Source organism: Nicotiana sylvestris, chromosome 10, assembly GCF_000393655.2.
Source record: "Nicotiana sylvestris chromosome 10, ASM39365v2, whole genome shotgun sequence".
NCBI classification, from domain to species: domain Eukaryota; kingdom Viridiplantae; phylum Streptophyta; class Magnoliopsida; order Solanales; family Solanaceae; genus Nicotiana; species Nicotiana sylvestris.
This window is the reverse complement of record NC_091066.1, coordinates 130,382,738-130,454,826: the sequence shown is the minus strand read 5'-3', so window position 1 is coordinate 130,454,826 and position 72,089 is coordinate 130,382,738. Positions and strand designations below refer to the sequence as shown.

The 72,089-nt window shown below is 40.4% G+C and overlaps 2 protein-coding genes across 2 annotated transcripts; both read left to right on the top strand.

Moving 5' to 3' along the window:
- The first annotated feature begins 41,140 nt into the window (after positions 1–41,140).
- Positions 41,141–42,895, top strand: LOC138879953 (uncharacterized). Its single transcript, XM_070159603.1, has 4 exons — positions 41,141–41,579; positions 41,693–41,838; positions 42,000–42,640; positions 42,751–42,895. Exons 1-4 carry the CDS (start codon positions 41,141–41,143, stop codon positions 42,893–42,895), a joined length of 1,371 nt encoding a protein of 456 aa, XP_070015704.1.
- Positions 42,896–65,725: 22,830 nt separating this feature from the next.
- LOC138879952 (uncharacterized) lies at positions 65,726–68,403 on the top strand. The gene is made up of 3 exons (XM_070159602.1): positions 65,726–65,986; positions 66,716–67,735; positions 67,891–68,403. Exons 1-3 carry the CDS (start codon positions 65,726–65,728, stop codon positions 68,401–68,403), a joined length of 1,794 nt encoding a protein of 597 aa, XP_070015703.1.
- Positions 68,404–72,089: the final 3,686 nt, after the last annotated feature.

Below are 72,089 nucleotides of genomic sequence, written 5' to 3'. Positions count from 1 at the left end.
ACCGGGATGACGCATGTGGATTGAAGCAAAGCATGTAGAAACGGTTAACTGCTTAGGTGCATTGCATCCTCTATGTGTTATGATCAAATCTGTTAAGCTCTAACACTAACAAAGTTTGTTGTTGTCTGACATCAGACAGTTAGTTGTTAAAGAATTCTGGCAACACATTCATACCAAACCAGATCCAAAGGACCGGTAGCAACAAGCATGACTACTTCAGAGAATAGTAATGAGGAAGAAAGGCCGATGAGCCAGTTGCTAAAAGAGGCAATGGAAAAGATTGAAAGGATGGGACTAGAGATGCATGCAATGCAGCTAGCCCTGGCCAAAACGCAAAAGAGCCCTGAGACAGTGGGACACGTGCCGGAGTACCCTCACTCTGGCCCTTCCACAAGCCGCCCAAATCCCCTCTATCATCAAGAAAGAAGCCCTCATGATTCCCAAGCTCCACCACCCCATCAACCTCTCCCAACACCCAATATTCCCATTTTTGTGGGACCTGCATCAGCCCCTTTGCAGCGAACGACCAGTGAGCCATTGTTTCAGGCTCACGATACACAATACTATCCCCCTGAGCCTACATTCCACGCACCGGAACCACAGGCTTACAATCCCCATTTGGAAATACCGGCAGAGGTTGAGAAGCCGGTTAAGGCCCCTGAACAGGATGAAGTGTTAAGAAAGTTCAAAAGCCTGGAGCAGTCCTTCAGGAACTTGCACGGGTTGGGCAATCAAGTCAGCGTGGCATACAAAGATCTGTGCCCTTTCCCAGATGTCCAACTCCCGGCTGGGTTCAAGATGCCCAAGTTTGATTTATATGAAGGGCACGGTGATCCCATGGCACATTTGCGGGGATTCTGTAGCAAAATGAGAGGGGCAGGAGGCAAGGATGAGCTTTTGATAGCTTATTTCGGCCAAAGTCTGAGCGGATCTGCACTGGAATGGTATACCAGGCAGGATTTCAGCAGGTGGTACACGTGGGATGACCTGGCGCAGGCTTTTGCAGGTCATTTCCAGTACAATCTGGAGATAGTTCCTGACCGTCTCACGTTACTGAGAACTGGGAAGAAACCCGGGGAAAGTTTTCGCGAGTTCGGGTTCCGCTGGAGAGAACAAGCAGCTAGGGTCGATCCTCCCATGAGAGAGGGAGAGATGGTAGACTACTTTTTGCAGACATTGGATCCAACCTACTTTGGTCACTTGGTGACAACGGTTGGAAAATCTTTCAACGAGGTGGTCAAAATAGGGGTCATGATAGAAGAAGGTTTGAGGTCGGACAAGATCTTAAACTATTCGGCACTTAAGGCCACAACCCAGGCTATTCAAAGCGGCACGGGAGGTGCGTTAAGAAGAAAGAAAGAAGAGGTTGCCACGATCGAGGCAGGCAGTTGGTCCAGGGCTGGCAGGCCGCACTACAACCAACCCAGGCCTCACAGGTCAAACTACCCATACAACCCACCACAAAATTTCTATCCACCTCGAGAACCACATTGTTCCGTACACCAAGCCCAGGTATACACTCAGCCTCCGGTTCGCCCACAATGGCGCGCACCGGCTCCCCAGAACATATATGCACCACCACAAAACACTTGCCCTCCACCAAGGGCATATAGAAATCCTTCAGGGGCAGGTTTCCGGGGAAATCCAGATGCCAGAAATGACAGGTTGCGGAAGCAAAGAACCTTCACCGAACTGGGAGAAACCTACACCGCTGTGTTCCACAAGCTGCGGCAATTGGGTTTGGTTAGTCCTGTCCATACTCGGGAACCAAATCCCCCGCCTCAGAATTTGGATCGTTCAATCAGTTGTGAATACTGTTCAGGGATGCTCGGGCACGACACCGAGAAGTGCTGGAAGTTAAGGCATGCCATACAGGATCTTATTGACACCAATAAGATCGAGGTCCAGACACCGGAGGCTCCTAACATCAACCAAAACCCACTGCCAGCGCACCACGAAACTCACATGATTGAGTTGGTGTGTGAGGGAGGAGAATTAAGAAAACCCTCACAAACAGTGATGATGATCCAGGCTGCCCCAAAAGAAGTCTTAACCAGTGGAGGAACAAATGTACAGTCGCAGGAAGAAGGCGTCAAGCCGGTAGTAATATGGGGGAAGAGCCCGTCCGTCATAGCAAGCAAACCCGAGCCAAGCAAGTTGGTAATACCAGGGATCCTGCCCACACCGGCAGTCATGTTGAAAGGGGTATGTGGAGAACGGGTGACCATAAAGCCGGTGGTCCAACTGCCAATGCTTGACAGCAGGGCTGTGCCCTGGAAATATGAAAAAGCAGTGGTGACGTACCAAGGAAAACAGGTGGAAGAAGTCAGTTGTGAAGCGCAAGGGCTGACTCGATCAGGTCGATGTTTTGCTCCGGTGGAGTTAAGGAAAACCAACCCAGTGGCAACCAAGAAGCCAGTGTCAGAAGAAGAGGCTGAAGACTTCCTGAGGAAGATGAAAGTGCAAGACTATTCTGTGGTTGAGCAGCTGAGAAAAACACCTGCCCAGATCTCACTATTGTCATTACTCCTCCATTCCGAGGAACATCGCCGGGCCCTGTTAAAGATATTGAACGAGGCCCATGTACCCAGTGAGATTTCTGTAAACCACCTGGAAACCATTGCCAGCAAGATTTTCGAGGTGAACAGGGTAACATTCTCAGATGATGACCTGCCGGTGGAAGGTACGGAGCATAACAAAGCTCTATACCTAGCTGTCAAATGTGAAGACTCGGTGGTAACCCGAGTATTGGTGGATAACGGCTCAAGCGCCAATATTTGTCCATTATCCACCCTGGACCAGTTAAAGATTGACCGTGGAAGAATCCGGGAGAATAGCATCTGTGTCCGAGGGTTTGACGGAAACGGAACAGCCACTGTGGGGGATGTTGTACTTGAACTAACCATTGGCCCGGTCCTGTTTACCATGGAATTCCAGGTATTGGACGCCACGGTATCTTACAACTTGCTGTTAGGACGACCCTGGATTCACGCAGCTAAAGCGGTGCCTTCCACCCTACATCAGACAGTGAAGTTCGAGTGGGAAAGACAAGAGGTCGTGTTGCACGGCGAGGATACAACATGCACCATGGGCGGAACCATTGTGCCTTTCATAGAGACCACTGATGACAAGGGTCCCTGGGTCTACCAGATTCTCGATACAGGGTCGGCCAACAAAATTTCTGAAGGAGAAATCATCCCGCACCCTAGGGTAGCTGCCGCAACAGTCATGATGATATCAGAAATGCTGGGTAATGGGTTTGTGCCGGGAAAAGGCCTGGGAGTTGAACTTCAAGGGATAGTCCAACCTGTCTCCCTTCCTAAGAATCTGGAAACTTTCGGGTTGGGGTTCAAACCAACCGCAGCAGACAGGAAGCAAGCGCGAAAAATGAAGAAGAGAGTCTGGTCTCTGCCTAAACCAGTACCACGCCTCTCAAGGTCTTTTGTTAAAGCTAGTGCCAAGGGGTCAGCGATCCCAAAGATTCGAGGACCTTTGATCGGCATAAGTGAAGACCTGAATCAGAGTTTTGAGAGGCTATTCGCGGATGTCAGTATGGTGGAAGCTGGAGAAGGTTCCAGCAGAGCAGAGATACAATTTGTGGGGCCTGAGGCCAAGACCAACAATTGGACGGTTACTCCTCTTCCTGTCCGAGGGGAGTCTTGGTAGTAGGCTTTGATTAATGTTTTGTTTGTTTGTTTGTTTGATCGGATTATTCAAGGGTGTAATCCCAATTTTACTTTCGTTTTGTAAAAGTGTGAACCCTTTTTATCCTGCAAATTTAATAAAGTTCTTTTCTTTTGTCCCATTTTAATTTCTTGTTTTGTTCTTTTTCTTTCTGAACAGTTCTCTTTTTACTGGTCCTAATGACATGGCATGCACAGCGGATCTTCGACCTAGTCTAATAAATCAATCTGAATCTGACTCAATGATGCAAGAGGTCGTTTGTGATAATGAATCCGAATGTGACGAAGGGGAAGCCTTCGAAGAAATAAATCGAGAACTGTGCCAATTTGAAGAGAAACCCAAGCCTAACCTAAATGACACTGAGGCTGTGAACCTAGGAGACGCTGATAACATCCAAGAGACCAAAATTAGCATCCACATTGAGCCGAATGTCAAAAGCAGAATTGATCGAAACTCTCAGGGAATTCAAAGATGTTTTTGCATGGTCCTATGATGATATGCCTGGATTGAGCACCAATTTAGTGGTTCACAAACTACCCACTGACCCGGCATACCCTCCGGTCAAGCAAAAACTAAGGAAATTTAAAACAGAAATGAGTGTAAAAATCAAAGAAGAAGTGATCAAGCAGTTGCAATCGAAGGTCATTCGGGTCACTCGATATCCCGAGTGGCTGGCCAATGTGGTACCAGTCCCAAAGAAGGATGGAAAAATCAGGGTGTGCGTCGACTACCGCAACCTCAACAAAGCAAGTCCCAAGGACAATTTCCCGTTACCCAACATTCATATCCTGATCGATAATTGCGCTGGGCGCGAGATCGGATCCTTTGTGGATTGCTATGCGGGTTATCATCAGATCCTAATGGACGAAGAGGATGCTGAGAAGACAGCGTTTATTACGCCATGGGGAACCTACTGCTATCGGGTAATGCCGTTCGGGTTAAAGAACGCCGGGGCAACGTACATGCGAGCAATGACTGCTGTGTTTCATGACATGATACACAAAGAAATAGAGGTGTACGTCGATGATGTGATCATCAAATCTTGGCGTCAGGAGGACCATGTGGCAGACCTAAGGAGATTTTTCCAAAGACTCCGGAGGTATGATATCAAGCTTAACCCGGCCAAATGCGCATTCGGGGTTCCATCAGGAAAGTTGCTAGGCTTCATCGTCAGTCGACGGGGGATTGAGTTAGACCCATCCAAAATTGAATCCATCCGAGACTTGCCACCGCCAAGGAACAAAACAGAGGTAATGAGTTTGCTGGGTAGACTCAATTACATCAGCAGGTTCATCGCTCAACTCACAGCAACTTGTGAGCCCATATTTCGGCTACTGAGAAAGGATGCTGCAGTAGGTTGGACGGCAGAGTGTCAGGAGGCTTTCGACCAAATCAAAGGGTATCTGTCTAATCCACCCGTATTGGTCCCGCCTAAGCCCGGGAAACCTCTAATCCTTTACCTGACGGTTTTAGAAAATTCATTTGGTTGTGTACTGGGGCAACATGATGACACAGGAAGGAAGGAGCAGGCCATCTACTATCTTAGCAAGAAATTCACAGTGCATGAGGTCAAGTACACTCAACTCGAGAAAACGTGTTGCGCCCTAACTTGGGTAGCTCAGAAATTGAAGCACTACCTGTCTTCGTATACTACTTATCTCATATCCCGTTTGGACCCGTTGAAGTATATCTTTCAGAAACCTATGCCCACGGGAAGGTTGGCAAAATGGCAAATTCTGCTCACAGAATTTGATATCATCTACGTAACGAGGACGGCCATGAAAGCCCAGGCACTGGCAGACCATTTGGCAGAGAATCCCGTTGATGAAAAATACGAGCCCTTAAGAACGTATTTTCCTGACGAAGAGGTGATGCATACGAATGAGTTGGAATTACCTGAGGAACCGGGTTGGAAGCTTTTCTTCGATGGAGCTGCGAACGCAAAAGGGGTTGGAATAGGAGCAGTACTCATTTCTGAAACAGGACGGCATTATCCTGTTACGGCTCAACTGCGCTTCTATTGCACCAACAATATGGCCGAATATGAGGCTTGCATTCTGGGTCTGCGCCTGGCTGCCGACATGGATGTCCAAGACGTCTTGGTCTTGGGAGACTCGGACCTCTTGGTACATCAAATTCAGGGTGAATGGGAAACACGAGATCTAAAGCTCATACCATACCGACAATGCTTGCATGATCTGAGCAAGCAATTTCGATCGGTGAAGTTCAAACACATCCCGAGAGTTCACAATGAGGTTGCGGATGCCTTGGCCACCTTGGCATCAATGCTGCACCACCCTGACAAAATGTATGTTGATCCTCTACACATCCAGGTCCGTGATCAGCACGCCTACTGCAACGCCATAGAAGAAGAAGCAGATGGCGAACCCTGGTTTTATGATATCAAGGAATACCTCAGGATGGGGATATATCCAGAACATACCTCTGGAGACCAAAAAAGAGCCCTCCGGCGTTTGTCGAATGGTTTCTTCCTCAGTGGGGGAATATTGTACAAAAGAACCCCGGATCTGGGATTGTTGAGATGCATAGACGCCAGGCAGGCAACAACGGTTATGGCAGAAGTACATGCTGGAGTTTGTGGGCCACACATGAGTGGATATGTATTGGCAAGAAAAATCCTTCGAACAGGGTGTTATTGGCTCACCATGGAACACGACTGTATCACTTTCGTGAGGAAATGCCATCAGTGCCAGATACATGGAGATTTGATTCATTCTCCGCCAACAGAGTTACATACGATGTCAGCACCTTGGCCGTTTGTGGCCTGGGGCATGGATGTCATTGGGCCCATCGAGCCAGCAGCGTCCAACGGTCACAGGTTCATTCTAGTGACCATTGATTACTTCACCAAATGGGTTGAGGCTAAAACCTTCAAGTCGGTAACCAAGAAGGCAGTGGTGGACTTTGTTCACTCCCATATCATCTGCAGATTTGGGATCCCAAAAGTGATCATCACGGATAACGGTGCGAATCTCAATAGCAGCCTGATGAAAGAGGTATGCCAACAATTCAAGATTACACACCGCAATTCCACCCCATATCGTCCTAAGGCAAATGGAGCAGTCGAAGCAGCCAATAAGAATATCAAGAAGATACTGCGAAAAATGGTGGAAGGGTCCAGACAGTGGCACGAGAAATTGCCCTTTGCTTTGTTGGGTTACCGCACTACCGTCCGGACTTCCATAGGCACAACTCCTTATTTGTTGGTGTATGGAACTGAGGCCGTGATACCAGCGGAGGTCGAAATTCCGTCCCTCCGAATTGTCGCTGAAGCCGGGATTGATGATGATGAATGGATCAAAGCTCGCTTGGAACAGTTGAGCCTGATAGATGAGAAAAGATTGGCAGCAGTGTGCCATGGTCAGCTGTACCAGAAGAGAATGGCAAGAGCGTATAATAAAAAGGTGCGCCCCAGGAAGTTTGAAGTAGGGCAGCAGGTATTGAAGAAGATCCTCCCACATCAGGTCGAGGCGAAAGGCAAATTCGCCCCAAATTGGCAAGGGCCTTATATCGTGACCAGAGTCTTGGCCAATGGTGCTTTGTGTTTGACAGATGTCGAAGGTAGATGTGTCGACATGGCTATCAATTCAGATGCAGTCAAGAGATATTATGCGTAATTTCTTTAAATTATGGCAATTTTGGTTTATTTGTTTGTATTTGGCATTTGTTGAATAATGAGATGACGGAGGCAATTCTTTCTTCTATCCAAACACTTTTAACCCTCGCTTCCCCCTTTGAGCCTTAAGCAAATTCTTTCAATACCCCTCTTTTGGAATCACTAATGGGAAAGATACGAAAAAAAGAAAAGAAAAGAAAGGAAAAGAAAAGAAAAAGAAAAAGAAAAGGAAAAGAAAATGAAAAGAAAGAAAAGAAAAATCAAGGAATATAAAACCGTGGGAACTACGTTTGACCTGATTCCTCAAAGAGGATACGTAGGCGCCTCACGGCTCGGTCATAGTATGCATCATAGTGAATATAGGATGCATAATGTACATAGTGTGCGTAAAGCGTGCGTAACGCACATAGCGCAACATAAGTATAAAAAATAAATTCCCCAAGCAAGATACCTGGGGCAGAAATTATGTTTTAAAATTCCAACAAAGGTTTGATTCCAAAAGTTGTAGCACATCACCCATCAAATTATTTTCATTTTTTTCATATCCTTTCTTTAACTCCACACCAGAACCAACATTCAACGTCCAAAAGACCTCCCGATCAATGTTCAAAATATGTCGAGTCAGGCAAATAAGACCGAGAATAATACACCAATCCCCAGCAAAGAAGAGGATCGTAAGACTGGGAATGAATTGATAGCCAAAGGAGTCTCCAGAAGAGAGGGTCGTATCTACAACGCCCCGATTCCTCGAAAGAAATAAAATGAGAGAGCCTTATCGGTGAAAACCTTCACAGGCACCGAGAGGCGATGTAAGATGAGGGCTATGAAATGAGAGAGTCTTATTGGTGAAAACCTTCACAGGCACCATAAGGCGCCGGGAGATGAGAGAAAAGAGAGAGTCTCATTAGTGAAAACCCCTCGAAGGGCACTATGAGGCGACAAAACAGATCAGCAAAACTACCACATTCGCAATAGGATGAACATCCATTTATCATCCCCAGCAAGTCAGACCATCGGGCAAATCGATTGATACAAATAGACTGGGTCGGGAATCTATGGTGCACGTCATGATCACGGGGACCAGTTGTGTCCTCCAGATAAGTTCTTTTGATTGTCTCCTCCCACAAAATATTGGTTCAGAAAGATTTTCTCTTTTCCATATCTTTATTTCTTTTCCTAAAATGTGTCTTTAAAGGATTTGTCAAAGCTTACTACCAGAAACCGAAGGGGAATTCATCCAATGCAGGGTAATACAAACAGTCTTAAAGGCCGGCCCCAGGCAATGCAGGGATTGTGCTCGGAAATGTTGGAAGAAGTAAGCTCCAAAAGGGAGTGGTTTCGGGAGTTAGAAGCAGACTCCCACATCATGTGTTTTAAAAGAAAGCAGAAAAGGGGATAAATTGAAAACCAATCCCCAGCAGGCTAGAGACCCCCAACAGGCAACTTTGCCCGCCAACCAATTATGGGGACAAAGAGCAAGAAAAGGGGAAGAGAGAAAAATTGCTCGCCAGAAAGGCACCCTCTACCACCACGATTAAAACTGATTAAATCCTTTTGTCTGCTGCAGGAAAACAAAGGATTAATGATGGCAGCAAGATGCACCGCCATGGAAGTCACCAAAAACCGGGGCAGAAAATTTTCTGCCGATTGTCGAAAATTTTCTCGGAAGAACGGGGAAACAATTTCAATACATTTAAGTTCTAGGTCGCCCACCAGTATAATGCGGGAATACATTTAAGTTCTAGGTCGCCCACCAGTATAATGCGGGAATACATTTAAGTTCTAGGTCGCCCACCAGTATAATGCGGGAATACATTTAAGTTCTAGGTCGCCCACCAGTATAATGCGGGAATACTTTTAAGTTCTAGGTCGCCCACCAGTATAATGCGGGAATACATTTAAGTTCTAGGTCGCCCACCAGTATAATGCGGGAATACATTTAAGTTCTAGGTCGCCCACCAGTATAATGCGGGAATACATTTAAGTTCTAGGTCGCCCACCAGTATAATGCGGGAATACTTTTAAGTTCTAGGTCGCCCACCAGTATAATGCGGGAATACATTTATGTTCTAGGTCGCCCACCAGTATAATGCGGGAATACATTTAAGTTCTAGGTCACCCACCAGTATAATGCGGGAATACATTTAAGTTCTAGGTCGCCCACCAGTATAATGCGGGAATACATTTAAGTTCTAGGTCGCCCACCAGTATAATGCGGGAATACATTTAAGTTCTAGGTCGCCCACCAGTATAATGCGGGAATACATTTAAGTTCTAGGTCGCCCACCAGTATAATGCGGGAATACATTTAAGTTCTAGGTCGCCCACCAGTATAATGCGGGAATACATTTAAGTTCTAGGTCGCCCACCAGTATAATGCGGGAATACTTTTAAGTTCTAGGTCGCCCACCAGTATAATGCGGGAATACATTTAAGTTCTAGGTCGCCCACCAGTATAATGCGGGAATACATTTAAGTTCAAGGTCGCCCACCAGTATAATGCGGGAATACTTTTAAGTTCTAGGTCGCCCACCAGTATAATGCGGGAATACTTTTAAGTTCTAGGTCGCCTACCAGTATAATGCGGGAATACTTTTAAGTTCTAGGTCGCCCACCAGTATAATGCGGGAATACATTTAAGTTCTAGGTCGCCCACCAGTATAATGCGGGAATACTTTTAAGTTCTAGGTCGCCCACCAGTATAATGCGGGAATACATTTAAGTTCTAGGTCTCCCACCAGTATAATGCGGGAATACATTTAAGTTCTAGGTCGCCCACCAGTATAATGCGGGAATACATTTAAGTTCTAGGTCGCCCACCAGTATAATGCGGGAATACATTTAAGTTCTAGGTCGCCCACCAGTATAATGCGGGAATACATTCAGCTCTAGATTTTGGAATCAGTCACCCCACCTGAAGACAGAAGGTTACAACAGAGATCCCCAAACGGGAAACAATAAAATCCCCAGCACCAAGAAGCAGACAACTGCAAAAGCAAGCGCACATTCAAAGGGAAGAAGGAACGCGTCTCAAAAGAAGTAGTTTGGGAACGTTGTAGCATGCCCAGTATAACAATTCTGATGAAAAGCCATACCACTGAAGAAACCATTGGAAGATCTAAAGAAGAAAGCCGTGTCCCCAGCAAATCAAGCAAAGTGATGAGAACTGACATTCAGAAAAGGTGAAGGACCAGCATCATCTCCAAGTTCACAAAATAAAGGCGTCGGAGGAAAGCATTAGCCGACAAGAAAGCAAGGCAACAAGAACAAGTTGAAGATGGATGAAATTTCAGGATCCTCAGTTTAACTTAGCTTCTTGTTTTCCTTTTAGAGCAATGTAATAGGGAGATCGGTTGAGCAGTAGCATCCTACAGCAGCATACAACAGCGCACAACAACAGCAAACACTACAGTCACACGGTAGTCCCAGCTACCAAAATTTCCCGAACTACATTGACCTGATTCCTGTTTCAGCCCAGGATATGTAGGAAACCTCTGAAGCAAAGGTTCGGTCAAATCTTTTTCAAAAAATGCTTCACACGGAGTATTCGGACGGGCAAAAATCGCTCGCTTATCTTTGCGCGAAAACCCTTCGTGTCTTCGTGCAAAGAGGGGCAGCTGTAAGCACGTGATTTTTGCTTTACGAGCAATCGCTCCAAAAGAAAATAAAAATAGTGACAAATGATTTCGCTGTACAATTTTTCGATCTTTCCGTGACATGTGTTGTTAGTCGTTTGTGAGTCTGTCCATTTTGCATCTAGTCCTTATCAAACAAAAATACAAAAAATATATGTGGCGTTAAGAGAAAAAAAAAAATATAAATATACGTGCATCGTCCGTTTTAGGTTGTGATTTAACTTACTTGGTATGATAATTATGTTGAAATGCCATATTGTTATTTGTTTTAATTTCATTTGTTTTATTAATTATTTTTATTTTTATTTTTATTTTAAATTGGAAAACAAAAGAAGTTGAAATCAGTTGGGCCCAAAAAATAAGACAAAAACAGGCCCAAACCAACGATCTGACCCGGTCCAAACCCAGCCTGCCCAGGCACGGACTCAAACGACGTCGTATCGGCGTCCCCATTTGAAGCCGTTGATCTGATTCAAAGGAACGGTCCAGATCAGGTTGTCCAACTCACCTCAACGACGCCGTTTCAGGCAAGTTGAATCTGAGCCGTCCAACCTCATTGATCCAACGGTCCCTGGTTCCCTCATGACCCGACCTATTTAGCCGGTTTAACCCAACCCCTCACCTAAACCAAAACGACCCCGTTCCCATACCAAACGACCCCGTCCTGTTACCCACCAATAGATCTAAGCCGTTCAGATCACTTGATCTAACGGCTCCAATCTCTCTTCCCCTTCCATATATAAACTTGACCCTTTACCCCGCACCCCCTATCCGAACCCCCCCCCCCCCTTTCAGTCATCTCCTTCCCCGAACCCTGAAACCCCCAAACCCTAACGCCGCCCTGGTTTCCTTTCCACCAAAACCCGGCGGCACGAACGCCGGTGACCACCCCCTTCACACCCCTAAAGCATCCAACCACCCTGAACACGAATCCACTAACCACGAACCTCGAATCACTTTCGTTCGTCTCGAATCTTCATTTGAAGATTTGAGTCGAACCCGGATCTATGCCAAATCATCCCATCTTCATACCAGACACTCCCCTGACCTTCCTCGTGACCAAACCAAACTTGGTTTGGTCCGAATCTACCCACAACTCCCAAAAATCCAGATCTGGAAATCCAGACTTTAGAACACATGCACTTGGGGAATCCGGCCGGTTTGGACATAGGTTTGAGGTCTAATAGACCTTAATCAAGGTGTTCTCATGTGAGAACACCCTGATTAAAGTTTGTTCGGCCTCAAAAGTTCGAAGTCGAGTTTGATTTGAGTCCGTTTGATTTCAAACTTTTTCAGTAAGTTTCCTTTTCTCTTTGTTTGGTTCTAATTAAGTTGTCAGCATATTTCTTTGTGTTTGTTTGTTATTTTGTTATTTTTCATTCGGATTTCTTCCATCTCTGTTAAAGGCCTTTTATTTGGCCAATTGTCTTCTGTTTGTGTTCTGAATATACCCTGTGATATACGTGTTCATCAATTAGATTAATCGTCAAGCGAGTTTAATTCATATAAGTTCCCAGTGTTTGAACAAATTTATCTGAGGTCATTCGGGACTCTATACGTGTTGTTTATATGAACGATTGATTGTTATATGTTACGATTAATATAGTCGAGTCGATATATGTCGTCAATTAGTTTCAATCGTTAATGGTAACAACTTGATTCGTATTGCTTATTTCTGCTGTGATCGTATTTGAGTCTCATTAGGAACTGAATTGTATTGCCTGTTGATTTTGTTCAAATTAAATTAAAAGAACATCTAGGGGAAAGGTTATAATGGCAGATTCAGATTTTGGTTTTTAAACACAATGCCATTTGGTTTGGACTGTGGGCAGCATGTGTATGGTTTGCTTTAAGGAATTAAAATAATCGGACAGCATGTGCTGTCAGATTATATTCCTACTGCCCATACTTTGTTTAAACAAACAAGTGATCAGTACACTTTAACAACCAAAAAGAGAGAGGGGCTGTCAGGGATTTCATGGGGGCTTGGTTATTTAAAACAAGTGAGTGGAAAAGCAACATGGGGGGGGCAATTTTGAGTTGTAAAACATACTGTAAAGTGTTAAGGTTAGGCTATAAAAGAGGAGACCATCCGTTAGAAAAGGGGGTTGATTTTTGAGTCTTGAGAGAGTCTATGAGTAAGAAAACTGGAAAAGGAAAAAAACAGGAATAAATTTCAGAACATTGTGAAGGAGTATTGCCTAGAAGAAACTGTGTAAGAATCCAGTTTGATCAGGTTGTCTTCGTGGCTTTGCTTTTTCTGTCGTTTGCCAAGTTTTCTTGTGGTCATTGGATTTCTGTTGCTGTTACATTCAACATTCTGGGCTGTTATTTCCTACTCTGTTTTACTGGGATTGTCCATTTGTTGTTCGACTCTTTGCTGAGCTTCATCATTATTGGCTGGTTGTTTGTTGCTGTGTTGTTGCTGTGAATCTGCTGATTGCTGTTGTTTGCTGTGTGCTACTCAGCTGACCCTTTTCCTTCTTCTTCTGTTCCTCTACATCAGGTACACAACCAAGGCACTATCAAATGTAATTAGAACATTGAGCATGAATGCAAAAGAAAGGAAAAAGACTTGAAGTTGATTTTCATATATATACTGTTATATTAGATATCATGTATTGTATGATAATTTTCATTCTTGTATTGACAATCGAAGCAGCCTATATGCCTAATGTATATTAATATAAGTTAGCTAAATGGTAGCTTACATATGTATGCTGATAGGTGATAATATGTTCAATGAGATATGTTGCATTTCAGATTCTAGTTTACTTTGCAGTATATGTTGATATGTATACCAAGTATGAACACTGTACATCCTGGATTAAGTTCTTCCTTTTTCGGATTGATGGTCTCATATAACTAGTAAACCACCTGTTAAGACAAAGAATACCAAACTTGCAATATCAACCCCGTAAAGGTCGAGTTCAGACCAAAACAGGCCTAGCCGGCCTGCTTCGAGCAAGCAGTGGCCCAGGTTTGGCCCATCACGCATGGGTCGAATTTGGGCCCATGACTACTTATTCGACTGACTGTGCGCGCAGCCTTGTTCCTGATTTTAGCATTTCCGAATTCTGTCATAAAATAACTTGCAAGCATTAATTAATTAGGATTATCTACTGCTTTCGATTGATAGAGACAAACACGACAAGAAACGTAGTTGCTATAGGATATCCTTTAAAAATAAGAATGAGATGAGCCTCGCCGAATAAAAATACAAATTACGGGGCCCTCAGTAAATACTTGTTTTAAATTACTTAGAATTCAGGAGGGCCGCTTAGTGAATTTCGTGGCCTTCCCAAAATAATAACGCGATAGTCTCTTTAGGCGCGTGTTTAATAATTTACTTTCTTAAGCTCGGGGGTGCATTTCATGCGACCCAAATCCGATCCCAAAACATCAAATAAAATGTGTTCCGGATTATGGGTGCATTTCATGTGACGTAGTCCAAAGACGTGTTTTAAATGATGTTCACATTTCTTTTAAAACAATAATAGTAAAGCGGTTAAAAGATAAATTTGCACATAAGTTCATATTGTATTAAAAATCAGATAAATAAGCCAAATATAACAGTTGAGCGACCGTGCTAGAACCACGGAACTCGGGAATGCCTAACACCTTCTCCCGGGTTAACAGAATTCCTTATCCGGATTTCTGGTACGCAGACTGTAATATAGAGTCATTATTTTCCTCGATTCGGGATTAAAATTGGTGACTTGGGACACCCTAAATCTCCTAAGTGGCGACTCTGAAATAAATAAATAAATCCCGTTTCGATTGTCCTTTAATTGGAAAAAACTCCCCCTGCGCCCCCCGGGCGCGGAAAAAAGAGGTGTGACAGCTGCGATAGATGAAAACCCCTCTACAGACTGACGATAGTAGCCTACCAATCTCAAGAAACTCCGAATCTCTGTAGCTGATACTGGTCTAGGCCAGTTCTTGACTACCTCGATCTTCTTCGGATCAACCTAAATACCCTTTGCCGATACAATATGACCTAGGAATGCAACTAAACTCAGCCAGAACTTGCACTTCGAAAACTTAGCATACAACTACCTATCCCTCAAAGTCTGAAGAACCACTCTAAGATGTTGCTCACGCTCCTCCCGGCTACGAGAATAGATCAAAATATCGTCAATGAATACTATCACGAACAAATCCAAGTAAGGCCTGAACACTCGGTTCATCAACACCATAAAAGTTGCTGGGGCATTTGTCAACCCGAATGACATCACCAAGAACTCATAATGCCCGCACCGAGTACGAAAAGCTATCTTAGGGATATCGGATGCCCTAATCCTCAACTGATGGTAGCTAGATCTCAAGTCAATATTCGAGAATACCTTGGCACCCTGAAGCTAATCAAACAAATCATCAATCCTCAGCAATGGATACTTATTCTTGATTGTAACCTTGTTCAAATACCGGTAATCAATACACATTCTTATCGATCCGTCCTTCTTCTTAACAAATAACACTGGAGCACCCCAAGGCAAAACACTAGGTCTAATGAAACATTTCTCAAGCAAGTCTTGCAACTGCTCCTTCAACTCTTTCAACTCAGGCGGGGCCATACGATATGGCGGGATAGAAATGGGCTGAGTGCCCAGAGCCAAATCAATGCAAAAGTCAATATCCCTGTCAGGCGGCATACTTGGCAGGTCCGAAGGAATTACCTCAGGAAACTCGCAAACAACAGGTACAGAATCAATAGAAGGAACCTCAGCACTAGAATCACGAACATAGGCCAAATAGTCCAAACACCCCTTCTCGACCATACGCTGAGCCTTCATATAATAGATAACACTCCGAGTAGAATGACCAGGAGTCCCTCTCTACTCTAAACGAGGTAAACCCACTAAGGCTAAGGTCACAGTCTTGGCATGGCAGTCCAAGATAGCATGATAAGGTGATAGCCAGTCATCCCTAATATGACATCGAAATCAACCATGTCTAGAAGAAGCAAATCTACACGAGTCTCAAGAACCCTAATCACAACTATACAAGAATGATGCACTCGGTCTACCACAATAGAATCACCCACCGATGTAGACACATAAACAGAAGCACTCAAAGAATCACTAGGCATGACCAGGTACGATGCAAAATAAGATGACACAAAGGAGTACGTAGATCCCGAATCAAATAAAACTGAAGCATCTCTGCTACAAACCAGAACAATACTTGTGATAACCGCATCGGAAGCATCAGCCTCGGGCCTACATGGAAGAGCATAACATCGGGGCTAGGCCCCACCACCCTGAACTACACCTCTAAGACGGCCTGCTACTGGCTGGCCTCCACCTATAGCGGCCTAAGCTCCACCTCTAATACCTTTACCTCCACTTCTAGCACCTCGACCCCTACCTCTAGTTGGCTGGGCGGGCTGTGGAACACCTGGTGCCTGAACCATAGCACGGGAACCCTACTGCTGAGAACTGCCCGGTGCTCGAGGGAAATATCTAGCAATGTGCCTCGTGTCACCACAAGTAAAACAAGTCCTCGACTGCTGGGGTTGACGACCTTGGAAACTTTGAAGTGATGGTGCATTGATAGGGGCTGGTGGTGCACTGTAGGTCTGCTGATCAGAATACTGCATATGAGAACCACAGCCACATGAAGCAGCGTGAGAAACCTGAAGTGCTGACTGAAAAGGCCTAGGAGGATGGCCTCTACCATATGAATCCCTGCCTCCAGTCGAGGTACCACTGAATCGTCCTGAATGGTAAGGCCTCTTGTCAGACCCCTAACCACCTCCCTGCGATAGAACCATCTCAACTCTCCTGGCCACATTGGTCGCCTCTTGGAAAGAAATCTCGCTCCCATTCTCCTTAGCCATCTGAAGTCGAATCAGCTGAATAAGTCACTCAATGAACCTCCTCACCCTCTCTCTCTCTCTCTCTTGGTGGGAAGTATGATAAGATTATGACGGGCCAAGTCAATGAATCTGGTCTCATACCGAGTAATAGTCATAGAACCCTGCTAGAGATGCTCAAACTGCCTTCGGTAGATCTCTCTTTGAGTGATAGGGAGAAACTTCTCCAGAAATAGCTGAGTAAATTGCTCATAAGTCAAAGTTGGTGATTCGGCTGGCCTAGCCAAGCAATAATCTCTCCACCAAGTCTTGGCAGATCTAGACAAGCGAAAAGTAGCAAAATCGACCCCATTGGTCTCCACGATCCCCATGTTCCTGAGAACCTCATGACATCTGTCTAGATAATCCTGGGGATCCTCAGAAGATGCACTGCTGAAAGTAGTAGTGTAGAGATTGGTGAACCTGTCCAACCTCCACAAAGCATCGGCAGACATAGCTGCTCCATCACTGGTCTGAGCTACCACACCCAGCTGAACTGCTCCAACTGGCTGAACCGCTGGAGTATGAAACTAGGGAGCTACCTGCTTCGGAGTGCGAGTAGTAGGAGTCTGAGCTCCTCTTCCAGCCTGAGAGACGGATGGGGCTACAAGAAGTAAGCCTGCCCGGGTGACACTTTTCATAAGGCCTACTAGACGGACCAGAGCATCCTGGAGTACAGGGGTAGCAATAAACCCCTCTAGGACCTGAGTTGGGCCCACCAGAACTGTCGGGGCCGGAACTTCATCATCAAAGTCAACCTGAGGCTTCACCGCTGGTGCTGCTGCTCTAGGCTAAGCTCTGCCTCTACCTTGGCCTCTAGAACGGTCTCGGCCTCTCCCTCTGCCCCTCGTGGGAGCTACTGCTGAGGGCTCGAACTGCTGGTCAGTGGATGAGAAAGCGTGTATTCTCGCCATATACAAAAAAGAACATAGTAGAAAATCAATTAGCATTGAGAAACCAAACTGCATGATAGTAAATAATAAATGTGAAGTTTTTCCTAACTCTATAGCCTCTGGGGGATAAATACAGATGTTTCCATACCGATAACTCATACTATAGTAAGTTTGTCTATGAACTGTGAGACCATGTAACCTAGAGCTCTAATACCAACTTGTCACGACCCGGATTTTCTACCCTCTAGAACTGTGATGATGCCTACTGGTGAAAGTTAGGCAAGCCAAATTATTCTAATTACTTAACCTTTTCTAGTTTTAAACCATTATCAGTGATGAGTAGATATCATGCTAATAGCAAAAATAATTAAGCAGAAGACAAAATCTAATAATTAATCGTAATACAAACTACGGAAGTCTAAATACAACTCTACCCAAAATTTGGTGTCACAGCTTCACAGACGGTCTAAGAATACTATATACAAAGTCTGAAAGATAAAATATACATTGTTTCTGAAATGAGTAAAGGAAACAGGATAAAGGAAAGATAGGAGGTGACACCAAGGCCCGCGGACGTCTGCAGGACTACCACGGGTCGCCTGTTAGACTGAAGGCAGCAACATCACTATGGTCTGAAGTCTACAACACTGGGATCTGCACAAAAAGAGTGTAGAGTATAGTATCAGCACAACCGACCCCATGTGCTGGTAAGTGTCTAGCCTAAGCTCGGTGAAGTAGTGACGAGGCTAGGTCCAGACTACCAGATAAACCTGTACAATTAACTCATATACGGCAAAAATCAAAACAGATAATCACAATTAAAATTGGGCGGGGAAACATGCTGCGGGGAGTAACAGATAACAACAGAATATCAAGAGGAACATAAAGAAACTAGAATCCAATTACTAACAAGGATAGGGAAAACAAATATAGAGTTCACTTTCATTTCACATCTTGTTGCAGGCGTGCAACCCGATCCCATTTCATATATCTCATTGCAGGCATGCAACCCGATCCCATTTCATATATCTCGTTGTAGGTGTGCAACCTGATACCATTTCATATATTTCGTTGCAGGCGTGCAAACCGCTCCCATTTCACATATCTTTTTGCAGGCGTGCAACCTGCTCCCATTTCGCATATCTCGTTGTAGGCGTGCAACCCGCACCCATTTCACATATCTTGTTGCAGGCATGCAACCTTCTCCCATTTCACACATCTCGTTGCATACGTGCAACCCGCTCCCATTTCATATATTTCCGTGACGGCGTGCCACCCGATCCCATTTACCAATCAACAACAATCATAAAAGAATCCCGGCAAGGGAACAATAATATTTCAATAACATCCTGGCAAGGGAACAATAGTGATAATAACATTCCGGCAAGGGAAAAAAAATGGTAATAACATCCCGGCAAGGGAACAATAATGATAATCCTCTTATGAAGCACAATAAACCCCAACGGAGTCATAACATTACAGTAAAAGACTCACGGGCATGCTTGACACCAACATATGGATACTTGTCACCATGACTATACGTCGTACTCAACAAATACCACATAGCAAATAGGACTCAACTCCTAATCTCTCAAGCTAAGGTTAGACCAAACACTTACCTCGATGCCACGAACACAATTCAAACCTCTACTATCACTTTACCTCTTGATTCTACCACCAATTCGCTTGTATCTAGTCACAAGTTACTTAATTACATCAATAAACGCTAAATGAATCAATTCTAATGCATAAAAATGAGTTTTCCAAAGTTTTACCCAAAAAGTCAAAAATCTCCCTCGGGCCCACATGGTCAAAAACTAAGGCTCGAACCAAAACCCGATTACCCATTCCCCCACGAACCCAAATATATAATTTGTTTTGAAATCGGACCTCAAATCGAGGTCCAAATCCCCAATGTTTTGAAAAACTTAGGTACTACCCAAAATACTCAATTTCCCCAATGAAAATCATTGATTTTGAGTTGAAATAATGTGAAAAGATGTTAATGATTGAAGAAAATGAGTTAAAATTGACTTACAATCGATTTGGAAAAAGAGTTGTCTTTAAAAAATAGCCCAAGAGTGTTTTGGTTTTGAAAGAGTGTGAAAAATGGGAGTTTTTCGGCTAAGTATAAAAATTGCAGGTTGCAGATATGGGAATTGCGACCAGGGTTCGCAATTGTGAACCTCGACCTCTTCTATGGTCGCATTTACAATAGGTTCTCGCATTTGCGAGTGCGGAATTGCGAAGATTGCGTCACAATTGCGACTACTGGCTAGGAGGGAAGGCGTCGCATTTGTGATAGATTTCATCGCAATTGCGAGGTAGCTGGCCTGGGCCACTGTTCGCATTTGCGACAAGGCCTTCGTATTTGCGAACTCGCATTTACGAGCAAGGCTTCGCAAATGCGAAACCTGCAGGCCTGCAATGCACAGCTGGAAGTCCGTAATTCCTCAAGTCCAAAAATTCATCCTGTGGCCTATCCAAAAGTCACCCGAGCCCTCGAGGCTCCAAACCAAACATTCACACCAACCTAAAAACATCATATAGACTCGCTCGTGCATTCAAATCACCAAAATAACATTAACAACTATGAATTTAGTATCAAAATCATGAAATTTTTTTAACAACTTCAAATTTAAAATTTTCTCAAAAACGATCCGATTCACGTCGTTTCAAATTTGTTTCTTACTAAATTTCACAGACTTATCTTAAATCACATATAAGACCTGTATCGGGCGTCGGAACTAAAATACGGGCCCGATATCATCAAGTTTTAATCACATTTTATTTCCAAAACTCATAAATAATTTCAGAAAATAATTTTCTTCCAAAATTCATTTCTCGGGCTTTGGACCTCGGAATTCGATTTCGGGCATACGCTCAAGTCCCAAATTTTCCTACGGACCCTCCGGGACCGTCAAATCACGGGTCCTAGTCCGTTAATCCAAATTATTGACTGAGGTCAACTTAAATCCATTTTACTATCAAAATTCATCATTTTTCACAAATTTCCACATAATGCCTATCTGGCTACACGTCTGGACTACGCACGCAAATCGAAGTAATGCTGAGTTTTTAAGACCTCAGAACACAGAATTTATTTTAAAACAAATGATGGCCTTTTGGATCATCACAAGGAGTCTCTGCACTGACATCCCTCACAAAGGCCAAGTATGAAAGACAACCTTTCCTAACCATCCGTTGGGCCTTCAAAAACGAAATCACCCTACTAGGGACAAAATCAGTCAAACCTCGCCACTCTATCTGTGGCACACCCGGCATAGCTAACGTCATTGTCTTAGCATGAATCGAGGACTCAATTTACCCTTCTTCCCAAATCTCATAACAGCCTTCATGGGTGAAACCTTCAATAGAACCATCTCCCCAACTATGTAGTATAGACATGTAATTTTGACCCTCCCCAAGGTTTTACACAATTTAGCCTAAATATTTAATTTAGGTTTAGTATCGCTATTCTAAGTAGTTTTGACTCTTTTACTTTATTTTTATAACAAAAATAAAAATTACAAAAAATATGTTTTATCTTTAGGTTAAAGTCAATTAGTATATTTATATTTATAGTATTATAACATTTGAAAATATAGAAATTAGTTTCACTTTTGGTATTTATTTTATATTAGTTTATTTTAATTTAGAGTTATTTTTATATTTTATAGATACATTGTACTATTTGGTCTTCCTAGCCTAGATTCAAACTCAAAGGACATGGTCTAACCCAATTCCCTAAATTCAAGCCCAATTACCCTTAGCCCATAGATCCAAGCTCAATACCCATAAAACCACTTTAAAAGGACCCTTCTTCTTGAAGACCTAGACTAACTTAGACAAAACATTCCTACAACCCAGCCGAAACCCCACCTCCTTGAAAAGGCGGCAGCCCCCCTTAACCCAAAAAACCCAATTCTTAATCCCTTTCCTTGAAGCCTTCAAATCCAAAAGCTCTTGTCATTCTCATTACCCCTATACTCCCATTCTTTCAATTCTTTGATTAATTTCCTTATGTAGTCCATTCTTTTCCTTTTTCTTTTTTTTTTTTACTTCATTTCCATAAATCTCTCACCTGTTTCTTACAAAATCTTATGGCACAATCTACTACGAAATTACAATAACAGAATCTTCTCTTGGTTCATCCATTGTATACCTTCGCTATATTTATCAAAGATGTGGTGCAATTCTCGCTGACCTTTATGCTCGCAAGTCCAAGAGCTTGAATGTTCTTAACTTGATTTCCCTCTTTGTTGTGGTTTAGACGCGGTCGAGCAGGGTCTTATTCGAGGTTCCGGTTCGCGATTTAGGCGTTTCAGTCCAACGATCGTTGCTTTGTTATTCTGATTGATTTGCAATTTTCAGCTTCGTTCATCAATAAAAGGTCCATTTCTCAATTTTCTATTCTCGTTTCAATGTGTCATGATGGCTTGGTGCGCATGTTGGTTGATTTGTGATTCGATGTTGTTTGAGTAGCATGTCTTAGTTTTCATTTAAATTGCTTTAATTAATTTTTATTTCGATTGTGATGTATGTAGTCTTGGTTCTTGAATAATTACTTTTAAATGTGTAGATGGAAAAATTAGAATTGTTTCTTTCTTGGCAAGGAATAAGAATGGGCTATAAGGCGGGTTTTGGATCATAAGGAATCTGGCCAAGTAATAGATCATGTTAGCTAGCCTATTTGCCCCCCAATAATATCTTGTTCATAAATTTGGCATCACAACAATCTCAAAGATTAAGAAAATAATTAAATGCATAGATTGCTTTAGACGCTCTATAATAAAATTATCACAGCTACGAGTACGGTTCTCATGACGTAGTTGTGATACATAATTTCCATATTCGGGGGTACATTTATGTGACTCGGCCACAAAAACTAATAATAATAATAAACTTAAACATGTTGTAGATCGTGGGTACAATTCCCGTACCGCGATTCACAACATGTACAAAAACAAATAAGTGCACGACAATCGTAACTTGTTCAAGAAATAGTTCCATAAATTCTAAAAGCGGTTTAGAATAATTAAATGCGGTTATAAAGTTAAAAAGATAATAGGTTAAAAATATATATTAAATCAGATAATATGCCAATTATTAATAGTTAAGCGACCGTACTCGAACGACGGAACCCGGGAATACCTAACACCTTCTCTCGGGTTAACAGAATTCCTTACCCGGATTTCTGTGTTCGCAGACCATAAATAAGAGTCAAACTTCCTCAATTCGGGAGTTTAAACCGGTGACTTGGGACACCATAAATTATCCATAGTGGCGACTCTGATAAATAAATAAATTATCCCGTTTTGATTATTGTCACTTAAATTGGAAAACTTCTCATATATCCCCCCCCCCTCGGGTGGTAAAAAGGAGGTGTGACAACTCTGGCGACTCCGCTGGGGACAAGAACCCAGAACTTCTGGTTCAGGGTTCAGAAATTCGAGCTTAGAATAACTGTTATACTTGGCTTTATTTATTATCTGATTTTTTACATGTTTGAGCCTAATGTGCTAAATGTCGTTTTTTACCGCTTTGATATTGTTTAAACTGTATATAAATTATTACGAAACTCTCTTCTCTCTGAGTCTTCTAAATTATCTGGGAAGTGTGCACTTCGTGTGACTTCTTTTCTGTTAGAGTCAAATCCCAATTTTAGAACGAGGTTCGGACAAGTTGCAAAGCCGGTGAAACTTCTGTATTTCTGGTACGTTGCCCCCTCGGCTCGAGCTGTCCGCTCGGGTAAGCCAGGTCTAGAACAATACACTTAGGTTTTAAACCTATAATAACATAGTCTCATGCCGGATCCCTAGTAGGAACGTTTTGTTTGCATCACGTGCATTTGACTTTGGGGACTCAACACAGGAGTTGGGTCCGTCTAGGACAAGTGTACCCAAATTAAAAGACCATCCTAATGCATCTTACGTGCTACTTGCGTATCTGTCTGTTTCAGTTTGCATGTTGACTGGCTTCTAGAATAGGGAAAGAAAATAAAAATAAAAAAAGAAAACCCAAAAAAATAAAAAGAAAAAAAGAACAAGAAAAGAGAGTGAGAAGTAGGTATTTGAATTATCCTGAAACTCTGCCGAAATTTTCAAAATAAAGAGGAAAAGTCATATCAAAATAAGTCATATTTTCCTATTCCGTCAAAACTGTCCGATCTATGCAGATCTGATTCTCACCGGATGTGAGATACGTAGGCAAACCTCATCGGTTCCGGCCCACAATTTTCAAAAAATCCCAAAAAATATTTTCTTTATTTCCTCCTTTAGAAAAGTCTTTCTTTGAGACCATAATTTTAAAAATCTAAAAATATTTTCTTTTTCTTCTAAAAATCCCAAAAATATTTTTATTCTTATTCAGAAGTTTTTCTTTCAAAAATTGAAAAGAAAATTCAAAATTCAAAAATATTTTTTTATTTTAGAACTTTCTTGCATAAATTCAAAATAAAAGTCCAAAAATCAAAAATATTTCTTTTATTCTTTAGAAGTTTTTCTTTCGAAATTCAAAAAAAAATCGAAATCGAAAAAAAACTCTTCCTTCTTTATAAGTCTTTCTTTCGGAAATTAAAAAAAATCAAAATCCAAAAAAAAAGATTTAGTTTATTTCCGTTATTCCTAATCTTCCCGAACTACGCAAGATCTTATTCATGTTCCCACATGATACGTAGGCAACCCCCATTAGGTTCGATCACCATTAAAAAATGAAAAAAAAATTGAAAAAGGAAGAAAATGAAAAAACAAATGATGATGATAATAATAAGGACCGACTGAGTCCATTCTAACGTGTCTTTTGTTTTGAATTGTGAAGAAAGTTGAGGTGGTCAGTTTGTGGTAAGCTAGTAGCACAAGATCCAAAGAAAAAATGTCATTGACAACTGATATCGAAACTGTTGCAAGCAGTCACAAGAATCAGGGTCAGAGAGTTCAACAATAGTCTACTATGGTTAAGAAAAATAGAGTACTGAAACAAACAATGACTAAAATGTGTCAAGCATGGGCCAATGGCTAAGGACCGCCCTTTTCTTCTCATGGTTTCCCAGAGTTCACACCCTTCTCGACTACTGCCATTCTGGTCTCATGGTTTGATCAATCATATCCACCTGGGTTTAGTCCGTATCCCTGTACGACTACAGCTGGAACTTCTATTTCATGCTCTCAAAGTTTGCCATTGACAACCAATCAGACAACCACTACTTTTATGCTTGTCTTCACCATCCCACAACCGATGGTGGAGCAGAGGAAAACTCATGAGTCATAATATGCTACCCAGCAAGAGCAGTACCACTCATACTTGTTTGATCTTCTTGCAAACATTGAGAAGCCTGCCTGAAATATGGCACAGGAAGAAATGACCCAAAGGATGAAAAACTTATAACAACAGTTGAAAAACATGCAAGGGTTGGCTGATCAGAAGAGCATTGCCTTCAAGGATTTATGTATGTTCCCCGATGCCCACTTGCCACCTGGTTTCAAGACTCCCAAATTTAAAAAGTATGATGGACATGGAGACCCCATAGCCCACCTGAAAAGGTATTGCAATCAGCTAAGAGGTGCCGGAAGAAATGGAGAATTGCTAATAGCTTATTTTGGGGAAAACCTTATGGGAGCAGCTTCCAAATGGTTTATGGATCAAAATACCTCTCACTAGCATGTCTTGGATGACATGGCTCGGGCCTTTGTCAAATAGTTTTAATACAACATTGACATTACCCCAGACCGCAATTCCCTTTCAAACCTGAAGAAGAAACCAAGTGAAAGTTTTAGGAAATATGCCATGAAATAGAGAGATCAAGCAGCTAGAGTTAAGTCACCCATAGATGACCACGAGCTAATCACTGTCTTCCTTCAGGCGCAAGAGCCAGATTACATTCAAAACATGATGTCTGTAGTTGGCAAATCCTTCTCGAAGCAATCAAAATGGGAGAAATGGTAGAGAATGGCCTTAAGACAGGAAGAATTATAAGTCAAGCAGCTCTCAAAGCTGCAATTCAGGCTGTCCATATTGAATCTGGTGACGCGAATGAGATGGATGAAGAAATCATGATGACATCAGGGTTGAGAAGAGGTCCTAGGAGAACGTCTCGAAGGTATGACCAGCCCCGTCTGTTTTTCGATAACTCCCCTAAGCATTACTATCCCCCTCAGAACCCACAATACTCTATCGCTCCACCTCAGTATGTTGTCTAGCCACCAAAACACCCCGGAAGGCGAGCACGAGCACCGCAAAATCTCCACCAGCCTCTACAAAATATTCAAGTGCCCTATAACCCACATCTAAGACAGGGGTATAGAGGGTAACAAAGGTTGAAAGATAATGTTATACAAATAGGAGAGTCGTATGCAAGCTTATTTGAGAAGTTAAAGCATTATGACATGATTGCACCCATTCCTCCAAATCATGTTGACCCACGTGCAAGAAGCTTTGACCCTTCTAAAAGGTGTGAATACAATTCCAATGCACAGGGGCACAATGTTAAAAGCTGTCAGGATTTGAAAAAAGAAATAGAAAGGATGATCCAGGAAAATTGATTATGATCCAAGATAGTGACACCCAGAATACCGCGCAGAATCCTTTACCTACACATGATGATGCACACTTTGTGGGGATGATGCGTGGTGACATGGAGAATGAGAATCCTCTCGGGAACTTGCGGACTGAAATTGGAGAAGGCCATGGTGATTCTGATGAGCAAATTTGTGGCTAAATATCAAGCTTAGCAATTGAAAAGTCATTATCTCCTTACTAGAAAGGAATCTTGGTAGCTTGTTTTGATATTTTTTCTACTATCTGGGTTATTTCAGGGTTGTCATCCAGATTTTATTTGGTTTATTGAGTCAACCCCTTCTATCCCTCCATTCTGTTTATGTGAGTCTTGTCTGTCTGTTCTGTTGCTATTTTCATTATCCGGGTTATCTTAGGGTTGTAACTCGGATTTTAGGTTATTTGTCTTGTTGCCAAACCCTTTCATCCTTTACTTAATGAAATACAGTTTGTCCTTTTGTGTCATTCTATTCTTAGTTCTTTTCTTGATAGTTTAATGACATGACATGCATGCGGAAATTTTTGGCCAGATCTTAGAAACTGATTTAATCTGGAATTGGATAACTGGAAAAAAAAACTTTTGAGGATGAATAAAGAGTTGAAATACTTTGGAATTAAAGTCGAGTAAAATTCACCTTCAAATCATTGTGAAGGTCGGGCTGAGGATGTTTAATCAATTGAAGTTTATTAGAAAGTTTGACATTAAGTGATGGAAAGTGTGTTGTGACTATGACACACCAAGAAGACAAACATGTTCGTCAATGTTGTGATCGCGAAAAGATACTATATTTGGCGTTCTCGAGGTTGGGAGGCCCCTTTTCTGCTACCCAAACACTTTATACCCTTTGTCACCCTTTTGAGCCTGTGTTATTTTCTTTGACCACCCTCTTTTGGAATCAAGTTTAGAGTCAAAAGTCAAAAAAATGAAAAAAATGAAATAACAATAAAAGTTCATGCCCCAAGAGTACAATCTGGGGCAACTTTTAGAAAGTTCTAAGTGTAAAAAAAATTGTCAAAGGTTCATGCCCTCAAAAATAGAACCTGGGGCTACTTGTTTTGAAAACAAATAGAAACAAAAAAAAAAGATAGAAAAAAAGAGAGAGAAAAAAAAGACAAAAATTAGTTCAGGTCAGATGTTTGAACTACATTCGACCTGATTCCTTAAAAAAAAGGTTACGTAGGCAGCCTCACAGTTCGGTCCAACCAAATAAGAATTCAAAAAAAAATTCCCAATAGCTGAAACTGGGGCAAAGATTTTATTTCACTTTTGAAAGAATCGATTCCAAGAGTTGTAAGTCTACAACCCCCTTTACTTTGAGTCTATTTTGAGCCTTCATGACGTCCTTTCTTTTCCACCCTATACAAAATCCTTCCAAATAAAGACCTCCCGATATGCCTTCAAGAATGCCAAGAGAGGCATGCAATGAGCAACGGTTGTCATACGACATAGAACACTGTCAGTTGCTCACGCAAGGAAGCAAAGCAACAGAAAAAAAAAGAGAAAAAATGAGAGAGTCTTGCTAGTGAAAACCTTCACGGGCACTGTAAGGTGACGATAAGTAGAGAAAATAAATGAGAGAGACTTATTGGTGAAAACCCCTTGGGGCACCACTAGTCAAAAATGAGTCGTAAAGTTGATACAAAGGATTGGCACGAACAAGCCCGACTTCAAAGATCATAAGAATGGTAAAAGGGAAGATTGGATTAGTTTGATAGATCAGGCAGTTGAGTCCAAAATGCATGTCATGATCATTAAGTCTATTTATTGGAAAAACAACTCTTCCTTCTGTCCATCTGACATGGGCATTTCTTGTTAATACTTTTTTCATTGCATCATTGTGTCCTTCACTCTGAATCAGTCCTTGTCAAAACAAGCAAGAAAAGATTTCAAAATTTGCTACCAGTTTTTCAATTGCATAAAGTAAATTTGGTCAGCACACTCAGTTGTTACTGTTAATATACCTTGAGTATTCATGCAAAGGCTCCCCCAAAAGACTCTTGTCAGCCTACTTGGCGCAAGCAAAGATAACCGGTGATTCTCTCTGACAGACAAGTTACTCAAAAAGTAGGAAGTCATTCAAGATATTAGAAAATGTCACCTAAACAAAGATCTCTAGTTGGGATAAGGCTGATTGAGCCACAAATACAAATGGTACTGGGTGTAAAACAATTAGGGTTAATGTAGAGCAAAAGTCTCTTGAGACCGACTCGAGCTGATTGAGCAAAAGCCAAGCTGCCCAAGACTCAAGGCCACAAACCGACCACCATTTTCAAAATTGACAAATTTTTCTTTGTGTAAAACAGGAACAAAGCAGTGCAAGCAAAGAGGTTAAAAAAAACAAAAAAAAAGGAAAAGAAAAGAAGAGAATAGCCGACAAGGGGAAGTTTCTCAAATCTTTGCCTTTATTTGTCTTGCTATTGTGCATAAAATCTTGTCATTGATCTTCACATTTTCCTCCTAGGATAAAAAGTCCTAGTCTGATGGATTTTCCTCCTAATAAAAATCTTAGTCTGATGAATCTTTCTCCTAGGATAAATGTCTTATTCTGATGAATTTTTCCTCTAAGATAGAAGACCTAGTCTGATGAACTTTCTCCTAGGATAGAAATCTTAGTCTGATTAATCTTTCTCCTAAGATAACAAAAAAATACCTAGCCTGATGAATCTTTCTCCTAGGATCAAAATCTTAGTCTAATGAATCTTTCTCCTAAGATGCCAAAAAAAGAAGAAAAAAGACAAAGTCTGATAAACTTTCTCCTATGATAGAAATCTTAGTCTGATGAATCTTTCTCCTAAGATACCAAAAAGAAGAAAAGAGACCTAGTCTGATGAACTTTCTCCTAGGATCAAAATCTTAGTCTGATGAATTTTTCTCCTAAGATAGAAAAACCTAGTCTGATGAATTTTCTCCTAGGATAAACGTCTTAATCCGATGAATCTTTCTCCTAAGATAGAAGACATAGTCTGATGAACTTTCTCCTAGGATATAAATCTTAGTCTGATGAATTTGTCTCCTAAGATAATAAATAAAACCCTAGTCTATGAATCCTTCTCCTTGGATAAATGTCTTAGTCTGATGAATCTTTCTCCTAAGATAGAAGACCTAGTCTGATGAACTTTCTCCTAGGATAGAAATCTTAGTCTGATGAATCTTTCTCCTAAGATGCCAAAAAGAAAGAAAGAAAGAAAAGAGACATAGTCTGATGAACTTTCTCCTAGGATCAAGATCTTAGTCTAATGAATCTTTCTCCTAAGATGCAGGACCTAGTCTGATTAACTTTCTCCTAGGATATAAATCTTAGTCTAATGAATCTTTCTCCTAAGATACCAAAAACAAATGAAGAACAAAAGAGACCTAGTCTGATGAACTTTCTCCTATGATAGAAATCTTAGTCTGATGAATCTTTCTCCTAAGATTAAAACCTAGTTTGAAGAATTTTCTCCAAGGATAATAATTTGTTCTTTTAAAAAGGGAAGTCTGGATTTGAAAAAAAAGGTCAATTTTAAGTTTTCTTAAGTTATTAATCTTTAGTTTTCTTGAAATCAGGGGTCCCTCCTAGAGAATAGGGTCATTTTTACTTTATTCAAGCTTAGTTTAATGTTTTCCGCAAGCTCAATCTTAAATCTAGGAGACGCACTTCCTAGTCTGGGTCATTCAGGTTTTTTTTAGCAGACGCATTTTCTAGTCGAAATTTTCTTAGTTTTACTCACAGGAGACGCACATCCTAGTCGAGTCTTCAATTGCATCTTTCATCAATAGCATAGGTGATTCATAGGTCTGCTAATAACTCACAAATCTTCCTAGTGCAAACTGGGGCAGAAACATTTCTTTTGTTTTATCTGTTTTGTTGTAGTAGCAAGCGCTCACTTGGAAAACGAGAGAATTCATTTCAGAATTTATTTCAATTTTCAAGTCAGTAGCAGGCGCCCCACCTGGAGAACAAGGGAATTCATTTCAAGTTTTAAGTCAGTTGCAGGTGCCCACCTGGGGAATAAGGGAATTCATTTCTAGTTTTAAGTCATTAACAGGCGCCCACCTGGAGAATGAAGGAATTAATTTCAAGTTCCAATCAGAAACAGCAGGATCCCTCCTGAAGAATAAGGGCAACCTCTAGTCCTGTTCAAGTTAGAAGTAGTAGAACCCCGCCTCAAGAATGTGGGTCGACATGGTCCGAGATAAGCAAAAAGAAGTCTCAATCAAGAACAAAAGACAAAAAGTGAATCCAAAATGCAGAAGTAGATGAAAGATGTGAACTGCTCAAGAGATGCTGAAGTCACGAGCACTGCATGTCCCGTCTTGATCTGAAAAAGCTAAAGAAGATTGAACCAACACCTGCAGCTAATAAGCATCGAGATTCAAATCCGAGTCCGCATAAAGAACCAACCAAGACTCAAGATCACACTTCAGAAGACCCACAGATAGGAATCTTGTAACTCGTATCTGATAGGCTTAGTTAGTCTTTTTAATTTTGATTTTGATGTAATAACGGGACCGCGGACCGGAAACTCGACGGTACCTCAATAGGCTCTCCACCTAGGTATACTCCATCACCTCATTCACTTCTGAACTACACGTGTCTTGATTCCTTTATAGCCAAGGATATGTAGGCAGCTCAGATACCAGGGCTCGGTGATATTCTCCTTTCTCTTAGTTTTTGGTCTCTCTAAATAATGGTCGGGTCAAAAAACCTGTCTCGTCGTTCTTTGTCTGAAAACTCTTCGCGTTTCCAGTCAAATAGGGGCAATTGTAGACATGTAATTTTTTACCCTCCCCAAGGTTTTACACATTTTTGCCTAGATATTTAATTTAGGTTTAGTATCGCTATTCTAAGTAGTTTTGACTCTTTTACTTTATTTTATAACAAAAATAAAAATTACAAAAAATATTTTTTATCTTTAGGTTAAAGTCAATTAGTATATTTATATTTATAGTACTATAACATTTGAAAATACAAAAATTAGTTTCATTTTAGTATTTAGTTTTATATTAGTTTATTTTAATTTAGAGTTATTTTTATATTTTATAGATACATTGTACAATTTGATCTTCCTAGCCTAGATTCAAACTCAAAGGACATGGTCCAACCCAATTCCCTAAATCCAAGCCCAATTACCCTTAGCTCATAGATCTAAGCCCAATACCCATAAAACCCTAACACTTTAAAAGGACCTTTCTACTTCTTCAAGACCTAGACTAACTTAGACAAAAAATTCCTACAACCCAGCTGAAACCCCCTCCACCCCCTCCTTGAAAAAGCGGCAGCCCCCCTTAACCCAAAAAACCCAATTCTAAATCCCTTTCCTTGAAGCCTTCAAATCCAAAAGCTCTCGTCATTCTCATTACCCCTATACTCCCATTCTTTCAATTCTTTGATTAATTTCCTTATGTAGTCCATTCTTTTCCTTTTTCTATTTTTCTTACTTTATTTCCATAAATCTCTCACCCGTTTCTTAAGAATCTCATGGCACAATCTACTACGAAATTACAATAACAGAATCTTCTCTTGCTTCATCCATTGTACAGTTCCGCTATATTTATCAAGGATGAGGTGCAATTCTCGCTGACCTTTATGCTCGCAAGTCTAAGAGCTTGAATGTTCTTAACTTGATTGTCCTCTTCGTTGTGGTTTAGACGCTGTCGAGCAGGGTCTTATTCAAGGTTCTGGTTCGCGATTTAGGTGTTTCAGTCCAATGATCGTTTCTTTGTTATTCCGGTTGATTTGCAATTTTCAGTTTCGTTCATCAATAAAAGGTCCATTTATCAATTTTTCATTCTCGTTTCAATGTGTCATGATGGCTTGGTGCGCGTGTTGGTTGATTTGTGATTCGACGTTGTTTGAGTAGCATGTCTTAGTTTTCATTTAAATTGCTTTAATTAGTTTTTATTTCGATTGTGATGTATGTAGTCTTGGTTCTTGAATAATTGCTTTTAAATGTGTAGTTGGAAAAATTGAAATTGTTTCTTTCTTGGCAAGGAATAAGAATGGGCTATAAGGCGGGTTTTGGACCATAAGGAATCTGGCCAAGTAATAGATTTGGCATAAATTTAGCTAGCCTATTTGCCCCCCAATAATATCTTGTTCATAAATTTGGCATCACAACAATCTCAAAGATTAGGAAAATAATTAAATGCGTAGCTTGCTTTAGACGCGCTATGATAAAATTATCATAGCTACGGGTACGGTTCCCGTGACGTAGTTGTGATACATAATTTTCATATTCGGGGGTACATTTATGTGACCCGACCACAACAACTAATAATAATAATAAAATTAAACATGTTGTAGATCGTGGGTTTGGTTCCCGTAACGCGATTCGCAACATGTACAAAAACAAAAAAGTGAACGACAATCGTAACTTGTTCAAGAAATAATTCCATAAATTCTAAAAGAGGTTTAGAATAATTAAAAGTGGTTATAAAGTTAAAATGCAATAGGTTTAAAACATTTAGTAAATCAGATAATATGACAATTATTAATAGTTAAGCGACCGTGCTCGAACCACGGAACGCGGGAATGCCTAACAACTTCTTTGGGGTTAACAGAATTTCTTACCCAGATTTCTGTGTTCGCAAACCATAAATAAGAGTCAAACTTCCTCGATTTGGGATTTTAAACCGGTGACTTGGGACACCATAAATTATCCCAAGTGGTGACTCTGATAAATAAATAAATTATCCTGTTTCGATTATTGTCACTTAAATTGGAAAAATCCCCTATATACCCCCCTCCGGGTGGTATAAAGGAGGTATGACATGTAGGATACATCACGAACCTTCCTGTCAGCATAACTCTTTTATCTCGACTGCTCCGTGCGAAGTCGCTTCTGAATCAATTTAACCTTGTCCAAAGCATCCTGAACCAAGTCGGGACCCAATAGCCTAGCCTTACCCGGCTCAAACTAACCCCATACGAACTTAGTCAAACCCTCGAATCACTTCAAACAACATCAAAAATACGAATTACACCCGGATTCAAGCCTAATGAATTTTGAAATTTCCAAATTCTACAAATGACGCCGAACCGTATCAAATCAAGTCCGATTGATCTCAAATTTTGCACACAAGTCATAAATGTATACCTTAAATGGCAATTATTTACCGGCACCTGATACTTATATCAAATCTTGTTAATGTACCATAGTTAAGGAATTTAATAGATTGAGGATATGTATTAGTTAACCATGATAAGTTATTGTAATCTATTAGCAAATATATCATGTATCCATAATTATGATGTAAAATACCAGGTGCAGATTATTTGCTCCTCAAAATCTTAGCAGGATCAGTCTAGAAGTTGAGAGAAGTGTAGGGACTCTTAGGAATGGATAGTTGAGTTCTTATAACTCGTTTGGACATAAGAATTTTTCACGTTTTTCGAAGAAATTGTTTTTTACGAAATCAGTGTTTGGCCATAAAATTTCTAATTTTTACTTGAAGATGAATTTTGAAATTTTTAAAATTTTGAAAAATTCCAAAAAGCCGTTTTTCAAAATTTTCACTTATATCACTCACAAAAATTCAAAAATAACCCAAAATTATATTCATGTTCAAACATAATTCTATTTTTCAAATACCATTTTTATTTTTTAAATTTTTTTTTTTTTAGAATTTTACAATTCTTATGTCCAAACGCCCACTCAACACATTGGAATTCTTGTTCTTTTCATTTTCTTGAAAATAATTTTTTAGTCTTAGCATTTGGTTAACCTATACTTAAGAACTATGCCATTGAAGTCTTTGATAGTGTGATATATAGCATTTGGTTAAGCTGAGATTCACCGAAAAATAAGATTGTAAATTTACCTTTACCTCCCTTCTAGTTCAGAGAACTAGAGATCTTATAGACAGTCATAAAATTATAGGGACATTGTTCCTTTTGTTTTTCTCCCTTAGTCCATTATATTTTTCACTTACTTTCGTAAAAATAGATTGGAACGTAACCACCAAAGGCTAAAGGGTATGGTGCGATGATTGTGATTTTTTTTACCTCAACCAAAGGTCTCGGACTCGAACTTTGCGGATGAAAACATTCTTGGTAGGGATTTACCTCCTTAGTAAATTATGATGTATTGCCCAAATTAGCCTAAAGTATCCTTTGTGTCATATTGGATAAGCTATATAATATTGAATTGTAGAAAACTCTTTCAAAATGATAGTTACTTTATAGTTGGATTACAAATATCTAAACTACAAATAACTACTCTCCAAACTAATGAACTCCATTTCAGATCCAAGCAATAAAAATTAAAACTAAAATGGACTGCATATATAGCAGCGACAAGTTATTAATTCGATTGTGGTGGTGGAGGAGATCTGCAACTGATTTGACAACGACAAACACTATGATCTGGTATTTCACGAGGACCACATTCACAATTTTGAACCATAGCACTTGGTGGGAATAGCCTGGCCGAAGCAGTGACACAGTCTTGACTTCCAGTATTACCACAATCATGAATTTTTCCAAAGCTAACTGGACATAATTTTTGTTGTCCTACAATCAAAGAGATAAAGAAAAAGATTATTGACTAGTATTTAAAGCATAAAACAATATTTTTTTTAATCCAAAACTTCTCATGTAATATTTGATATTGCAGAGTGAAATTCGTCATATTTGTATAAGTTGTTCAGTAAACGGTCCTTTTTTCATTTCTCTTGCAACTGATGGATCTTTTAGACCATGGTCGAAAGATATTTTTTGAGCAAACTGAAAATATTATGAGAAAACGTTAGACAACCGTCTAAAACCTTGTAAGTTATTAAAAATATTATATCACAATCCAACGTTTTGTGAGCAAAATTATAATTATACAAGAAAATATTAGACCTGAGTCTAATATTGCCTGGAAGGGAGCAATTTCTCACGGGTTATATTTACACAACTTTTAAAAATAGAAATAAAATTCAGACAGTAACCTTAAAGGGGACATTTGTGTAAATCAGCTTATTATAGAATCTTTTGCTTTTTACTTTTAGTACAAATGATGACACAAACACCAAAAATGAAGGGGAAAAACCAATAAATATAACAAGGTATGAAAAAGAAAAACCAACAAACAAATAGGGTATGGCTTTTAAAAAATGATTGAAATAAAAAGATTCTAAAAAGAAAGACATAGAAATGGAAGATAAAAAAATTGAACACTTGCCTATAGAAAGGGAAACTAGGCTTAGCAAAAGTACTAGCATAGTAGGAAGAAAGTAATAATTCTTCATTTTGAAAACTAAGATGACTTGTTTGAGGCATTAGAGAATGCATGCACTACTTATATAGATTTAAAAAAAAGGGTAGTTACTTCTTTATGGTATGTTCTTGAACAACTTGCATTTACAAGAATAAAATCTCCAAAAAAAAAGCAAATAAAATAGATTGCCTGCCAAATTATTTAACTTACTTCATATTAAACCACATGCCTTACAAAACAAAAAAGAATCATATTTATCTATATATTGATGGCTGCATTATTATAATAGTATGAAACTTTAACACGAAATATTAGTGGAGACTTTTACCCTTTAAAAATAAATTTTTAATTGAAAAATATTATATAATTATTTTTCTAATAGTTTAGAGTTTAAAATCAACTAAAATTTTACTTATTAAATATATTTCTATTTGAACTATGTAAAAAGCCCTAATAATTAGGATTAAATCCCATGCGAACGAATTTGCATTCCAGAAATTTATCTCATTAACTATGGTTAAGATGCTTGTTAATTTTATGCCCTTAAAATTTTAAATAAATAAATATCAAACATCCATGTATACAATTGAGGAGACTGAAAAAAGTGCAACGGAAGGAAGTTGGGTGCACTTCTCCTTTCCCTTTCTATTAGGGAGTCCCTTCCTATTAGCCAGTTGAAATTACTATTTTTTCCTGACTAGTATATATAAATTATACATTTTATAAATAATTATACACATATTATATATTTAGATTAATTAGTTTAAGTAGTTAATAAACTGCTATTTAGGATAAATCCTTGAGGAAGTGCACAAATACCCGAGTTTAAGGTCACTGTTTAAGCTATACTCGAAGTTGATTTTTTTTTGGTGTGTGTGTAAATTTACTAAGTTTGGAACACACTTCAGATGGCATGTGATCGCTACAGAATTTGTATTTGAAGTTATAAATTTGGAGTTCAGAATCAGATCTGAAATTAATCGTTTCAAAGTGCAACTTCAGAATCGAATCTGAAATTCTTATCATTTTAAAGTGCAACTTCAAAAATTGAAGATTTAAAGTTCTTATCACTTCAAAGTGCAACTTTAAAATGGGATATGCGGTTTAGTTCTTCTTCCTCTCACGTTTTGCACTTTAAACCCGTCATAAAGCTCCGCAAAACCACCAAAGATAGCCATCACGTTAGTAATTCTTAAACCTCTAAGAGAAAGCTTTTCAAAAAGGTGAAATGGCCTCGTGGCCACTTAAACTTGTATCAGTTTGCAGACCTGATATATAAACTTTTGGATTTCCCATTGAACACCTCTACTTCAGAAAATGGCTACTAATAAACACTTGTGATGATGCGCGTTGTTCAATTGTGCTGATATGGATTTAATCTAATATTTTGTATAGCCACATCTTCCATTCATTCACATTTTGTTGTCACCTGCATGTAGAAGGTCCCACTTCTTTTTCTTTTTTTCTTTTTTTGTCAAATTATTTTTTTCTGCAATATCTCATCCACTCCATTGGAACCCGCCAGAAAAAATCTTCCAGAACTGGGAATCAACCTAAATTTTGTTTAGATTTTAGCGGTCAAATATGTCTGGCTATTGTTTTTTTTTCACCTACCTAATACCTTTCACTTCCATTATTTTATCATCTTCCTACCTACCAGAATAAGATCCATCTATAAAACCTTCAGGTTCGACTTTTATCACCAAAAATCATAGAGAAAAAAATCGCCAAAACTTAGAGATAAAAATCACCACGTCCAGAAATTAGAGAGAAAAATCAGGAAGCAGCGAATAACATTTATCATGATCAAAATCAGAAATAATTCTTTCCAACAAATCAACAAATAATTTCAACAAATCAAAAAGCAGCGAACAGCGTTTGCTTTTCAATTTTTTACTCATTCATACTACAAAAAACAGACCCCGTTTCTTTCATCTTTCTTGATCCGATGGGTTTGTTTTTATGATAATGGATATGGACTTTTCTCTAATATGGGCTTTGAAGTGTGATTAATAGTTTAAAATTGAAGAATAGTTAGATATGATAGTTGAATATGGAGCTTTGGAGTGTAATTTATCAAAATTTGATTATGGACTTAATTTGGAATAAAAGGCAAGAGAGGGGAAAGGAAGACGAAGAGAAATGGAGGAGGGTGAGGGTTGGAGGAGTGGGGACATAGGGAGCCGACAATTATGGAGGGGGAGGGGGACATAGGGGGCGACAATTAAGGAGGGGGAGGGGGAGGGGGCGAACATGAGTGAAGAAAAGGTGTTTTTCTTTTTTTTATTATTAATTATTTATATTTTATTTTTTATTGTATTCACGCGCTTTATACTCGTGATTAACACACAATTGACCATAAGCTATAATATAGCCACATAAGCATAGTCAACGGTCAAAGGTATTTATTAGTAGCCATTTTCTCAAGTAGAGGTGTTCAAATAGAAAATTCAAGAGTTCATATATCGGGTCTGCAAACTGATACAAGTTTAAGTGACCAAAAGTCATCCCGCCTTTCAAAAACTTGATCAAATCTTTATTTTGAGAACTGATGAGATTTGCTTCAGATGATTCTTAATTTGACGAAACCATGTTGTTTCCTCAAGATTTGGCTCAATCGAAGCTCGAAAGAAGAAAGGGAAAAAATGACGTTTGATGAGGCTTGGGAAAAAGAATAAAGAGAGAAAATGTTGCGATCGATCTGCCTTTGCAGAGGCAAAGTTTTTTCGAAACTATGAAGTTCTTTTAGAATACTGACGAGCTTAAAATACATACTTAAATATGCTCGCTAGTCTTATATAGTAAATTATAATATCGTATCCATAGAGATTGGAGTTAAACAACTATTATCGTAGTTTGTAGCTAGATTTCTATTCAAGATGATCAACAATTGAGAATTATGTGATTTAAAACTAAAATTAACTAAGAGTCTAAACTATTGATTAATGACAAACAACGCAAGTAGTAGGCAAAGGAAGATATCAATTGAGAGAAAATAGGGTTGATAGGATAGGTGCAAGACTAATGTTTGAGATTTAACTCTAGATAATTCACTTCTAATATTCAAGTGAGTCTCTCGAATTCACTTGGATATTAGTTCAATTGTTTAGTAGAAAACTCCTCTCTCGATTAAGTCTCAACTTCACAAGATAAACCAATTTTAAGTATGTGAAGATATGTAAGAATTCGTAGTGGATTGATCTTTAGGAGAACCTCTCTCGATTATTCTCTTAACTAGGTTCAATCAATAATTCAACTAGCCTCTTTCAATTACTCAGATGAATTAAAAACTTCAACCAATAAAATATAAAGCAACAATATCACAAGTTATATCTCTCTCGATTACATGAACTAGTGAATATAGAAGCAACGATTAAAACATCCAAAACGATTCAATACATAAAAACTAGAGTTAATTATCCACAAACTAGTATCAATACACCAAATCCATCAAGCCCTAAAGAAGAATTACTCGATGGATATGAAAAAATTCATCACAATTAAGTTTAAGTCAAAGGAAAACATAAAACATCCAAACCCTAGTCTTGAGTAAGGATGAATAGTAAAATCCTTGTGCTCTTACTTTTCCAACTTCTCCTTAGCCTCCTTAGGTCTTAGATATATCAAAAGTCCTCCAAATACTATGTTTTCATGTATATATACCAAGTAGGGTTGGGCTCAAACAAATACACCTTCTCCTATGTGAAAAAGGACACTTTTCCGGGATAGGATGTGCGCGGCCGCGCACCTTGAAGGGGGCCCGCACACTTGACCGTGCACCTTTCACACTATTCTGCCCTATATGTGCGGCCAGTGCGCGGCCGCGCACTTGCCGCACACTTTTCACCCTGTTTTGCTGGAAATTTGAAAATACTTAAAACATAAAAGTTGTAGCCCTTTGAATTAACTTTCCAACAATATATTGTGGAACCCAAATGGAGTTCTTATAAAAAATTATGTGCATTTTACTAGACAGTGCGCAATATACCCACTCGATTCTTTGTTTAGTTGCACTATCATCCGTTGATCCCCAAATACGATCCCGGCTTAATTCCTTGGGATTTTTCTCAGACTTCAAAGCTCCAAATCACTTGAATTTATTTCATAATATCTACATAGCTCGGAATCACTCCTACAAGGCATAAAACACACAATTAGTGCAAAACACTAGCGATTAAAGTCAACTAAAGTGTAGTAAATTGGAATGTAATAATCGACTAAAACATGAGATTATAGACTACCATCAACATCCCACACTTAAACCATTGCTCTTCCTCGAGCAATCAAACCACACTTTATATAGACACTACCTTATTAAACAACACCCAAGACTCATCACACCAAGAATATTTAAAATAGACTAAGCACAATAGTGTAACATCTTCACCTCAAGAATTGACTCACAAGCACCACGCATTATTCACAACTTACTCACTTACTCTAACATAGAGATCAATAATTACCTTTCATTCATGAATCAAGTGCCCTCATACAACAAAAGAGAGTAGTTTCACAAACAATAAAATTTAAGAATAATCAGGAACTCAAGATAGAAAAAATTCACTCGCTCTCAGAAAAAACATTCATATGCCACAAAAGATGCACCATAGCTTGCCCATAGTGTACTACTCTACTAATTAAGTTCATTTAGTCAAGGATCAAGTAGGACTTTAAACTGGTTGTAATGTAGGTTGCGAGATGGGTAGGATACATTTAGATATAAGAGTGGCTACATCTCCCTAAGCACTTTTAATACATACACTGTAACATTCCAAACCCCACACTTGTGTCAAACCATAACTCTACATTCATATCAATATACAATTAACTCTCTTATTCTTTAAGCACAAATAAAGCAAGAGTCGCCACTATTAAAGAATATTTTTCACAGCAATATAACTATTTTTTTCTTTCTTTTTTAATTCAAGTGGCTCTTACTTTTTTAAAACAATGCACCTTTCTCCGTATTTCAATAGTTCCACTCAAAAGCCAACCAACCACCCCACACTTCATCATTTACAAAGTTCATAATAAATTCAAGTGCTCAAGAGAGGTATAAGGTTCAACAAGATGGTCAATTCAAACAAATGGGTAAGGTTTGTAATGTGGTTGCCAAATAAACAAGATTACAAGCTCAAAGGGGTTAACTAAGATTCATATCAATTAGGTGGATAACATCATATAACTGGCTCAACAAAGAAATGCCTATATCATTTCCAAGACTGAATAAAACTACTATTTTTCTTTGCAAACACACGGGGCAAGTTCTAGACAGCAAATGCAATGCACACAATACAACAAACCTCACACACATGGCACATAACTCACTCAGGATTGGACTTATCAAGACACTCTAGTCAAAGCAGTTAAGCAAAGTTAAGATCATACAACTTAGGGTACTATACAAGAGTTAAAAACTGAGCCTAAGCGTCACAACTAAAGCACTTACTATTCTTAAGGCATAACAAAGTCAAGTGGAATTGCTTTCAATTCAAATCATAGCACAAGATTTCCTACTCCTAAAAAAACTAACTACACCGGTCCAAACAAAAACCCTTGAAAAAGAACCGAAGCACAAAGAAAAACCAAGGGGGAGTTAATACACTACTACAAAAGAAAATATTTTTTTGTCTTTTTGGTGGTGGACGTCAGCATCCCGATAAGGAGGAAGAGGAGGGTGGTTCGGGGTAGTTAGATGATTAAGTGGGGTGCCTTGATGAACGAGAAAGCTCACGAGCTAGGGAGGAGGCTATTGGCTATGAGGGCCTGGAGAAGTAGTGGGGAAGCTAGTGGTATGTGGACGGTGACGACAAACAGTATTATGAAGGCGGCACGAGAGGTACTAGGGGTCTTAAAGGGTTACTCAAGCAAGCACAAGGGTGACTGGTGGTGGAACGCCAAGGTCCAGGGTAAGGTGAAGGAAAAGAAAATGGCGTATCAACGGTTAGTGGAGAGTACGGACGAGGAGGAGAGGCAGAGGAACAGAGTAAGTTATAAGGAAGCTAAGAAGGTGGTGAAGTTAGTGGTCATAAAAGCGAAGAGTGCAGCATTTGGTCGCATATACGAAGAATTGGGGGAAAAGGCAGAGATAAGAAATTGTTCCGGCTGGCCAAGGCGAGAGAGAAGACAGCTCGGTATCTAGACCAAGTGAGGTGCATCAAGGATGAGGAAGGCCAAGTGTTAATAGAGGACGTGCAAATTAAATAGAGGTGGCAGACGTACTTCCATAAGTTGCTAAATGATGAAGGGGACAGAGACATTGTGCTAGGGGAATTAGAGCACTCCAAGTGTCACCGAGATTTTATCTACTGTAGGTGCATTAGAGTCGAGGAGGTTGTCGGGGCTATGCGTAATATGAGTAGGGACACAGCGACAGGGCCAGAAGAAATTCTAGTATAATTTTGGAAGTATGTAGGTAGAGTAGTATTAGAGTGGCTAACTGGGCTGTTTAGTGTTATTTTCAAGACGAAAGAGATTCTAAAGGAATGAAGGTGGAGTATGATGATTCCGCTATATAAGAACAAAGGCAATATCCAGAACTGTAACAACTATAGGGGCATCAAGCTATTGAGTCATACCATGAAAGTGTGGAAGAGAGTAGTGGAAGCGAGGGTGAGGAGGCTGGTGTCGATATCCAAGAATCAGTAGCGATCCATCTTATTCGAAGGTTGGTAGAACTGTACAGGGATAGGAGGAGGGATTTGCACATGGTGTTTATTGACCTAGAGAAAGCTTGTGATAAGGTACCTAGGGAAGTTCTTTGGAGATGCCTGGAGGTGAAAGGTGCTCCGGTGGCTTATATTAGGGTGATTAAGGATATGTATGATGGAGCTAAGACTAGGGGTAGGATAGTGGGGGGCGACTCGGAGCATTTTCCGGTTCTTATGGGGCTACACCAAAGTTATGCGATTAGCCCATTCTTATTTGCCCTGATGATGGACGCACTGACACACCATATCCAAGGGGAGGTGCCATGGTGTATGTTTTTCGCTGATGATATAGTACTGATTGATGAGACGCGAGGTGGTGTTAACGAGAGGTTGGAGGTTTGGAGATGGACCCTTGAGTCTAAAGGTTTCAAGCTGAGCAGGACTAAGACTGAATACATGGAGTTCAAGTTTAGCAGTGTGCCGGGTGAAGCAGACGTGGACGTGAGGCTTGACTCACAAGTCATCCCCAAGAAAGGGAGCTTCAAGTACCTGGGGTCGATTATACAGGGGGTGGGGATATTAACGAGGATGTCACGCACCAGGTAGGAGTGGGGTGGATGAAATAGAGGCTAGCGTCTGGTGTTCTGTGTAACAGGAAGGTGCCTCCAGAACTTAAAGGAAAGTTCTATAGAACGGTGGTTAGGCCGGCCATGTTGTATGGTGCAGAGTGCTGGCCAGTGAAGAATTCTCACATTCAGAAGATGAAAGTTGGAGAGATGAGGATGCTGATTGATGTGTAGACACACTAAGCTATATCATATTAGTAATGACGATATTCGAGTGAAGGTGGGCGTGGATCCCATGGAAGACAAGATGTGGGAAGCTAGGCTTAGATGGTTCGGGAACGTGAAGAGGAGAGGCCTGGATGCACCGGTGAAGAGGTGTGAACGGCTAGCCTTGACAGGTATGAGGAGAGGTAGAGGGCAGCCTAAGAAATATTGGGGAGAGTTGATCAGGCAGGACATGGTGCGGATGTAGATTTCCGAGGACATGGCCCTTGATAGGAAGTTGTGGAGGTCGAGCACTAGGGTTGTAGGTTAAGAGATAGGAGGCTATTGTGATAGTGTCTTATTTTAGTTTCTAGGTACTCCAGTTGTGTTCTTATACTTCTTTAGGGTCGAAAGTTAGGCTATAGTATGTTTAGCGGCCCTGTATGTACATATTATTCCCTTGCGTATGTAGTATTGTGCCTATGTTGATGCTTAGTGTTAATACTTTGCTCTCTATTTTCTGGTTATTGCATTGCTGGTGTTATCTGTTAGGATTCCTTTGCTGCTACTGATACATTGTCTCTTTCCTTCTTGTGACAAGGGTCTACCGGAAACAGCTTCTTTACTCCTCCGGAGTAGGGTAAGGTCGGCGTACACACTACCCTCCCTAGACCCCACATGTGGGATCTCACTAGGTTGTTGTTGTTGTTGTTGTTATTTCGACTTAAATCTCTCAAGAAACCTATCAATTGATATCCGTCGTCGGGAAAAAATGAAAATTTTTAAATTTTTAGGTTTCTTTTTTCTTCAATTTTTTCTATTACTCAAACTAACAAAAGCAAAAAGTAAGATTAATATACATACAACATACAATTATATCCCCCACCCCACACTTTAAATTGTGGTATGTCCCCATGGCATACAATTAAAAAGCATAAGGTAGAGAAAACTTCCCTGAATCTCTAATCGGGGTGTGAATCCCAGTCGAGATCCATTCCACGCGCCCGAACTAGTGCACACATCCATGCGGACAGCTTCTTCTCAACCTTCTTGGTATACACCCCACACTTATCTTTCTCAATCACTGGAGCCTTCTCTTTTGAACTCTTCACCTTCCACTCAACACTTGAAGCTGGCTTCTCCTTTTTTACTCCAGTTTCTACACTCATCTCAAATATCACAGTCTCCTCACCCACTCTAAGCATGAGTTTTCTATCTCAAATATCCCCTCGAGTGTTGTAGTTGTTTGGTCTGCCAGCTGCAAGGATATTGGCATCGACCTTATCTCTCCAATCTCCTTCTCTAGTTTCCTGTAAATAGACAATGGCATTAGATTAATTGAGGCACTAGAATCATATAAAGACTTATCAAAATTTAGAGTTCCTAAAGAGCAAGGTATAGTAAAACTCCCTAGATCTCCACACTTTTGTGGGAGTTTATTTTGTAAGACCGCGCTGCAATGCTCTGTGAGCTTGACCACTGAGGTCTCTTCTATCTTCCTCTTCTTCGTAAGCATCTCCTTCAAAAACTTTGCATAAGCTGGCATTTGTGACAGAACATCAGTGAATGGCAGGTTTACATTAACCTGTCTCAGCATGTCTAAAAATCTCTCGAACTGCTTGTCCAACTCTTCTCTATAGAGCTTTTGGGGAAAAGGTAGAGCAGGCATGTGCTTGCTCACATAATCAGATTCCTCCCTTCTTGAAGTTTCCTATTTCTTCCTTTTCTCTACTCCCTTCTTACCTTTCTTCTTTTTCAGTCTTTTTATCATCTTCAATTTTCAGCTCCTTCCCACTTTCTTTTTCAGGCGCAGCTTCTTTGTGAAATGAGGTGGGATCCTTCAACACTTATCCGCTTCTCAAGGTCACAACATTTACAGTTTCTTTGAGATTCTTTTCAGTATCAGCATGTAGAGTACCTGGAATCCTCTCATATAATATATTTTCAATTTGTCCCACTTGTCTCTCTAAGTTACACAAACCTGTCCCAAGTTCTTTGATAGTTGCCCTATGGGCATCTAATCTCTCATTGTCACGACCCAAGTTCTCCCTCCGTGAATTGTCATAACGACATCTAGTCTCTACGACTAGGTAAGCCTAACAACTTGTGGAAAAAGGAAATAAAGATGCGAAACTAGCAATTTGCGGGTAATATAATAGAGAAGTTTAAAAATGTCGCGAGGCATATACAATAATAACACTCTCGACCAATATTAACACTCCCAAAACCTGGAATCTCATGAATCACAAACTAGAGGAATTACATAATGTTCTAACTCCAGAAGTCTAAACAAAATAATTATAGAAGGTCTATAGCTAAAAGAGAGAATAGAGAGGGACTTCTCGGTCTGCAGACGCGACAGATATACCTCGAAGTCTCTAAAAATCACCTCGTCTCACTGATAGTATGGCTGAGCAGAAGAACCTGGATCTACACACGAAAAACATGTGTAGGAAAGGGTATGAGTACACCACAGTGGTACCCAATAAGTGCCAAGCCTAACCTCGGTCGAGTAGTGACAAGGAAGGTCAGGGCCCTACTAGTTATTTATATATAAAACAAGGTAAAACAGTATGAAGTGCGTCAGTATAATTAAAAATACTAACAGTCGATAAAGAGTAAAATCACAGACAGAATATACTTAGTACACAGAGATAGCAACAGGGGATCTCCCAGGATATCGTCTCGTAGTCCCAAACATAAATGTGCAGAAGATCTCCTGTAATATCGTCCCGTAGTCCTAATCATAAATATGCATTGGAATCTCCCGGAATACCAATCCGTAGTCCCAAAGTAAATATCCAGTACAGGGGAATCTCCCGGGTGTCGTCCCGTAGTCCCAAATGTAAACGTGCAGGGGGATCTCCCAGAATACCGATCCGTAGTCCCAAAATAAACATGCAGGGGGATCTCCTGGGATATCGTTCCGTAGTCCCAAAGTAAATACACAACAGTCTCAAGAAAGAATCTACAGTTCTATTCGAGAATAAATAGGAATTCTACTCTAAGCATGTCGCACAGAATACAAGTAAGTATTTAAAGCGGGTAAGACAATTAGATCACATAAGCATGTTTTTCCTAAACTAAACAAGAGGCTTCAAGTACAAGTATTGCTCACTTACAAGAAAACATAGATATTTACTTAATGAAAACGGGGTGTTTTAACAATTAGCATTTGTATGCACTCGTCACTACACGTACACGACACTTATATAACAACAGTACCAAAATCCTAAGGGGAGTTCCCCCACACAAGGTTAGGCAAGCCACTTACCTCGAACCAGCTCAAAATCAATCTGAAATAACACTCTTTCCACGAGTATCCAACTCCGAGTGGCCCAAATCTAATCAAATTAATTACATAACATAAATAAAACAAAAAGCAACTAATTTAGCTAATGAATTTAAAGCTACAGCGAGAAATTAGAAAGACGCCCAAAAATCCTCCTCGGGACCACGTCTTGGAATCGGGTAAAAGTTACAAATTTAGAACACTCATTCACTCACGAGAACACTCGTCCAAAAATCACTCAATTACGACAACTAAACCCCAATAAAACCCCAAAAATTTGGTTGGGGAACGTTTCCTCAATTCTCCCAACTTTTTCACCCCAAATCCGAAATTAAATGACAAAACTAAGCTTAGATTAATGGAATAAACCCAAAAAGGGATTAGGAATCATTACCCAATGATTTTCTCTTCAAAATCCCCACAAAATCGCCCTACCCCGAGCTCAAAATTTGATGTCCCAAGTTATGAACTCAAACCCTCGATTTTCATATTTCTGCCCAGTAATTTCTGCTTCTGCGATCATGGGATTGCACCTGCGGTCCCGCACCTGCATCTTGGGATCTGCATCAACAGAATTTCATTAACTCTCCAGGCACCACACCTGCACTCCCTTTTTCCGCAGATGCGGTCCGCTTCTACGGTCCTTTAGCCGCATCTGCGGTCACTGCCATTAGTGCCCAAACCGCACCTGCGACCTCATTCTCCACTTCTGCGGGCCGGACCTATGGGCTCCTCACCGCAGGTGCGAAAATACCAGAAGTAGCAACTTCATAATAGCCTAAGTCCAATTCCAACATCCGTTAGGCATCCGAAACTCACCCGAGGCCCCCGGGACCTCAACCAAACATACCAACCAATCCTAAAACATCATACAAACTTAGTCCAATCCTCAAATCACATCAAACAATGCTAAAACCACGATTCACCCTCCAATCCAAGCCTAATGAACTTGAAATCTTAAGAATTCTACATCCGATGACAAAACCAATCAAACCAAGTCCGATTGACCCCGAATTTTACACACAAATTATATTCAACACTACGGAGATATTCCAACTTTCGGAATGGGATTCCGACTCCGATATCAAAATCTCACTATCGATCCGAAAACTTCAAAAATTCAACTTCCGGCATTTCAAGCCTAAATAAGCTACGGACCTCCAAAATTCAATCCGAACACGCCCCTAAGCCTGAAATCACCCAACGGAGCTAACTACAATCCAAATTCTAAAGCTTAAGCTCTCATTTAGGGACTAAGTGTCCCAAAACACTCCGAAATTCAAAACGAATCCTCCCGGCAACTCACAATAGCAGAAACAAACACGGAGAAAGCAATTAATAGGGGATCGGGGCGTAAATTCTTAAAATGACCGGCAAGGTCATTACATCCTCCCCCTCTTAAAACCTTCGTTCGTCCTCGAATGAGCATAGAGACATACCTGGAGTAGTGAAAAGATGAGGGTAATGGCTGCGCATATCCTGCTCGGTCTCCCAAATCGCCTTCTCGACCGACTGACCTAACCACTGAACCTTCACTGATGCAATGTTCTTTGACCTCAACTTTCAAAGGTGCATGTCCAATATCGCCACTGGCTCCTCAACATAAGATAGACCCGTATCCAACTGGACTGAACTGAAATTCAACACGTGTGATGGATCAACGTGATACCTCCGGAGCATCGTAACATGAAATATCGGATGAACTCTTGCCAATTTGGGAGGTAAGGCAAACTCATAAGAAACCTCCCCAACACGTCTCAACACCTCAAAAGGACCAATAAACCTCGGACTCAAGTTTCCCTTCTTCCCAAATCTCATAATTCCCTTTATAGGCGAGACACAAAGGAAGACTCGCTCTCCAACTATATAGGAAACATCACGAACCTTCCGGTTTGCGTAACTCTTTTATCTGGACTGGGCTATGCGAAGTCTATCTTGAATCACCTTAACCTTCTCCAAGGCGTCCTGAACCAAGTTTGTGCCCAATAATCTAGCCTCGCCCTGCTCGAACTAACCCATAGGGGATCTATACGGCCTACCATACAAAGCCTCATACGATGCCATCTGAATGCTGGATAGATAATTGTTGTTGTAGGCAAACTCCTCCAGTGGCAAGAACTGATCCCAAGACCCTCCAAACTCCATCACACATGCATGGAGCCTATTGTCAAGAATCTGAATAGTGCGCTCAGACTGTCCATCCGTCTGGGGGTGAAATGTTGTGCTCAACTCCACCCGAGTACCCAACTCATGTTGTACGGCCCTCCAGAACCGTGATGTAAACTGAGTACCTCTATCTGAAATAAAGAAAACTGGAATACCATGCAGACGAACAATCTCCCGGATATAAATCTCTGCCAACCGCTCCAAATAATAGGCAGTACACATAGGAATGAAATGCGCGGACTTGGTTAGCTGATCCACAATAACCCAAATGGCATCGAACTTTCTCAAAGTCTGTGGGAGTCCAACTACGAAGTCCATGGTGATCTGCTCCCAATTCCACTCCGGAATCTCTATCTGCTGAAGCAAACCACCTGGTCTCTGGTGCTCATACATCACCCGCTGACAGTTGAGGCATCGAGCTACTAACCCAACTATATCTTTCTTCATCTGCCTCCACCAATAGCGCTGTCTCAAATCCTGGTACATCTTCGCGACACCCGGATGGATGGAATATCGCGAACTATGAGCCTCCTCTAGAATCAACTCCCAAATCCCATCAGCATTGGGTATACATACCCGACCCTGCATCCTCAATACCTCATCATCACCAATGGTCACATCTTTGGCATCACCATGCAGAACCTTATCCTTGAGGACAAGCAAATGAGGGTCATCAAACTGATGCTCCCTGATACGATCCAACAAGGAAGACCGAGAAATCACACAAGCTAGAACCCGGCTGGGCTCTGCACAAACTGGCTGGCTAAGGCCTGAACATCCATCACCATGGGACTGGCCGTTGCTGGTAGATAAGCCAAACTCCCCAAACTCTCCGCCCGGGGACTCAATGCATCGGCCACCACATTGGCATTGCCCGAGTGATACAAAATAGTGATATCATAGTCCTTCAGCAGCTCTAACCACCTCCTATGGTGTAAATTAAGGTTCTTTTTCTTGAACAGATGCTGCAAACTCCGGTAATCAGTATAAATCTCACAAGGAACACTATACAAATAATGATGCCAGATCTTCAAGGCGTGAAAAATAGCAGCTAACTTGAGATTATGGACAGGATAATTCTTCTCATGTACCTTCAACTGTCCGGACGTGTAGGTAATCACCCTACCATCCTACATCAATACGGCTCCAAGGCCAATCCTCGAGGCATCACAATAGACAGTATAAGACCCCAAACCTGTAGGCAATATCAATACTGGGCCTATAGTCAAAGCTGTCTTGAGCTTCTGAAAGCTCTCCTCACACTCTTCCGTCCACTGGAACAGAGTACCCTTCTGGGTTAGCCTAGTTATAGGTGCTGTAATAGATGAAAATCCCTCAACAAATCAACGGTAATAACCCGCCAAGCCAAGAAAACTAAAGATCTCTGTAGCTGAGAATGGTCTGGGCCAACTCTGAACTGCTTCCACTTTTTTTAGATCCACCTTGATCCCTTCACTCGATACCACGTGACCCAAGAATGCCACGAAATCTAACCAATACTCACATTTTGAGAACTTTGCATATAATTTTTTTTCTCTCAAAGTTTGAAGCACTGTCCTCGGGTGCTGCTCATGATCTTCACGACTTTGGGAGTATACCAAAATATCATCAATAAAGACAATGACGAACGAGTCAAGATATGGCCGAAACGCACTGTGCATCAAATGCATGAAGGCTGTTAGCGAATTGGTCAACCCAAATGACATAACAAGGAACTCGTAATGACCATACCGAGTCCTGAAAGCAGTCTTCAGGATATTTGGCTCCCGAATCTTCAACTGATGATAACCTAAATGCAAGTCAATCTTAAAAACACTCGAGCACCCTATAACTGGTCAAACAATTCATCAATATGAGGCAAAGGTGATAGCTTATATGAGTCCACCAAGCTATGAAGTACTTGGCCCCGTATGATACTGATACGTAGAATGTAGTAAAGACTGAATGTAAAGGATGCCAGAGTTTTTCTACGTGAAAAAAATACCACATAAGGGGATCAAAAAAACCACGACCTACTCTTGTAGGCTTTTAACTCAACTAACTTGTAATCTACCTATTACAAGCCACTTTGCAATACTACCGATTGCAAAGACTTCAAACTAACTTGTGATGCAACCACCACAAGCCACTTTCTAACTCTCCTAGTTACAGAGGATTTAACTTATGACTATTTCTAGTCATAACATACACTCTAAAGTTTATGAATTTGATATGTTCCTAAAGCAGCACTTCTAAGAAAGCAAACTAGGAATTACAATGTAGAGCAATTAACAAGATTATAACTCAACTATGGATGTACATAAGACCCGTTTAGAAACTGATCCTTAGTGGAGTTATCTTCTTGTTCTTGACACACCAGTGACTTCAATGCTGGATGAATGCTTCTTATTTTTGAAAGAATATCACTGAATGCACACGTCCTGGTGTGTCTTGCACCAGGTTGTTTTATCACAAAAGATGTCACAATAGGTAGTGATGTCAACTCGTGGTGTACTTTTTCCTAGAGAGAAGTGATTGTTGCACTTTTTGCATAGCCAATCCTGGGTAGTTGCATTCCAGCTGGATAATGGACTTTGTACTTTTATCAGAACATACCAATAGACCAAGTCCTAGTTGTGTTCCGCTATTGTAACAGTTGCCAGATGGTCACTTTCTTCTATCATATTCCAACTGTGCACTTGACCTGTACTTCTATCAGAGAACCTACAAGGAGCAGGTCCCTATTGTGTTCCTCTTTATATTGATTGCATATAGTCACTGACTTGTTTGTACCGGAGAACCCTAAGAGACAAAGGCACCAGGTCCTTGTTGTGTTCCTCCCTCTGATCGTTTTGTTCCTTCCTGTTGCTGACTTGTTCATATGAGATGTATAACCTGTGCGACAAGGTTCTCTATCTGCTTCTTCATAACAAGTTTGTTATATCATCAAAACATAAGAAATATAAGGCTAAGACATTGAAAACCCATCAATTTCCCCCTTTTTGATGATGACAAACTTAGAGATGAAAAGCATTTTTTAGATCAGGATTAACAATTAATTAACCAGATAAGTCAGCAGTTCCCCCTTAATCTTAGATCTCCCTCCTTTGATCATCACAGGCATGGGGGACCCCTTAATCTTCTTAGCCTACTCAGCCCACATTCTTCTCACCCACAACTTACCCAACTTATTTTCCCCTTTTGGCATCATTAAAAAGACCAACTAGTATGACAAAGAGCACATGCAGGTAATAAGCATAAAGAAGTCTAACGCAGCTAGCTCATTCCACATATGTGCACGCAATAATGACAGAAAAGAGAAGCCAAAGGAACACAGTGTTGTTCATGCAAGAAAAAGGGGAGTTGTTTCATTAATGTTTACATTAGACTGAGCAAGTCAGGAGCAGTAATGGTTAAGTTCAACGTGCCATCACAAAACAAAAACAAGTAAACACAAGTAAAACAGTAGCCACAGGAAGTTGGAGCAAAAATAGCTAGACACTAGGAAGGATCCTAGGGAACACTAAGGGAAGGAGGCTTGGAGGAAGAGACAACAATGGTTTTGAGAACCAGGTCCAGTCTAGCATTTGCGGCCAGTTGTTCTTCAAGTAGTTGACCCCGAAGTCTCTCATTTTCCTTTCTCAGTTTGGCCACCTCCTCATGTACAGAATCAGGTCACTTAGCTACTTGGCTAAGCTGAGATTTTAGAATGGCATTTCGAGCCCTCAACCTTCGTATTTCCTCATAGGCTACATTTTGGGTGTTTATTAGCTGAGAAATGGTCGAGATGCTTCCACCAACTTTTTCTATGCATTCACATTCTTCTAGAGTGATCTTAGAAAATGTTTGCTTGTGTGTTCCCACTCTAGGATTTCCCAAGGGAACCTTATAGAATCTGAACACTTGAGTGAGGAGAAAGCCATAAGGTAACCCATGATTGTCACCCTTAAAATTTGCCACCTTCTGCATGTGATCTATCATGATTGCTGGCAAGTTGATTGGTACAAACTCATCAAGCGCTTCCATCAGGACCAAATTTGACTTTGTGGCAATAGAACGTCTCTCAGAGCAGGGTAGGAGTACTTTATTGACCAGTTCAAAGAGAAGCTGGTACTCAAAAAGTAACACTTTCTTATGGACTTGTTCCCCCTGTTGAATAGCTTGATCTTTCATGATAGCTCTCCGAAAGTTTACCCCACAAATATCCTTGACTTAGGACACACCTTCACACGGAATTCTAAGAATTTTTCCCAATGTTGAAGTGTTGAGTACAATATCCACTCCGTTTTCAAATGCGTAGATGTGGTCCCCTTCAACAGTGAAGAGAGATGAGTAGAAGGTTTGTACTGCATCTTCATACACCAGAGGCATGCTCCCTTCAAATAGGTGTTCCCATTATTAAAATTCTACAATCTCCAGAATTTGTCTCATGCCAGCCTTTTCCGAAATTGTTGGATCAAAAGTTCGGCCCCACAACACTTTTTGAGTTCTTAATATTTGCTGCCATTGAACACCATCACAGGCTAAAGACTTTGATGGACCAGGTTCATTAACGGTTTCCCTTTCCTGGTTTCTGGTCCCTTCGACAAACTCTCCTTTCCATCTTGTTGCCTCTATAGTTTTGTCCTTTGACACTGCTATCTCGGTTTTACTCCGTTTAGACTTGTTGTTGTGCTTCCCAGATGACTCTTTTTGTTCCTCAACATTTTCCTTCATCGTCACAGATTGTTGCACTAAAGAACCAGGTTCTCTAGAAGTATCTTTGTCTATTTGATTTACTGGTACACTCTTAATGAAATTCTTTGGATTTAATTTCCTCTTTTTCCTTGTCTTGACACTTCTCTTACTTTTCTGCAATGAGGATTCAAAATTCTCTTGTTGTAGTGACCTAGTGATGGGTGATTTTGAGGAAGACTCTAAGAGCTTGGAATGAACAGGAGATGCAGGAGTGAGTTTGCATGGGAGTGAATCAGGTTCATCAAAAGGCTTTTCTGAAAATATCTCATGAGCCAAAGACTCGAGGAGTGTTGTGGTTCTTACATCTCCTAGGAATATTAGGTCTTCACCTTGATACTCTGATGAGAGATAAGCTCCTTCATCCATTAGACTCTTTACAGATATAGCCATAATATTATGAGCTGCTTCCTTTTTTGGTGACTCCTTGAGAGTCACCGAGTCTAACATAGAGGGGTTAAGGTACTGGTCAGGATCATCCTCATGGGCTTTTGATACTCAAGCAGTGAGACCTCCTATGTGGTCTTTGATAAGATCGTAAGATTGACTTGACATGGGATTCTCAAAAAGGTGGTATACAGGGTTTATCAGAAATGGAAAGACTGTAGGGGTGGAGGAGGAATCAGATATGTGTAAGGTGGTAGAAGACGTGAAATAGTGAAGCTCTGGGAATGATTTCGAGGGTGATGAAGAAGTGGTAACAGTGTTAATGGCGGGGGAATGAGAAGATTGTTCAATAGCCATTGGATGAGTACTTAGTATATGAGTTGAGAGAGGAAGGAATAGATAGGAAGAGATCCTAGCTATACACAGAGGATGAAGGTTCATAACTTGCCATGAGAAAGAGGGGAAGTTTCTTATTGGGAGAAGAACTAATGATGAGTGGGGAGCGAAACAGGTTCTGAAACGTCTGAAAACGGCGGTAGATTTGGGGGGAAGTGTTACCGTGTAGAGGGGATGAAGGATTTGACTGACAAGACATGGCACTCAGACATTAAAAAGTTGAATGATGTGGCAGCTGAATTGCAAAATATTTATATGCCTTTTTTGTTTATCAAGGGCATACAAAAATTAAGCACATTACTACTAACCTTAGATACAGGAACCTGATGTCAGAGCAAACGTTTTGAAAAAAAAAAGGTTTTAGCAGCTCCCCTCCTTGCGGCTCATAATTGTACCTTTGGCTTTTATGATCGTCATGCATGTTTACCTACAACGGTATTGATGTGAGTTAGGCTTGGTCAGAAAACACTTTAGCTATCTTTACCTGAAGGTGTCTTACACGGCCAAAAGATGGAGAATCAGGTTCTTCATTAGATTTTTGTGACCATGTCTTCAACCTGATTTATCCAAAATATTCTCTACTGGAGGCTTTGATACAGATATCTGAGGTTTGGTCTTTTGTTCTGCAATCCTTTCCACCGATCAATCCCTTCTTCATATTGACCCTCAGAAGAGGATCTCACCCTTTAATGTGTTCACAATTTCTCTCTAGTTGTTGATGAGGTTATTTCGTCTTACTTCCTTGTCTTCCAGAAGATAACTTTGTGTTATGTTGCTTGTGTAGTGCCATGATCTTTTCTGCTTCCTTCAGCTTCAGTGGTGGCAAATGACGTACTAGGTTCTTTGTAAAACATGGAAAATGATGTTGCGTTGTGTCTCGCCAGTCTCCCTTTCATTTTCCTCACTCTATCACCTTCCTGATTTGAAGCCTTAGATATTTCCCAGAGGCAGGATTGGTTCATCATATTAATCTTCACGGTTTCTACATTGACAGAAGGAGAGTGTTTTGTTGAGTACCCCATGAGCATTTCCTGCCATTTGCGCTTCCTTTGTTGGAGACCCTGTGGCCTTGTTTTGTGGATTGTACTCTAGAAGAAGTCCTTAGCTCGTCCTTTTGCATTGAGCTTCCCAAGCTGACCCTTCCTATTGTCAAGCACAAGGCATTTTCTTCCAATTTGGCAGCTTCTGGTGAGTTTTGATTTAGGAGGCACCTGGTCCGACACCGATTCTCAAAGTAAAGAGCAATGTTCATTTCTTTTGCCCAGAGTTTCTTGGTGATTCCTTAGACGATGAGCATCGTCCATTCAGCAATCTCCAGATCTGTTCTTTCTTTCAGCTACGCTATTTTGGTTATGCAATCCTTGGAGTTTGAGAAATTTGCATATATTGCTCCTTCATCCCATGGTTGTGATTTCACTCATCTCATTCTCCAATTTATGATTAGCAAGAGTGACTGTTCTTGCTACCTTTGTTCATTGATACTACTTGGCTAGTTATCAGATTGATGACAGCACCTTTTAGGTCATTCACATAGTGTTTGTCTCTACTCAAATGCCAAGAAGAACCTTTTCTGTCTTTTCATTCATTGAGAATGTACCCTTTACTTTCTTTTCAAGGATACATTCCCTTCCTGTAGGGCTTTTAGTGAGAAGAAATTCATGATGTTGCGTGCTTTAAGCATCCACTGTCCATAGTCCATCGCAGTCTGCTTCCTCTCACTGCCCCCTACACATAAACATCAGGGGTTAGATTTAGGAACCCAAACTCGTTTGGGTCACTTCTTGCTATAAAAAGGATGAATGAGGGATTTCTTGGTCCACGCAGGCAGCATCCACTTTTTGCGAGTGGTACCTGGTCCTTTTCTAGTAGTTACTCTATCAGTAAATGCTTTGTTCTTCTGAGCAGACTGAACCCTGGCCTGGCAATTTTCTTTAAAATGCCCATTGTTTCCGTAGTGGGTACATAGCCAGTTATCAGGTACAGTGACATACTTGCTGTGTGGGTTGTAGGGAGTTTTCTCCCTTTGGAACCCGATGCCCTACTTGTTCCCACTATTGTTGAGATACATGGCAGTGACTGCATTTGAGGACCAGGTCTATTTCAAGGATTTTTCAAGATCCTTTCTTACTTTCTCCAACTCAGCTTGGAGTTGCTGATTTCTCTCGAGTTCATTGCAAAGACTGGTTTTTACAATTGTTAACTCCTTTTCGAGAAAGATGTGCGACTCACTAGCTACTTCCTTCCCTTTCCCAAGACTTACATTCCTATGTTCTCTATTGAGTCCCTCAATGGTTTCCTCTAGATCAGCGCATATCACTAGAAGGTCATCTCTTTCCTCTTCACTGGAAGCAATTTTTTCTTCTAAGGAGTGTTTCTTATTGCTAAGACCTTCTATTGTTCTTTAGATCAACAACTACTACCATCAGGTCGTCTCTCTCATTTTCCACACTGGCTATTTTTTCATTCAAGGCCTCCTTCTCTAATTTAAGATTAGTTATGGTTTCATTTAAGTCCACTATACAGACCACTAGATCATCTCTAGATTATTCGGCCTCCCCTAGTTCTACAGTCAAGATCTCCTTATCATTTACAAGACTATAATAAGCGTCAATTAGGACATTTGATAAGGACCTTAGTTTCTTAGAGGAATAGGATTTCAGTTTTCTCTGAACATCCCTGAAGTTTACCTCATCGTCTTCATCTTCTTCATCATCATCATCTGACTGAGCCATCAGCATGAATAGTGAATCATACTTCGTTGCTTCAGTTTCAACTGCCATCATGGAACTATTTTCTGCGTCTGATTCCCTTTCAGATTCACTTGAAGAATCTCCCCAAGCAGCAAGAGTCTGCTTAACGATATTGTCTTCATCACTTTTTTGATTGAATCTTTTTTTCTGGAACCAGGTTCCCTTTTCCTACTTTGTCAGGATTTTGCTTGTAATACTCCTACTTCGCGAGAGGGCAGTCTTTGATGAAATGCCCTGGCTTTCCACATCCGTGACAGAGATCATTATTCCTTGTTTTACTTGAACTGCCCCACTTTGGTATGCCACCATTTCTTTGAACCATTTTTGGAAATTTCTTAGTAAGATAGGCCATGTCACTATCTTCATCACTTGAGTCACTCCTTTCAGCCTTAAGCACCAGGTTCTTTTCCTTCTTAGGCTCTCTCCTTTCATTGTCTTTCTTTCTTTTCATCTCGTATGTTTTCAAATTACTAACCAACTCATCTATGGTCAGAGTCTGTAAATCTTTAGCTTCCGTGAGGACATTTACCTTACTTTCCCAAGACCTAGGTAGAACACTGAGAATTTTCCTTACAAGCTTGTTTTTGGGAATGATATCTCCAAGTGAGTGAAGCTCATTTATGGTGGAGGTGAATCTGGTGTGCATATCTTGTATGGACTCATCATCCTTCATCCTGAAGAGCTCGTATTCAGTGGTGAGCATGTCGATCTTGGATTGTTTGACTTGAGTGGTTCCTTCATGTGCAGTTTGGAAGGCTTCCCATATTTCTTTGGCAGTATCACAAGCTGATACTCTGTTGTACTCATCAGGTCCTATGCCACACATCAAGATTTTCTGGGCACGATAGTTCTTTTCTACTGCTTTTCTATCAATGTCGTTGTACTCTCTTCTCTCTTTGGGCACCAATGGTCCTGTTTCTTCAAGTTTCTTCATAGGAACATGTGAACCATCACAAATGATGTCCCACAGTTCTGAATCTTCAGCCATTATGAAGTCATGCATCCGAGTCTTCCACCATCCATAGTATTGACCATTGAATCTGGGAGGTCTATAGGTTGATTGTCCTTCTTCAAAGCTTGGTGGAGAAGCCATTTAGGATCCTTCCTAGGGATTAGCCTGATATGAGGAACCTGCTCTGATACCAATTGATAGCTTATATGAGTCCACCAAGCTATGGAGTACCTGGTCCCCTATGATACTGATACGTAGAATGTAGTAAAAACTGAATGTAAATGAGGCCAGAGATTTTCAACGTGGAAAAAATCCCACACAAGGGGATCAAAAAAACCACGACCTACTCTTGTAGGTTTTTAACTCAACTAACTTGTAATCTACTTATTACAAGCCACTTTGCAATACTACTAATTGCAATGACTTCAAACTAACTTGTGATGCAACCACCACAAGACACTCTATAACTCTCCTAGTAGAGAGGATTTAACTTATGACTATTTCTAGTCACAACATAAACTCTAAAGCTTACGAATTTGATTTGTTCCTAAAGCAGCGCTTCTAAGAAAGAAAACTAGGAATTACAATGTAGAGCAATAAACAAGATTACAACTCAACTATGGATGTACATAAGACTCGTTTAGAAACTGATCCTTAGTGGAGTTATCTTCTTGTTCTTGACACACCAGTGACTTCAATGCTGGATGAATGCTTCTTCTTTTTGAGAGAATATCACTGAATGCACATGTCCTGGTGTGTCTTGCACCAGGTTGTTTTATCACAAAAGATGTCACAATAGGTAGTGATGTCAACTCGTGGTGGACTTTTTTCCAGAGAGAAATGACTGATGCACTGTATGCACAGCCACTACTAGCCAGTTGCGTTCCAGCTGGATAATGGACTTTATACTTCTATCAGAACATACCAACAGACCAGGTCCTCGTTGTGTTCTGCTACTGTAACAATTGCCAGATGGTCACTTTCTTCTGTCACATTCTAGCTGTGCACTTGACCTATACTTCTGTCAGAGAACCTACAGGGAGCAGGTCCATGTTGTGTTCCTCTTTATATTGATTGCGTACAGTCAATGACTTGTTTGTGCCGGAGAACCCTAAGAGACTAGGGCACCAGGTCCATGTTGTGTTCCTCCCTGTGATCGTTTTGTTCCTTCTTGTTATTGACTTGTTCATATGAGATGTATAACCTATGCGACAAGGTTCTCTATCTAGTTCTTCATAACAAGTTTGTTAGATCATCAAAACATAAGAAGTATAAGGCTAAGACATTGAAAACCTATCAAAAGGATATCGATTCTTCACTGTAACTTTGTTCAACTGGTGATAATTAATGCACATATGCATAGAACCATCCTTTTTCTTCACAAAAAATATAGGATCACCCCATTGGTTTCGCCCGAAGCATCGGACCAATGATCATCCACGACTTCTGTGGCACTTGTGATACACTGGGCCGAATAAAACCCTTATCAAGTAGTTCCTGTAATTGATCCTCCAACTCCTTCAACTTAGGAGGGGCCATACGATAAGGAGGAATGGAAATGGGTTGAGTGTCTGGCAACAAATCAATGCCTAAATCAATATCTTTATCGGATGGCATACCCGGAAGATCAACTGGAAATACATCATGGAAATCCCGTACTACTGGGACTGAATCAACTATAGGGGTATCAATACTGACATCTCTCACATAAGCTAGATACGCGTCACACCCCTTCTCAACCATTCGCTGAGCTTTAATAAATGAAATAACTCTATTGGGAGTGTGATCTAAGGTATCCCTCCACTCTACTCGCGGTATACCTGGCATAGCCAGCGTCATGGTTTTGGCGTGACAATCAAGAATAGCATAATAGGGCGACAACCAGTCCATGCCCAAGATAACACCGAAATCTACCATGTTGAGCAATAATAACTTGGCTCTGGTATCAAAACCACTAAGAGTAATCAAACATGATCGATAAACGCAGTCCACAACAAGAGAATCTCCCATAGGAGTAGAAACATAAATAGGGGAACTCAAAGAATCCCGAGATACACCCAAATGCGGGGCAAAATAAGAGGACACATAAGAATAAGTGGAGACTATATCGAATAAAACCGATGCATCTCTATGACAAACCAAGACAATGCCTGTGATGATAGAATCGGAGGCGACAGCCTCAGTATGGGCAGGAAGGGCATAATATCTGGCTTAGCCTCCCCATCGAGGGTGACCTCTACCTCCTTTAGCTCCACCTCTAGCTGGCTGGGTCGGTAGGGCAGCAACTGGTGCTGTAATCATAGCCTGGGAACTCTACGGAGCATGTTGTGGCTGAGAGGTCTACGTAGGTGCACCCCTCCTAAGTTTGGGGCAATCCCTCACCATATGACATGTGTCACCATACTCAAAATAAGCTCTAGGAGGACGTGGCAGGTGTGACTGGCTCGGGCCAGGTCTGATGGACTGGCCATTGAAAGCACCACGTGCAGGAGGCGCACTAGATACTGGAGGTGCATAATAAGTCTCCTGAGGTCTAAGAGGAGCTGGAATACCACTGGCTGCTAGAAGAGCTGAATGACGAGGTAACTCATATAACCCCTACCATGACGAACTGTAGCTGGGGCACGGGCACCAGAATAATGACCCGACTTTCAAGACCTCTTGGCCTCCCTCTCCTCATTATCCTGAGCATGTATACCCTCTACTCTCCTAGCAGTGCTCACCACCTGCTGATAAGAAATATCCATCTCCAACTCCCGAGTCATGCTAGACCTGATGCTGTGAATGAGCCCCTCAATAAACCAGCGAACTTTCTCACAAACTGTAGAAACCAAGCCTAGTGCATGCCTAGCCAAGTTAGTGAAACGGACAGCATACTTCGAAATAGTCATAGTACCCTGACGCAAATGCTCAAACTCTACGCGCCATGTGTTCTGGAGGCTTTAAGGAACATACTCCCTCAAAAACATATCTGAAAACTGGGTCCATGCAAGGGAAGCTGCCTCAGCTGGGCTGCCCAACTCAAAATTACGCCACCACTGATAGGCTGCTCCTCAAAGCTGGAAGGCACTAAAAGAAACCCCACTCGATCCTGATATACCCATAGTGCGGAGGATACGGTAGAACTCCTCCAAAACTCCCAGAGCATTATCTGATACTAGACCACTGAATACATGAGGCTTGTACTTCTTAAACCTCTCAAACCTCCGCTGCTCATCCTCTAAAGTTGTTGTCCTATCCTCGGGCTGAACTGGGACTACAGGAGGTACCGCTATAACCTCTAGGATATGATCAACCTAGACCCGCTACTCTGGGGTACGGGCGGCGGGAGTATGTGCTCCTCCACCGGCTTAGGATGTGGTTGTAGCAAGGGGAATCAACCCTGCCTGAGCTAGAGTGGTGTACATGCTCACAAACTGTGCAAGGGTCTCCTGAAGAGCTGGAATAGTAGTAGCAGTAGGCGTATCAGGTGCCTAAACTTAGGTTGGAGCTGTTGGTGGCTCCTCTATGGTAGCTCGCGTGGGTGTTCTGGCTGCACCATGTGCGCGTCCTCGGTCTCTACCCCGTCCCCGACCTCTGGCAGCTATAGTATGGAGCGCGGGTGCATGGTTATCTCTGATAGCACGTGTCCTCACCATCTATGAGAGAATAAAAGACAGAGGTTCAGAATTGTGATATCGAAAATCTCGCACGACAAGGAAATCAAATTAAGTGGAATTTTTCCTAATAGTTACATAGCCTCTCGTAGATAAGTACAGACGTCTTCGTACCAATCCGCGAGACTCTAATAAATCAGCTTGTGATTCATGACTCCTATGAACCTAGAGCTCAGATACCAACTTGTTATGACCCAAGTTCTCCCTCAATGAACTGTCATGACGGCACCTAGTCTCTATGACTAGGTAAGCCTAACAGCTTGCGGAAAAAGGAAATAAAGATACGAAACTAGAAATTTGCGGGTAATATAATAGAGAAGTTTAAAAATGATGCGAGGCATATACAATAGTAACACTCTCGACCAATATTAACACTCCCAATAATCGGAATCTCATGAATCACAAACTAGAGGAATTACATAATGTTCTAACTCCAGAAGTCTAAACAAAATAATTACAGAAGGTCTATATCTAAAAGAGATAATAGAGAGGGACTTCTCGGTCTGCGGATGCGACAGATATATCTCGAAGTCTTTGAAGATCGCCTCGCCTCACTGATAGTATGGCTGAGCAGAAGAACCTGGATCTGCACATGAAAAATATGTGCATGAAAGGGCATGAGTACACCACAGCGATACCCAGTAAGTGCCAAGCCTAACCTCGGTCGAGTAGTGACGAGGAAGATCAGGGCCCTAATGGTTATTTATATATAAAACAAGGTAAAACAGTATGAAGTGTGACAGTATAATTAAAAATACTAACAGTCGATAAAGAGTAAAATCACAGATAGAATATACTCAGTACACAGAGACAGCAACAGGGGATCTCCTAGGATATCGTCCCGTAGTCCCAAACGTAAATGTGCAGAGGATCTCCCGGGATATAGTCTCGTAGTCTGAATCATAAATATGCAGGGGAATCTCTCGGAATACCAATCCATAGTTCAAAGTAAATATCCAGTACAGGGGAATCTCCTGGGTGTCGTCTCGTAGTCCCAAATGTAAACGTGTAGGGGGATCTCCCAGAATACCGATTCGTAGTCCCAAAGTAAACATGCAAGGGGATCTCCTGGGATATCGTCCCGTAGTCCCAAAGTAAATACACAACAGTCTCAAGAAAGAATCTATAGTTTTATTCGAGAATAAACAGGAATTCTGCACTAAGCATGCTGCACAGAATACAAGTAAGCAGTTAAAGCAGGTAAGACAATTAGATCACATAAGCATACTTTTACTAAACTAAACAAGAGGCTTCAAGTGCAAGTATTTCTCAACTACAACAAAACATAGATATTTACTTAATGAAAATGGGGAGTTTCAACAATTAGCACGTGTACGCACTCGTCACCTCACGTACACGACACTCATATAATAACAGTACCAAAATCCTAAGGGGAGTTCTCCCACACAAGGTTAGGCAAGCCATTTACCTCGAACCATCTCAAAATCAATCCGAAATCACGCTCTTGCCACGAGTATCCAACTCCGAGTGGCCCAAATCTAATCAAATTAATTACATAACGTAAATAAAACAATAAGCAACTAATTTAGCTAATGAATTTAAAGCTACGGTGAGAAATTAGAAAGACGCCCAAAATCCTCCTCGGGCCCACATCTCGGAATCGGGTAAAAGTTACCAATTTAGAACACCCATTCACTCACAAGAACACTCGTCCAAAAATCACTCAATTCTAACAACTAAAACCCAATCAAAATCGAAAAATTTGGTTGGGGAACTTTTCCTCAATTCTCCCAATTCTTTTCACCCCAAATCCGAAATTAAATGAAAAAACTAAGCTTAGATTAATGGAATACAACCAAAAAGGTATTAGGAATCATTACCCAATGATCTTCTCTTCAAAATCCCCACAGAATCGCCCTACCCCGAGCTCCAAATTTGATGTTCCAAGTTATGAACTCAAACCCTCGATTTTCATATTTCTACCCAGCGATTTTCGCTTCTGCGATCATGGGACCGCACCTGCGATCCCGCACCTGCATCTTGGGCTCCGCATCTGCGGAATTTCATTAACTCTCCAGGCACCGCACTTGCACTCCCTTTTCTGAAGATGCGGCCCGCTTCAGCGGTCCTTTAGCCGCATATGCGGTCATTGCCCATTAGTGCCCAAACCGCACCTTCGAACTCATTCCCTGCTTTTGCGGGCCGCACCTGCGAGCTCCTCACCTTAGGTGTAAAAATACCAGAAGCAGCAACTTCAGAATAGCCTAAGTCCAATTCCAACTTCTGTTAAGCATCTGAAACTCACCCGAGTCATCCGAGACCTCAACCAAATATACCAACCAATCCTAAAACATCATACGAACTTATTTCAATCCTCAAATCACATCAAACATTGAAATCTTAAGAACTCTACATTCGATGACAAAACCAATCAAACCAAGTCCGAATGACCCCGAATTTTACACACAAATCACATTCAACACTACGGAGCTATTCTAACTTTCGGAATTGGATTCCGACTCTGATATCAAAATCTCACTACCAATTCGGAAACTTCAAAAATTCAACTTCCGGTATTTCAAGCCTAAATAAGCTACAAACCTCCAAACACAATCCGAACACGCCCCTAAGCCCGAAATCACACGACGGAGCTAACAGAATCGACGGAATTCCATTCCGGCGCCGTCGACACACTGCTCAGACTACAGTCTAAATTCTAACGCTTAAGCTCTCATTTAGGGACTAAGTGTCCTAAAACACTCCAAAACTCAAAATGAATCCTCCCGGTAACTCACAATAGCAGAAACAAACACGGGGAAAGCAGTTAATAGGTGATAGTGGCATAAATTCTTAAAACGACCAGCAAGATCGTCACACTCACCAGTATTGACAATGAATGACTTCATCAAATCTTCTAACCCAGACTGAATTGGTTGTTGAGGCTGAAACTGCGGTCTCGATCGATTCACAAAACCAGGAGCTCCTTGAATTCTGGAGTTATTTTGTTGCCATGAATTTGTTGTACCCTGATCATAGGCTAAAAACTCGTGTTTTAGTCGTTGTAACAACACTTTAATTATTGTATTTTACAAAGGTTTGAGCTTAAATGATAATGAATTGTACTAAATTCATGCTTTATGCCTTGCAGGAAGCTAATACGACTTAAGTAATAAATTTGGGATGAATTTGATTGATTTGGGGCTTTGAAGTCTGAGTAAAAGCTAACTAAATCAAGTCAGGATCGTGTTCAGGGGTCGCAAAGCAAGCCCAGATAGCAAAACAAATGAAAAAATGAAGTAGCGCAAATATTTGCATTGCCGCACCATGTGGGGCGCCGCGGCAGTGCAAATATTTGTGCTGCATTGTTTTGCTTCGTTAAAATGTATTTTTCCTCTGTCCAATCCATGTACGCATCGCATGAGGCGTCACGTGGGGTGTCACGGACGTGTAAAAGTTGCAGAGCTACTCTATTTCGGTCTAAAAAGGGCATAATTATCAAAAGGCCTTCCTACACGATTAAAAAAGCAAAAGCAGTGCCATTATTGGGGACAGGCCTATTTTAAGAGAGAAGGAGAGGAGGAAATCCATCTTGGATGATCAAAAATCAAGAGGAGACAATACTTTGGAGCAAGGATTGAAAGAGTTTTTCTAAACCTTCTTTTAGTATTTATTTATTTTATGTTTAAGACTTATATTGTTGATGTTTGTAAGATTATGAGTGGCTAAAAAACCCAAATATTCTGGGGTTATGGGTGTTAGATGATTATGCTGTTTGAAGTTTAAATTGATGATCTTGAATTTATCATTATGGGTTGTTTATTTGATTCTGTTGTTAATTATTTTCCTGTGTAGCTAACAGTGAAATACTATTTACGAATCTTGAGTTAAACTTGAAAAAAGAAATTCTTGATTGCATATAAAATCAAATAGAGCAAGATCTGGATCCTGGGCATCGGGTGAAAGATTCGCGATTAAGATAGAACTATTCTTAATTGCCTTGTTTGGTTGAGAAATAGGATTTGTAAATGCATTTGAGTTAATATTAATACCATAGAAATATAGGTATTAATTTAACTTGAATAGGCGCATAAGAAATCGATAGATTCTTATGGGCATTATTAACCCTATAATCAATAACCCAGATAATTCAATAAATCATTTTTAAGCTAAACACGTAGCATGATCTCGAGAAAGCCCATGACCCCGGAATATCTCTTTTATTAATTGACAAAAGAAAAATTCATAAGTGGCGTAGTACTTTAAGTTGTATTATTGTTAGATTACTAGTTAAATTATAAATTGGTTATTTATGTATTTTGTGGTGAATTAGCTTGAATCGATAATGGTTTGAGTTTGCATCAGTTGATAAGTTAATCACAAGTCCTCGTGGGAACGATACTTTACTTATTACTATATTACTTGAAGATCATGTACACGTGCATGAGTGTTTTGGTCGCAACAAGTTTTTGGCGCCATTGCCGAGGACTTGGAAATTAGCTACTTGAATAAATTAAGCTTTTATCAACTATTGGTTTAAGCATTAATTTTCAGTTCACTTTGTTTGTGTCACGCAGGCTCTTCTCTTGAATGTGGAGGAGTAGAAGCACAAGAAATCTCTTTCCTCTTGATCCTGAAATTGAAAGAACAGTTCATAGAGCGAGGAAGGAGTTGGAAGCTAGATACAAAATAGAAAGAGAGTTGGACATTTTAGTTCAACCACAGCCAACAGTGATGGCAGGTAAAGGAGGGCGTCCAGTGATAGAAGTTGCAAGGTCAAATCTTGCTAATATGACTCAGGCTATTGTGAAGCCTGATATCACTGGTCACTTTGAGCTTAAACAGTACATGGTACAGCTGATTCAGTCCACGGGGCAATAAGTAGATTTATCTCATGAAGACCCGCCGAGGCACATTCAGAATTTTTTGGAAATCACAGATACTTACAACTATCTAAATGTTTCCAAGGACTATGTCAGGCTAACCTTGTTTCCTTTTTCATTGTTGGGGGAAGCTAAAGAATAGTTGCAAATGGAGCCTGCTAATTCAATCCATACTTGGGATGATTTAGCAAAGAAATTCTTAATCAAGTTTTTCCCCACTAAAAAGACAAAGTCTTTGCAGAGCCAGATTCTTGGGTTTCAATAACGGGATGGTGAGACTCTTCGCCAAGCTTGGGAAAGATACAAGAAACTACTCCGAGACTGTCCACATCATTGTCAAATCGATGGGTATGGGGCCATACTTTTGTTGATGGACTAGATGAGACTTCAAAGATGAATCTTGATTCGGCTTGTGGAGGTAGTTGCATGGCGAGGGAGAACCAAGGAGAGCAATGAAACAGAAAGCAGCAGGGGTACTTGAACTTGATGATTTTTCAGCCATGAGAGCAGATATAGAAAAATTGGCAAATCAAATAAATAGAATGACAATGAACCAGACACAACAAATGCAATATGTTCAACAAATGTTGATTTGTTGTGAAATGTGTGGTGACAATCACACAAGTGACATGTGCCCAACGAATCCTGAATCTATTTATTAGTGGGACAATAAAGCAGAGGTCCGATGAACCAATAGGCACAATATGGGAATACTTACAATGCAAATTGGAGGAATCATCCTAATTTCTCTTGGGGTGGAAATCAATCAAATCAGAATCAATATAGACCCCAAGGAAATTTTAATCAACCTCAAAGGCCACCCCAGCAGGTAGAAGAAAGTGCAAATGATTTGTTGAATAAATTGTTGCATGACAATCAACAACTCCGAACTGATTTCAGAAATCTTGAAAGGCAACTGGGACAGCTAGCTACAAATCAAAACACTAGACCTGCAGGTGCTCTTCCAAGTGATACAGAGAAAAATCCGCAAGTTAGTGCAATTACACTTAGAACTGGAAGGGAATTGGAAGAAGTTCCAAAGAAGAGAAAAGACAAGCCTATACCTGAGGGTGAATTGATTCCCAAAGCAACACAAGAAACAAAGAAAGATGATACAGTTTCAGCACCTATGAATGTTCCAAGGCCACCACCACCTTTTCTACAAAGATTGCAGAAAAAGAATGATGATCGCATGTTCAACAAATTTCTCTCTATGTTGAGTCAGATTCAATTGATTATTCTGTTGGTAGATGCGATTCGTGATATTCCAAAGTATACCAAGTACATAAAATATATTGTGGCTAACAAGAGGAGATTGACTGAATTCGAAATAGTTGCACTTATTGAGGAGTGCACTTCAAGAGTCCAAAACAAACTTCCTCAAAAGCTTAAAGATCCTGGCAGCTTTACTATACCTGTGAGAATAGGCAATGTTGATGTAGTCCATGCACTTTGTGATTTGGGAGCAAGCATAAATTTGATGCCATTGTCTTTGTACAAAAAATTGGGTTTGGGAGCTCCAAAACCCACCACTGTGATGTTGCAACTAGCAGACAGGTTCATAGCTTACCTGGAAGGGGTGATTGAAGATGTGCTGCTGAAAATTGGGAAATTTATTTTCCCGACTGATTTCATTATCTTGGCTTTTGAAGCAGATAAAAAAGTTCATATTATATTGGGAAGACCTTTCTTGGCTATAAGTGATGCTATAATTAAAGTAAGAGAGGGAAAGATGATCATGAGAGTTGACAACGAGGAAGCTATTTTAATGTATACAAAGCAATTCAACTTCGTCGTCATTAAGAAGAATTGTCTATGATATCTGTCATGGAGATGGATGAGCAACTTATTGCCCTAAGTGTATAATTGAAGGATTCTTTAGAGAAAGCAATTGTGTTGTTCGAGAGTTTGGAGATTAATGATGAGGTTGAAGAGATGAAGCATATTTTGAATGCATCATGTGAATATATGAAAGGTTTACATCCCTTTGAATCTTTGAACAGGCCAAATGGTCCCCCTCCGAAGCCATCAATTGAAGAAGCTCCAAAATTGGAACTAAAGCCTTTACCTTCTCACCTTCATTATGCTTATTTAGGTAGTTCTAATACGTTATCTGTTATTATTTCTTCTGACTTGTCTGAATTGCAGGAAGAAAAATTGCTTAGAGTACTACGTGAGCATAAAAGAGCAATTGGGTGGACAATGTCTGACATAAGAGGTATTAGTCCAGCTTTTTGCATGCATAAAATTCTCATAGAGGAGGGACACAAGCCGAGCATAGAACAACAACGCCGCCTAAATCCTAACATGAAAGAGGTGGTAAGAAAAGAAGTGATTAAATGGCTTGATGCAGGTATTATATTTCCAATCTTTGATAGAAAATGAGTAAGTCCAGTCCAATGTGTTCCAAATAAAGGAGGAATGACCGTAGTGACAAATGAAAACAATGATTTGATTCCCATTCGAACTGTTACTGGGTGGAGAATTTGCATAGATTATAGAAAATGGAATAATGCCACCCGAAAAGACCATTTTCCTTTCCCCTTTATTGACTAAATGCTTGATAGATTAGCTGGGCAAGAATACTACTATTTTTGGGATGGTTACTCGGGATCTAATCAGATTGTTATAGCCCCAGAGGACCAAGAGAAGACCACATTTACATGTCCCTATGGGACATATGCATTTAAAAGAATGTTATTTGGTCTTTGCAATGCACCTGCGACTTTTCAAAGGTATATAATGGCTATTTTTACTGATATGGTTGAAAGATTTGTGGAAGTGTTTATGGATGATTTTTCTATATTTGAATGTTCTTTTGATGAATGTTTCATGAATCTTGACAAGGTCCTTGCTAGGTGTAAAGAAACAAATTTGGTAATGAATTGGGAAAAATGACATTTCATGGTACGAGAAGGCATAGTCCTAGGGCATAAAGTGTCCAAGAATGGATTGCAAGTGGATAAAGCAAAGGTGGAAGCAATTGAAAAATTACCTCCACCGACATCAGTTAGAGGCATTCACAGTTTCTTGGGCCATGCAGGTTTTTATCGTTGTTTCATTAAAGAATTTTCAAAAATTTCATCTTATTTGTGCAGACTTCTTGAGAAAGATACATCCTTCAAGTTTGATGATGCTTGTCTGAAAGTATTTGATGAGCTGAAACGAAGATTAGTTACTACACCAATTATCATTGCTCCACATTGGAAACTTCCATTTGAATTGATGTGTGATGCAAGTGATATAGCCATTGGAGCTGTTTTGGGGCAGCGAAGGAAAAAATCTTTTATTCCATTCACTATGCGAGTAGAACTCTTAATCCGGCTCAAATGAATTACACTGTTACTGAAAAAGAGTTGCTCGATATAGTATGGGTATTTGATAAGTTCAGATCTTATCTAGTGGGAACCAAAGTCATAGTTTACACAGATCACTCAGCTATCAGGTATTTATTTGCAAAGAAAGATGCCAACCCAAGGTTAATCCGATGGGTTCTTCTTTTGCAGGAATTTGATTTGGAGATTCGAGATCAAAAAGGGACAGAGAATCAGGTTGCAGATCACTTATCCGGGCTAGAAAATCGAGGCCATGTCACTGAAGGAGAATTAATTAAAGAAACATTTCCTGACGAACATTTGCTAGCCATCACTTCGGATGAAACCCCGTGGTATGCTGATTATGTGAATTTCATTGCAAGTGGGGTGACTACACCAGAATTCACAGCTGATCATAGAAGAAAATTTTTACATGATGTGAGATTCTACATGTGGGACGAGCCTTTTCTATACAAGCAATGCGCAGATCAATTGGCAAGAAGGTGTGTCCCTGAGGAGGAGATGAATGCAATATTGCATGACTATCATTCTTCTCTTTATGGAGGTCATCATGGTGGAGACAAAACTGCACAAAAGGTTTTGCAATCAGGTTTTTACTGGCCAAAATTGTTTAAAGATGCACATGCTTTTGTTACAAATTGTGACAGGTGTCAAAGAACAGGTATAATCACGAAGAGGAACGAGATGCCTTTGCAAAATATTTTGGCAGTAGAGCTCTTTGATGTCTGGGGAATTGATTTCATAGGACCATTTCCATATTCTAATGGGCACAGATACATTTTGGTTGCAGTCGATTATGTGTCTAAATGGGTTGAGGCCATTGCTCTTCCTACTAATGATGCAAAGGTAGTGGTAAGTTTCGTAAAGAAGCACATTTTCACATGCTTTGGAACTCTAAGGGTGTTGATAAGTGATGGAGGAACACACTTTTGCAACAAATTGTTAAAAAATATTCTAGCAAAATATGGAGTAAGACACAAGGTTGCTACTGCATACCACCCTCAAACGAGTGGTCAAGTTGAAGTGTCAAACAGGGAGGTCAAACAGATTTTGGAGAAAACAGTGAGTGCAAATAGAAAAGATTGGTCCGGTAAGTTAGAAGATGCATTGTGGGCTTACCGAACTGCATACAAGACTGCAATAGGTACTTCTCCGTACAGGTTAGTTTATGGAAAGGCATGTCATTTGCCTGTTGAGCTAGAACACAAAGCTTATTGGGCAATCAAAAAGCTAAATATGGATATGGACTTAGTCGGTGAAAAAAGACTGCTACAACTCAATGAACTTGATGAGTTTTGGTTGCATGCTTATGAAAATGCCAAGTTATATAAAAAAAACCAGGAGGTGGCATGACAAGCACATCCAACATCGTGAGTTTGAGCCGGGTCAAGAAGTTCTCTTGTTTAATTCAAAGCTAAGGTTTTTTCCTGGAAAGCTTAAGTCCCGATGGGCAGGCCCTTTCGTTGTGGTAAGTGTGACTCCTCATGGAACAGTTGAATTGCGGGACATAAATTCAAGTGGTACATTCTTGGTGAATGGGCAAAGAGTAAAACACTATTGGGGTGGTGATATTAAACGTCACAAGACCTCGGTAGATTTGGTTGATGCATAATGACGTGTTGAGTCGTGCCGCGACGTTAAATTAGGCGCTTGTTGGGAGGCAACCCAATGACTAACATCACTAACTTTTAATTGTAGTTTATAAATATTATATTTTAGAAGCTATGATGTCTTTAGTCAGGTACAAGCATGAATTTGTGCATTGAATATTATTGTGAAGTTGTGGTGATGTTATAATTGTGAAGTGAGGTATATTTGTGTTGTTGATATGGTGAATTTGCCTCATTTCAAGTTGAAATTCAAAGAATGCAAGACATGCTTACAATTTATTTGTTAAAATGTCTAAGTGCCATGAAATTGAGTAATGTTGCAAATTGAGAAACAAATTGCATTGTGAGATATTATTATTGATAACAACTATGACATTAAGCTAAACCATGATTTTTCACTTGCTTTATGTAAAATGATATATAGGATTCATGCTAATGTGCCTATATAGTATATATTATATAATAATTTTGGATTTTGTAAAATAGACTAATTTTTTTTATGTTTATTTTTAATATTTTCAGCCTAGTGTTTTGAATTTTTATTTTATTTACAATTGTTGTAATTGTCTCTAATGTTGGATAGGCCGATAAGCATTATGTCATTCTAATTGAAGAACAGGGTAGTCTGAATCCATGTTATACATACTAAGTGTCAACATGACAATAACATAAGTGTGGGGTATTTACTCCACTTGCTCTGAAAAATGATATTTCTGTGTTTTTAGCTAATATATCATGTTGTGTAGGTATAATGTCTCGGCGCCCAAGCAAAAGATCAAACACTGGACTATCTGAGGTTCCATCTACTAGCCGACGAGGAGGCAGAAGGGCACCCCCTCCAGCACCTTTGAAGATGAATATGCTTAGGCCAATGGCCTCAGGGAGTCTCTTTTCTGATCTATTTTTGATCTTTTTGCATTAGGGACAATGCAAGATTTTAAGTATGGGGTGACTTGCCCCTATTGTAATGTACTTACTTTAGTATTTTTCGTATTTTTGGTTGTTTGATTTTATTTAGACTGTTAAACTTTTTGGTTTGGTAGACTATAGCGTTTGTAGATAGTAGTGGTACTAATTTCGATTTTGTTTCCCTACGATGAATTTTCTTGAGGGAAATAAAGTTGAA

Excerpts from the sequence above, each read along its gene's own strand:
- LOC138879953 (XM_070159603.1), top strand. The coding sequence starts at position 41,141 with ATGATTAAGTGGGGTGCCTTGATGAACGAGAAAGCTCACGAGCTAGGG. Across the intron at positions 41,580-41,692 it reads GCGAGAGAGAAGACAGCTCG|GGGACAGAGACATTGTGCTA; the intron begins GTATCTAGACCA and ends TAAATGATGAAG. Across the intron at positions 41,839-41,999 it reads CAGGGCCAGAAGAAATTCTA|GGGCATCAAGCTATTGAGTC; the intron begins GTATAATTTTGG and ends TAACAACTATAG.
- LOC138879952 (XM_070159602.1), top strand. The coding sequence starts at position 65,726 with ATGTGGAGGAGTAGAAGCACAAGAAATCTCTTTCCTCTTGATCCTGAA. Across the intron at positions 65,987-66,715 it reads TTGAGCTTAAACAGTACATG|GCACAATATGGGAATACTTA; the intron begins GTACAGCTGATT and ends ATGAACCAATAG. Across the intron at positions 67,736-67,890 it reads TAAGTGATGCTATAATTAAA|GATTCTTTAGAGAAAGCAAT; the intron begins GTAAGAGAGGGA and ends GTATAATTGAAG.